The sequence below is a fragment of the Vanessa cardui genome, chromosome 6 (assembly GCF_905220365.1).
Source record: "Vanessa cardui chromosome 6, ilVanCard2.1, whole genome shotgun sequence".
Taxonomy (NCBI): Eukaryota; Metazoa; Arthropoda; class Insecta; order Lepidoptera; family Nymphalidae; genus Vanessa; species Vanessa cardui.
The window spans coordinates 1346552-1418640 of NC_061128.1; the positions used below are offsets into that span (position 1 = coordinate 1346552).

At 32.3% G+C, this 72089-nt stretch overlaps 1 protein-coding gene across 1 annotated transcript; it reads left to right on the forward strand.

The window, feature by feature from the left end:
- The first annotated feature begins 24171 nt into the window (after positions 1-24171).
- LOC124530707 (netrin receptor unc-5-like) lies at positions 24172-43324 on the forward strand. The gene is made up of 10 exons (XM_047104962.1): positions 24172-24358; positions 27727-28179; positions 36091-36269; positions 37679-37757; positions 37838-38008; positions 38570-38710; positions 40748-40882; positions 41137-41257; positions 41754-41869; positions 42265-43324. The coding sequence occupies exons 1-10, from the start codon at positions 24292-24294 to the stop codon at positions 42420-42422; spliced, it is 1620 nt and encodes a 539-aa protein (XP_046960918.1). The 5' UTR covers positions 24172-24291; the 3' UTR covers positions 42423-43324.
- Positions 43325-72089: the final 28765 nt, after the last annotated feature.

Genomic DNA, 72089 nt, shown 5'->3' on the forward strand with positions numbered 1-72089 from the left:
TTTTTTTTTTTTATTCCATGTTTTTTGTAATGTTTTTTTTTTTTACTTGTAAATTGTGAATAGCTTAGTTGCATGGCTTTGTTATTTATTATTATTTTTTTTAATTTTACTACGTTTGTGTTGTTTGCTTTTTTTTTTTTGTCTTTAGACAATAGTTGTAGAATTCATTAGTTATAGTTTGTATAAGTTCATGCTTTTTGCTGTAATGCTTTTGTTGAAGTGCCAAGTCCAGCAGTCAGTGCAAAAAAGAGATTTTATTCCTGCGCATTGTTTTAGTTTTTTTTTCTTTTTTTTATTATAATTTTTTTTTTTTGCTATTTATATTACATATATTTATTTAATTTTTTTTTTTTCTGTTTAATATATATATATATATTTTTTTCATTATTTATTATTTATACATATATTTTTAAAGTAAATACAAATACACAACATAATATGATATCAAGCGATGACTCTTATTACTCAGCTGAATCTGGGGATGAATCGTTTAATAGCTCTCATAGTAATAACAATTACAGTTTGATAACTTTAGGGGATACTCTAACCGCCGAATTTTGTGGTTTAGATAAAAAATTTAATGTTTGCCATATTAATGCTCAAAGTGTGCCTAGTCATTACACGGACTTATTAAGTTCTTTTAATCTTAACTGTATTCATGCTCTCTTAATTTCTGAAACATGGTTAAAACCTTCACTTTCTTCAGCGTGTTTTCCCATTCCTGGTTTTGTATTAGTAAGAAACGATCGTGTTGGGAGGAGAGGTGGTGGTGTCGCCATTTATTTAAAAAGCCAATTTAGCTATAAAATCATCTGCCAGTCTTCTTCTTCTTCTAACCCTTCCCCTGAATTTCTTTTTTTGGAAATTGCTTGTGGAAGGAAAATAGTCCTGGGTGTAGTATATTGCCCTCCCACTATTGACTATTTCTCAACACTAGAAGACATTTTCGAGAATCTTTTAGCCAACTACAATGAACTTTTAATTATGGGTGACTTCAACACGTGTTTGATGAAGAATGACACTCGAGCGACTAAATTGCGCTCCATAGTTAATTCAGTGAACATTGAAATTCTACAGCTATCTTCAACACATCACACCTTAACTTCAGATTCTCTCATAGATCTTATACTCTGTTCTGACGTTAAACGTGTTGTTAAATATGGCCAACTTTCTGCTCCTGCTTTTTCTCAACACGACTTAGTTTACGTATCCTATAGCATTAAAAGTCCTAAGCCTACAGTTCAAACTGCATCCTTAAGAAATTTTTCCAACCTTAGTCTTAATAAATTAGAGACAGATGCTACTAAAATTAATTGGGATCTGATATATGAATTGGATACGATCGACGATAAGCTGGACTTTCTTTGCTCTAATTTAATTAATCTATACGACATGCACGCTCCCTTGCGTTTAGTAAAAATAAAAAACCGAGGGTCTGCGCCTTGGATAAACAGTGATATCCGGAATGCCATGGCAAAAAGGGATCGTGCATTTCGTAAATTTAAGTCTGACCGTACAGAACTTAACTGGTCTGTCTATAAGGCTGCAAGAAATAGGTGTAACCAGATGTGCAGAACTTATAAACGCCGATACATCTCTGATAAAATTTGTAACTCGTCTCCTTCAGACACATTAAAATTTCTGAAGTCTATTGGCATCAGCAAAAATTCCAACTCTTCCAACAATATTTCTATTGACATTAATAGTCTTAATCGCCACTTCCAGTCTCCTCCTGTTTACGATGACAATATTAAACTCGATACTCTTTCAAAGATTCATTGCCTGCCAATATGTAAGGACACTTCATTTTCTTTCACCCTGGTGAGTGATGCTGACGTTCGGAAACGTATTATGGCAATTAAATCTAAAGCAATTGGATGTGATGAGATAGGTCGCACGATGATTTTACACATTTTAGAAACATTATTACCTTTAATAACCCACATTATTAATTTTTCCTTACGCACTGGTACTTTTCCCGAACTGTGGCGAAAAGCCCTAGTTCTACCACTAGCTAAGATTCCAAATCCCTCTACGCCTTCCCATTATCGTCCTATTTCCATCCTTCCTTTTCTCTCGAAAATTTTGGAATCCATTGTCCACTTTCAATTATCTGAATATCTGTTGTCCTGCGACCTATTAAATCCACTTCAGTCTGGTTTTCGCCATTGCCATAGCACTACTACTGCACTAATTAAAGTTACAGAGGATATTAGAGAGGGTATGGAAAACAAGACTGTGACGATTCTCATACTCATCGATTTTAGTAACGCGTTTAATGCTGTCGATCATGACTTATTACTCTCTCTTATATCTCGCATAAACATCTCAGACATCGCTCTCCAGTGGTTTTCTTCTTATCTTCGGGGACGCAAGCAAGCAACTTGTGTTGGAACCGATAGATCGGACTGGTGCGATGTTGCTGCTGGTGTTCCTCAAGGCGGTATTCTTTCTCCACTACTATTTTCATTATTTATTAACTCTATTTCCTCAATTCTTTCATGCCAGTACCATCTTTATGCCGACGACTTGCAGCTTTATAAACAGTGCAGCGTAGACCACCTGGTTGACACTATTTCCGCCCTTAATAACGATCTCTCTCGTATTGCCTCTTGGTCAAAAAATTATGGAATTAGTGTTAACCCATCAAAATGCCAAGCTATTATTATTGGGAGCCCTAGGCAGTTAGCTTTAATTCAAAGCCTACCACCCTTACCTGATTTACTATTTAATAACACTGTTATACCTATTTCATCTAAGGTTAAAGATTTGGGTGTTTTAATCGATAACTCGTTGAAATGGTCTGACCAAGTTAATGAGGTTTCGCGCAAGTTTTATGCCACGCTACACTCCATCATGCGCTTTAAGAACTTTTTGCCTATTAAATCAAAAATCCAACTGGCAAATTGTCTGTTGTTACCAATTATAGATTATGGTGATGCATGTTACCCCGATCTTAATGTAACACTTTTAAGTAAACTCGAAAGATTGCATAACACCTGCATACGATTTATATATGGCCTCCGTAAATTTGAGCACATTTCTTCATATCGGTTAATGCTTAATTGGCTACCCATTAAAGATCGCAGGCATTTAAGAATACTATGTATTCTACACTCTCTTGTTTATAATCCACTTGCTCCTTCTTATCTTAAGTCCAAATTTAATTTTCTTTCCGATACTCATGTTAGACATCTTCGTTCTTCTCATAACCTTCTTCTTTCTATTCCTCCTCACACATCTGGTTTTGTATCTAATTCTTTCACTGTTAACGCTATACGACTTTGGAATGAATTACCAGTCGTCATCAGAGAAACGTCCTCTAAAGATCTGTTCAAAAGTAGGGTAAAACAATTTCTCTTAAAGAAATATAAGTCTTAGCTTTTATCGCCTTACTTGGTTTCGTTCCCTTTTATTTTATTTTATTTAAGCTGTTATTATTACACTGTACTTTTAGTATTATTGTTAACCTTTTGTTACTTTATCATTAGTATATTATTAAATGTATGTTATATGTATATATTTATAATATATATATTTATGTAAGTGTATGTATGTTTATATATATATATATATGTGTATATGTATGTATGTGTAATGTAATTCAATATAAGGATGGCTTTATGCATCTACTGTACGCTCTTTCTTGCATGTGCTAAGGTTGGCTGGTAGATAAGGCTATATAGCTTTAAGTCCGCCTTTTGCTCAATTTATTTTTTGTTAAATAGTTGTGCAATAAAGTTTAAATAAATAAATAAATAAATATTTATATTATATATTATATGGGTCAACAATATATACAAATGTTTAATATAACCATTATACAGCAATTTAATTAGTTATATATCAGTATAGCTATAGATTATCACTACATAGTATAAAACAAAGGCGCTTTCTATATCTATCTTTAAAATTACGCAACGGATTTTGATGCGGTTTTTTTTTATAGATAGTGTGATTCAAGGGGAAGGGTTGTGTATATAATACATGAACAATATAGTAAAAAAACACTGATAATTTTAGAAGTTTGCAATGTTATGTCGTTAGTTAACAAATTTTGTAGTATATTTAGTATCAGTACCTATTGCACCCGTGCGAAGCCGGGGCAGTTTGCTAGTTATTTATAAAGTATGAATTAGTAAAGACAATTTTGATCGAATAAAAGCCAATCACTGAATTGCAACAACATTCTTAAATTAACTTTTTACACTTTCATGCCTGCCGATAATAAGATGAATGCTTAAAGTCTTCAAACTTAGTATATATAATAAATATTAGTTGTCTAGCCTGAGTCTGTACCCATTCATCAGTCATTTTAATACCAAACGGAAATACTTAGGTAGTATTATTGTCCGTTCTATAATACATGAAAACAAGTATCCTAATATACGATTACCGGTTGGTATTTTTTGACGGTAGGCTACCAGTGGGTAAGTTACATTACGTTTCTTACATTATAATGTACCACCGACTTTGGGTAATAAGATGTTATGTCCCTTGTGCCTGTTACACTAGCCCAGTCATATCCAGACGGACTTGCCTAAAGCCTTACCACAAAGTAACCTTACAGTCATATCGGATTTATAGTCCCGTCGGATCATGAGTGCATCTGTGTTTGCACAGGCATTCGTGCACTATGATGGTGACCACATACCATTTGCCTGCCTACCATTGTCTTTAAAAAAAAATGTTTGGTATTAATGAAGATAAAAAAGAACCAAATTTGCAGTTGAATGAAGATATATGTAATAGTTTTGGTAATCACATATGTTTAAGACAATATTTTAAGGCAGATAGAACATGAATGAGTAAAATCGAGTGAGTTTGATTAGAATTAAGTAAACGACATCAGCCTGTATAACCCTCTATACATATGCGAGTGTGATCTGCAGAACTTAATTCAATCTGGGATTACGGAGCATGAGGACGTGTTGAATATACATAAGACTTAACCGTTTGAATATAATAAGAGACAACTCTGTGAGGTTACAACATATAAGATTTTGGTTTTGTTATCTTCCTTTTCTAATTTAGTTATTTTTAGGCCAACAACAGCCTGTAAATTCCCACTGCTGGGCTAAAGGACTCCTCTCCCTTTGAGGAGAAGGTTTGGAACATATTCCACCACGCTGTTCCAATGCGGGTTGGTGGAATGCACATGTGGCAGAATTTCTATGAAATTTGTCACACACAGGTTTCCTCACGATGTTTTCCTTCACCGCTGAGCACGAGCTGAATTATAAAGACAAATTAAGCACATGAAACAGCGGTGCTTGCCTGGGTTTGAACCCGCAATCATCGGTTAAGATGCACGCGTTCTAACCACTGGGCCATCTCGACTCTCTTTAGTTATTTATTGTTATTAAAATAATTATCTAAAGTTGACATGTATAGAAGACTGAGCGTTTGTACTGGTACGTAAGTAAAGGAAATAATTGAAATTATATCGCATACATTCCTTAATGATGTTTTTATCTTCAAATTGTTTTTTATGACGACCTCCGTGGTCGAGTAGTGTGTACACCGGCTTTCATGGGTACCGATCTGATTCCCGGCGGAGTCGTTGCAGAGAAAGTTCATTAGTTTTCATATTGTCTTGGGTATGTTTTTGGAGGTATCGTCGTTACTTACGATTTTGCATAACACAAGTGCTTTAGCCGTAATTGGGATCGAAGTAATGTATGTTATGTTGTCCAATATGTATTTATTTATGATTAAAAATAGGTTTTTTAACGATTTAATATGATGAAGTTTTGGCAATATGTACATATAAAATGTTCTTTAATCAATAACATGCTTAAATCGCAACTCAGATTAAATAGGGCCATATTTCCATTTAAACATGATGTATATAAAAAGTATGAAGTATTTATTTAAAATTCTACGAAGGATATATTAAAAATAATTGTTGTTTACTGACATAGTATGTAATTAAAAGGTTTTTTTTTATGGTATAGGTTGGCGGACAAGCATATGGGCCACCTGAAGATAAGTGATCACCATCAGCCATAGACAATGACGCTGTAAGAAATATTAACTATTCCTTACATCGTCAATGCGCCACTCACCTTTCAAACCGGAACACAGCAATACTGCGTACTGTTGTTTAGCGGTAATATATCTGATGAGTGGGGTGGTACCCAGGCGGGCTATGCGTTTTTTCGGTAGAGATAATATTGAATGGGTTACTACAGCACACTATGTACAACACTTTAAATCTATTAATATAGATTAAAAATATTAATGAGAAAGATTTTAAAAAATAATAAAACGCTTATAGCGAGCTTTATTGATAAGCTAATTAAAATCGAATAAATCCGGAACGCGCGGACGTCCGCAATAAATAATCCGCGCAAATCCTCACTTTTGCGGACGTCCAGCACTATCTGTTCTCCGCACCCGCAACCTTCCGCGCTTCGAGTTGAATACGTCCGCTTCATTGTACGGTTAGCATGACAATTACAAGAATCGTCACTTATTTTATTTACACATTGTTCTAAATACCGCATCTTATACTTACAAGTACCATAGGAATAACCAATAATTAGATATTTAGTAAACCAAATCAAAATAAATTTTATTCAAGGAGTCTTTTACAAGCAGTTTTGGATCGTCAGTATACAATTAAGTGAATCTACCATCGGCTCGGAAAGTAGATTCTACCGAAGAACCGGCAAGAAACTCAGTAGTTATTTATTATACGATTGTTTAAATGTATTTTTAGTTTCGCATCGTATCTGATATATTCCATCAAGTTCATAATATGATTCTAAATTTAAATTCAATAAAACAACCAAGTGATAGAATAAAAAGTGGGTAACGTTTTATTGATTTTTCTTATTCATAAAAACTTAATAAAATACTTCGGAATAGTAAGAGGTATCGCATAAAATGTTGTGTTCTTTTTTTGTTATAAAACAATCAACATTATTATTCTAACGCTACAGCCAGCCAGCGGAGCTATTAATCACGGGTTATCGAGTGCTAATCCAGGTTTAAATAGATAACTAGTTGCGCCGGCCATTGTCACGACACTGAAACAGGGTTACCATTGTTGAAAACACGTTATTTTTTATGATCTATTGTTATGGCAAGATGTGGGTGACGTTATTTGTACTAAGCGATGATTATTGAATTAATTGTTTTGTTAAAATTATTCAGTTTAGTATTTATGGCAACATTGAAGGGTAAACAAATATCTTTAAACAAAATTGTTTTGGATGTTTGCTTTTAAGTTATGGAGGTACTTTCCTATGAGATTTTGTTTTCATTATCTATCAGTCTATTTTATATAAAGAATATTTTTTATTGACTGCGGAAGAAAAAAAATGACCTTACTCTTTTACACAATCTTAACCTCGATTTAAACAAATATAATGGCTTTACAGTAACGTGTTATAAGCTTTGTGACTGTAAATTATAGAATAATATGTTAATAATATTTTTAACTACGTATATGATGTTTCGTTAGACACATTGTCAGTTTTTATGCGCTTATTATATCAAAATCTCGATATGCTACTTTAAATATTTAAACTCAAATTACTTTTTTCAACGTAGAAGCATCGCACTTTCTTATTGATTGTCGAACTAACGGTTCGGAAAAAGGAACACCCTGACCTAAGAAGAACCGTTGAAAGAAACTCATCGAGTCTTTTTTTTGTCAAATTAATTAGATACACCTACTTGGTGGTAGGGCTTTGTGCAAGCCCATCTGGGTAAGTACCACCCACTCATCAGTTATTCTACCGACAAATAACAGTACTCAGTATTTTTCTGTTCCGGTTTGAAGGGTGAGTGAGACAGTGTAACTACAGGCACACGTTAGTTGCCAAGGTTGGTGGCACATTGACGATGTAAGGAATAGTTAATATTTATTACAGCTTCATTGTCTATGGGTGATGGTGACCACATACCATCAGGTGGCCCATATGCTCGTTCGCTAACCTATACCATAAAAAATACATAATTTTATATGAATAGAAATAGAATTAGAAACAAGTAAATACAATTTTATAATTTTTACTTAGATGATCAATGATTATGTACCCATTATCAACAGCCCAACTATCATTGATATAATAGTCATTAAAAAACCTTTAAGTAGTATTTCTATTTATCGTAATAACTTTGGTATTACGAGAGCAATATTTTAAATAAGCCGATTTTCGTCCGCCATTTCGTCGCCACGTGAAGATGACAAAATGGCGTCGGTCGCGTTCTAGGGCAGTTCAATTTGAATATAGAACAGCATACGTCGCCCGCGCTCGAAGACACTAACTCATCGGATCGGGCGAGATGGTGTGAGAATCGTAAAAATATATTCCTTTATTAGAACACGAGACCCATGGAGCGGATTTTGTATATTTTTATGATAATTTATTGTAATATTAAAATTGTTCCGTATTTGACGTATTCATTTTCTTTATTTATTTATTAGGAACAATGTCAAAGGAGCTGAGATTGCCCAGTGGTTGGAACGCGTGCATTATAACCGATGATTGCGGGTTCAAACCCAGGCAAGCACCAATATGTATATGTGCTTAATTTGTGTATGCTCGTGCTCGGCGGTGAAGGAAAACATCGTGAGGAAACCTGCATGTGTCTAAATCTAAATTTCATCGTAATTCTGTCACATGTGCATTCCACCAACCCGCATTGGAATAGCGTGGTGGAATATGTTCCGAACCTTCTCCTGAAAGGGAGGCCTCCTGCCTTAGCCCAGCAGTGGAAAAGGCTATAATTGTGGTTGTTGTTGATGTTGATATCTTACATAATGTATATACAATAACAAATCTATTGTTTTATACTACGCCTTAGTTGTTGGGTTATACAAAATATCCAATCAATTAAAATTACATTGAAGACAAACTTTAGAGGAAATGAATAATCAGGCTGTTACTTTATTTTTTTTACATGGTCAAATGGGCTACGGATGGTATGTAGTTATCGCCGTCCACAGACATTGGAACTATAAGAAATATGAACCATTATATCTCGAATAAGCCTCTTACTAACATTGGGAACTAATATGTTTTGTCCGTTTCTAGTCTTTTACTACAGATTACAGCATAACTATGCTGGCTCACTGTCCTTTCAAACTGATATACAACAACTATTATTACAACTACGAGTATTTCAAACGGTATTTTTACGATGTTTTTTATTTTTATTTGAAGACTAGTGAACATAAAATTCGTAGATAATGTCGAAATATCGAGCTACACCAAATAAAAATAAAATACATCGTAAATAATAAATGTCCTGTTTTAAACACTTGAAATAATAGAAATAAACATGTTAATTTTAAATCTTATTATTATTATCTTATTATTACTATTCGATGCAGCACAAAGCCCAATCAGAAATAAAAGTCGTATTTTAAAAACTTTTGCAAAATTTTTATAAGGCCTCTCCATTCAGTCGCTGTTCAGGCCAAAGATCGCGGTAAAGAATATGTCGGTCACAGCACGGTCGTGGGAGATAGCGCAAATCGCTTCAGAAAAATTGCGTTTAAGATGGCGCTCGCATTATGGCCGCCGTATCGACGGTCGTATTTGTGTTTGTAGCAACTTCGAAATGAAAATACCTAGGGATTCTTTATATATTAAATTATAAAAACTTGATACTGTATTTAATTTATAAAATTTCTATATTAAGTACCTGATTAACAATGTTCTCTCCTTTCACTAAAAATATATTAATGATAATAATAATATATATACCTATATAATATAACTATAATAATAATACCTCTTTTAAAGTTTCCTTATGAAATTAGTAGGCAAGTAAGCTCCTTATGGCTAAATAATTACACAATATAGCCTTTATACCTATATTAAATCGCTAAAAAGAAACGTACCTACAGATGTCAAATAAATAAAACAAAGGGAAATATAAAAATCGGTACCGAGGTATTATTTTCAAAAAGCAACCGAGATCCTCTTACCGTATATAAGTACTTCACTACACTTTATAAATCAATTATGTTTTCGATAACCACTCACATCCCTATACCAAATTAATAAAAGCCGTATTATAATAATACCGTCCTTATAACAATGACAATAAGGTTGGTTATAGATTAAATTAAATGTAAAGTTAATGTTGTCAAATGCGTTGGCTGTGCGACGATAGTCACTTGACATAATAACTGGTCAAAACAATAAAGAAATACTTTGAAAGATATCGGATCGGTGATTTTTCGAGTTGTCCATTGTTTTTCTATTAATATTAGACGTCCCACTGTGCTGAGTGGTCGGTTATTGTCGACATTTTCCTGTGAGAATATTGCACGTTGTTATATTCTTTATTTAAACGATATTTATTTCAAATTTAGTATTGTTAGAAATGTTTTATTCGGTAAATTTAATAAAGGCCATTCTTTTGATGATTTACTTGATTAAAGATGAAAATTTCGGTGATAGCATTCGCTGATTTTCATGTACTGTAAATAATAATTAAATTGTATTTATTTATCTAAAAAATTTAAAAGTCAGAAAAGAGTAACGATCGCCTTTCTTAACAGTTATTCTCGGTACAATTTATATACCTGGTGGTAGCTTTTAAGTAAGGGTAATCTAATAATAAAAAGTAAAACTTGTAGGATTCAATAAAGTTTTTTCGATAATAGATTGTTTTGTCATTATATTGTAACTTGTTTGTATTAAAATATTTATTTTACTTTTTCTTCTGTGTATATATATATATTTTCTTAAATAAACACTTATTTTTGTTTGGCTTTTTAATTTTTCTGTTTGAACTTTTCTACGAGCCTGCGTATTTAAACTTTGTGGATGTCTTAAGTGTTATATATTGTATGAGAATTGCAATAATGGTTTTAAATAACAAAAATATTATGTAACTAAATATTCATATATCAATGCGGCATCGAGCACAATATACTAAACATTGTTTATAACGAAAAAGTCTAACATTTTGGTAAAAAAATATATTTTTTCATTGATAAAAATATATAAAATTATTTTTTGAAAAGAATTTCTAATTGAAAAATACAGTATTCGTTCATTAATTCATAGACATGATACTCGTAATTATAAATATAATTATGTATATCGTTTAACCTTTTTTGTGGTATAGGTTGGCGGACGAGCATATCCGCCTCCTGATGCTAAGTGGTCACCATCACCCATAGACAATGATGCTGTTAGAAATATTAACTATTCCTTACTTCGTCAATGTGCCACTAACCTTGGGAACTAAGATGTTATGTCCCCTGCGCCTGTAGTTACACTGGCTCACTCACCCTTCAAAACGGAACACAACAATACTGATTACCGTTATTTGGCGCAAGAATAACAACATTGAGGTAATTCATGAAATCTATTAAAACCACAAGTGCCGTTTGGTAAAGTAACACTGAGAACAAAATTTCACAGTATAACATTTCTCATGTGTCATTAAAACCACACTTCAGTGCACCCTAACTTAATACAATTTAAAGTAACCCTTATTTTGTCTCTTCTTAAATATACGGGAGATGAGTTCAATCAGAAAATCAATCCACATTCTAGTAAAAGGTTCAAGCCAATATTTCCCGCTATCGGACGACGAGTCCGCTAAAAAGTCAATACAGTATTGCTTTCACAGCGAAGTGGCATGTCGGGTCTTGTATGGACCTTCCTTTGAATAAAAACAAACGTCAAGTGCGTATAATATGCGACACGTCAAATGCGCCACAGAAGTCATGCTTTTGGAATATTTTTATGCGGCTTACAGTTTAGTGAAATGGCAATCAATCAATCAATCAATCAAAATAAACTTTATTCAAGTAGGCCTTTAAAAAGAACTTTTGAATCGTCATTTTACAATTAAGTGAAGCTACCACCGATTCCGAAAGTAGATTATACCGAGAAGAACCGGCAAGAAACTCAGTAGTTACTCTTTATTAACATTAAAAAAATACAAACTCATGTTAGTTAAATAAATCGTTATATTAGCAAATAATTTTTTCCCCCTCCAAATGTATGTATGGAATAAATATGTTTATATAACAATTTCGTGAATTGTTATTTAATTACTCTTAAAACTTTGATTTGAGAGTGCTTTTCATTGTATCTGTTATTTAGAACATAATATATTGCGAATGCAAGTTCCCACCGGGTATTCCATAAAAAGTCTGTTTCAATAAAGCAACGTATTTAAAATTATGAAATTAAGACGTTACTATTATAACAACTATGTCAAATTGAACCTTGTAAGCAATATTATGTTTATTTAATTAACATACCTGATAACACAAACTAAAGATCCAGCAACTCATTTTGAATTACCTTCAAAGTTTAAAATAAAATTTGACATCGTTTATGGGCAGCACATAAAAAGTTTTTCTTCTCCAGTCAACACAAAAAGCGAGCTTGATGTCTGCAACGCTGCTGCAGCGAGATTTTGTTGATTGACTAAGACATATCGCTATTTCAAGTAAAAACAAATAGTAATCTAGAAAATGTTTCTAGAACCTATAAGATATTTTTCAAGGAAATCCAAGCCATATCCACGTTTCGCCAACGAATGCTAGGTCAGCGCGACAAGGCGTGGGCACGTAACGAGTTTAACAGAATATGATTTTCACTGAATGAGAGCGTTTTAGCGTCACTTTTTATATTTCCCCAGGAGATTTACGCTGCAGACTGTACCGGGAGAGAGAAATGTTCCATAGCTTCTGAATTCAAATTCAAATATTTTTTTTTATTAGAAAGTAATATTTGCAAAGCAAAGCAAAATATGTATATCATCATTACGATTACACAGTTTAAAACAAAGTCGCTTACCGCTATCTTTCCCTATGTACGCTTAGATCTTTAAAATTAATGAATGGATTTTGAAATAGCATTTTTTAATAGATAGTTTGATTCAATAGGAAGGTTTATATGTATAATACATGCACAATATAGTAGAGAGTAATATTATATAGTATATTTAGTATTAGCATTGCAACTGATCGAAGCTGGGGCGGTTCGCTAGTTGATTATATAGTACAGGTTGTGTTTTGTTTCGTGTGCAATAAGGTCGCCTATCGCGTACAAGAAAAGCATGTATGGTGTTAGTTGTATTAACACTGAATATTAATGGTACCATTGTATCGTTTAGTTGGTTAGATTAACTATTTTGTGATAAAGTGGCGACTCTTGAGGCTTCGAAGATTAATTCTGTAAATGACATTTATATGGATGTCATCATTTCAGTCATCACAGACCATTACCACTTAAATTACAATTATTTTTTCGTTTTTCCTCCTCCATGAGTTATATCTTGATTGTAGCTTTTTTTATGGCATAGGTGGCAAACGAGCAGGAGGCTCACCTGATGAGTAGTCACTTTCACTAGTCACCGCCCATGGACATCTGCAACACCAGGGGGCTTGCAGGTGAGTTACCGGCCGTTGTATTACTATCTATATGTATGTAAATACATTTTAACAATATATTATTTAAAAGTATTAAAAAAGCATATCGTATGTCAATTTTTGTTTTTCATATTTAATTACATTATATATTATGTAATAGTTCTTTTTTTATTTTATTATCCATTTTAGTTACGAGGAAATTATGTAATAAAAGAAATACATCTCATCTTTAATTTATAACATAACGTATTAATTAATAATATTTATAAAATTCATATTTAATATGAAATTAACTAAACCACTGAATACATGATTATACAATTAAATTCAACAATATGTAATGTACTAAATAAAATAAACAGCCACAATGAGTATTTATTTTAAAAATATACATAAAAGAGCACCTGTCAAATAAATCCGTAGCACACCGAGCGATGATCCCGCAGCGACACGGGTATTTTGTCTTAAGCTGTTAATTTGTTCTCGCCACGGGCAGCGCACGTCAAATATAATTTTCCGCTGGCTGCCTGAGCCGATTGTGGCCGACACGAGACAAGCTGGGGTGGTATGGATGACGAAATATGGATGTGGCTTGTTTATATACATGAACTAAAAACTATATATTTTAACTGAGCACACAATAGTATGAACAATCGTATATTATTAAGAAACAAAAATAAACATTCACAAAAATAATGCGTATACAAATTTCTAGCTACGGACGCTTTTTTAAATTTAAACGATTGTTTTTTAATTAATAACAGAAACATTATTTAGTCACAAAGGTACTTTTAAATTGTTTTATTACAGAGTTAAATGTAAAGTTCGATTGAGAATGAAAGGTCTAGAAAAAATAGGTATAATGATTTATAGTTTCGGTTACATTATGTATCGACGAGCTGAGATGGCCTGAGATTAGAACAAGTGCATCTTAACCGATGATTGCGGCTTCAAACCCAGGCAAGCACCACTATATATACATGTGCTTAATTTGTGTTTATTGGCGTAGGAAAACATCGTGAGGAAACCTGCATGTGTCTAATTTCATCGAAATTCTGCCAGATGTGCATTTCACAAACCCGCATTGGAATAGCATGGTGGAATATATTCCAAACCCTCTCCTTAATGGAAGAGGAGGCCTTATCTCAGCAGTGCGAAATGTACAGGCTGTTACTTTACGTTACTTTACTATGTATCGACTGTTCATTAAATGCGTGGAAACTCTTGAATCTCCATTCAACGAAGGTCCTGTCCTGCTCCTACAAGCACAGGATTGAACTACGATTGTATTTGATGATGATGCTGCACTTTTTTTTAATTATATAATTATGTAATATATTAAAAATATTATATCAACTCCGATATTCTTACATCTTGCATCAAAATACAAGTGGTCACGTATTGGCTAAAGGGTAGGCAGGGATTATATAGCGGCAGCTTATGAGAGATGCCAGTCTTCAACCTACCGCTGCCGTCTTAATAAAAATATTTATAAAACGGTAGTTATACCTTGTACCTATATATCAAATAAGCTCTCGTTTCTTCTATGAAATATAACTCTATAATACGTCTTTTATGGTAGGAATAAATGATGCAAAAGTATCCAAAACAATACGTTAACTGTTTATATTATATGTAATGCTTTGATTACTTTATAAATTGACTGATATCGTATGATAATGTTAAAAATTATCTGAAAAACGTTGATTGTAATGGCACAAGCGTCATGACAAAACGGTCAACAATTTTTGCTTGATGTACGTTCAAAAAAGAGCGTCTTCTGTTATACTTATTATATAAGATAGGTGATGAATTAAGATAAATATCATCAATAATAATTATCACTGACCGAGATTCCCTGTATCCCTAACTTTATATAAAGAAAAAGATTATTGTGGGTTAATTTCTCTGTAGATATTTTAGAAATCCGCAAATTTCTCATAGAAGGTTTTCTTATACTTAACTGTTACAGATTTAGAAGCGCTCAATTCAAAAACACTTGGGTCTAAAACTAAAAAAAATAAAAGAGATATATTAGATTAACATAACATTTAGTCTATTTGTTTCTTGAAACTATAATTTTAAAGTTGTATATCGAATAATGTAGAAAATCTACAAACATATGAAACCTCATTATATATCTATTAGTTAGAGAGTTTCTGCCACCAATATTTGCGTGTAGTAACTTTATTTAAACATTCAATAAACTATTAAAGTTTTAATCAACTCCCTCGCTGTGCTCGACCTCACTCTGAATCGATCAAACTTATACACAAGTGTGAATTTTCCCAACGCCATTCGTTTATTAATATATATATATTTTTTATATATATTTTTTATCGAATTAAAACCGTTATCTGATTATCTGTTATCGGACGAAATAAAATAATTTCGTTTCGTATAAGCCGATTCGTTTTTACGGTATTGTGATTTTGTATCAACGTTTTTTATTAACACTTAGTTTTGAGGGGTGTAAGTTTGGCTTGGATTACAGTTCATCGTCACGTGGTCGGACATATATATCCTTGTTAATTAATAAAGATTTATCTTTATCATCACTACATATTATAACACAAACCCCGGTCGCGTCTGTCTATCTCTTCGCAATAAAAAAAGCACTGAACGAATTTTATGAGGTCACTAGTAGTTAGAGGGATTCATAAGGAAGGTTTAGGTATATAATTTATTAAGGTTTTTGTGTAAATAAGTTGAAATTGAAGGACAACTGTTAAAAAAGCAAAAAAAAAAAACATAAATAAAAGGTAACATTATAAAAAAAACCTTGTGAAACCTGAGTGGAGAGCATTATTTAATTTAAAATTAACTCTTTTAGAAACTCTTTTAGGACAGATTTTTTTATATGTGGTATGAAGTTAGTTCCAACTCCGAGATAGGCTAGTTTTGTAAGCTTAATATGACGACGACCTGATTCTAAATTTAAAGCTCATATCAAAAAAATAATAATGAATAATATTACTTAGTACAAGATAATAAAAATAAAAAAGCGCGGAGTATTTATTTGAAGTTTTAGGTAGGATATATTAAAAATAATTGTTGTTTACTGACATAGTATGTAATTAAAATGTTTTATTTTTATGGTATAGGTTGGCGGACAAGCTTCAAACCGGAACACAACAATACTGAGTACTGTTGTTTGTCGGTAGAATAACTGATGTTGATGAGTGGGTGGTACCCAGACGGGCTTGTACAAAGCCCTACCACCAAGTAGGTGGATATAATTGACTTTCCTACCAGTATTATAAATTTAAAACTACTACTTAGCAGAAAACTACTAATACATTCTATATCATACAATTATTGAGAACGTAGATTATTGGCGACAAGTGACACAATGAATTTATTATTACTCCGTTAGCTGTAAGTCGACCGTAAATATATCAGTGCTGGACAACAGCCCTCTCTTTTCAGAAGAATGCTTGGAGTTTGTTCAACCTTAGTGTTCCATTATTAGCTGGCGGATCTTTTATTATATATATCATGATATAATTCCACAGGTTTCCTGACGAAGTTTCTATCAACGATTATTGTGCATTGAAGATGGGAAAGATGAGAACACCGGGAGGAGTTCTAATAAGAACTTGCATTGTTGGTTAGATTTGGATTGAAACTCCAGCAGCTTCAATTTGAAGCTGTTTCGGATTTCCAATCGTTAGATATATTTTATAAATATATTATACAGTTGAACTAGAGCATCTATTTTAAAAATTCTCTCTTTAGTATAAAGAGATCTGATATCGAAAAAGAGATAATTTTTTATTTAAGTCACAATTCTTCTTTGTCTATTACAAGAGTATGAAAGACGATCATTAACTTCTTATACACGGACTGTTGTAATATAACTAATATATTAGTCGCATTAATCATGGTAAATAAAAGGGTCTATTAGGTAAGCAGTTTATCACTTGGCAACGAACGAATCGAGCGCGTTAAGTCTCCAAGATTCGAACAATTGTGAAGAAGATTCGTGCCCGCACTCGTTTGTGGTACGTGCAGCGCTTAGTGAGTGTAATTCGAGTGCTTTTATAGTGTACGATAATAATGTCGTATCTCTATGTCGTATTAATACTGCTGTTATTACATTAAGTGTTTTCTCTTGTGAAATTTTTTGATCGCTTAGAGTAAAATATAAGGTGGATTAGGTTATAATATTTTTATATTTATTTCTACATCGTGTGATTTTTTACAATATTGCGATATTTAATATAGTATACCTAATTTATTGGTATTTAACTTGAGTCAAAACTGAACAATATTTATAAAGAAAATACCAATTCGATGTTGACAAGCATTACTGAATATACATGTGCTTAATTTGTGTTTATATTTCATCACGTGTTCTGAGGTGAAGGAAAACATCGTGAGGAAAATGCAGGTGTCTAATTTCATCGAAATTTTGCGACAGCCCAATCCATCGATCAGAAGTTCCGAACCTTGTCCTTAAAGAGAGGAGAGGCCTTAGACAAGCAGTGGGAAATTTACAAGCCGTTGTTGTCAAAAATCAAAATCAAAATAAACTTTATTCAAGTAGGCTTTTATAAGCACTTTTGAATCGTCATTTTACAATTAAGTGAAGCTACCACCGGTTCGGAAAGTAGATTCTACCGAGAAGAACCGGCAAGAAACTCAGTAGTTACTCTTTTTTAACATTTAAAAAATACAACGTCATGTTAATTAAATACAATTATTTCAATTAATGTATCCTGCTTGGAAGTCAACAGGTATTAACTCCACGCTTTTTTATCATCTACAAAATCTTGTATCGAATAGTATGCTTTTTCTACCAATGTATTTTTAACAAACGATTTGAATTTACTAAACGGCAAAGTTAAAAATTTCTGCGGAATTTTATTATAGAAACGGATACCTTGCCCCAAGAAGGATCTATTGACTTTGCGGAGTCGGAAACTTGGCGTTATAAGTTTATCCTTACTTCTAGTGCATATACAATGATTATCACTGATTTTATCAAAGTGATCAATGTTACTGTGAATATACATGATATTGTTGTAAATATATTGCGACGCAACAGTAAGTATTCCTACTTTGTTAAAAACATCCCGAAGAGAGTCTCTAGCTCCAAGATTATAAATAAACCGAATTGCTCTCTTTTGTAAAATAAAGACAGATTCAATATCTGCAGCGTTACCCCAAAGTAATATGCCATATGACATAATACTGTGAAAATAACCAAAATAAACTAAACGAGCGGTATCAATATCAGTTAGTTGTCTAACTTTTCTAACCGCGTATGTTGCGGAGCTGAGTCTTCCTGTTAGGGATGATAAATGAGAAGTCCACTGAAGTCTGGAATCCAATTCTATTCCTAAAAACACCGTAGTATCAGCTACTTCAAGACGGTCACCATTTAAAGATATATTATAATTTTGCTTGCTAACATTAGGTAGGGTAAAAACTACACATTTTGTTTTTTGAGCATTCAAAACTAAATTATTTAATGTAAACCAATTGTGTATCTGTGATAATGCACCGTTCACATCGTCATAGTCATTTTTTTCCTGTCAACCTTAAAAATCAGCGAAGTATCGTCAGCAAACAACACTATATCACAAATACCCTTAACATAGAAAGGAAGATCATTTATATATACTAGGAATAGAAAGGGACCCAAAATTGAACCTTGTGGAACTCCCATTTTTAACGTAGATCCAGAAGACTTTATTCCATTAATGAAAACTTGCTGGATTCTTTGACTTAAATATGAAGCGATGAGATCAAGAGCTTTACCTTTAACACCGTAATATTTGAGCTTATAAAGAAGCGTTTCGTGTTCTACACAATCGAATGCTTTAGATAAATCACAGAATACTCCAATAGCGTTCTGTGATTTCTCCCAAGCATCGTAAATATGTTTGAGAAGCGCAATTCCCGCATCAGTTGTCGAGCGACCTCTTCTAAAACCGAATTGCTCACCATGATAAATAGCATTTGTACCGAAATGGACGAGAAGTTGATTTAAAATAATTTTTTCGAAAATTTTACTTAAGGATGGGAGTACTGAAATAGGCCTGTAATTACCGGGATCGCTTCTGTTTCCAGTTTTAAAAAGTGGTAAAACTTTACTACATTTTAACAAGTTAGGAAATGAACCCGTGTCCAAACTCTTGTTAAAAATTACTGCTATATACGGAGCAATATCGTATATGATGTTATTAAAAAATTTTACCGAAATGCCCCATATGTCGTTAGTTTTTTTAATATTTATAGTTTTAAATACTTTTATGACATCTATTGCAGAAACCTGTTGTGGTATTAATGATAAATGGTTTTAGTATGGTTTTTTTATTGGTATAGGGAACAAAAACAAACTCTTTACAATGTTACTCGACTGCATAGGGATAGTATCTTTTTGAAGGACAATCTTGACAAATGACAATGATCCCAAAATAACTTTGTTGCGAAATTAAAAATAATATATGACGGCGCATGATGCGCCATCTTGTTTTTCGTACTGGCTGGAAAAGAGTGTAAATGAAAGTTGAACGGCGCTCTAGTAAAGCGTCGCGGCGATGGTAGATTCCACCTGGTTATTGTTTTTATATTAAATATTTGAAAATAAAAGAATAAAAAAAAACAGCTGGGTTGGTTTTTCTCGTTCATAGGTCAGGGTAATTTCTTTTCAGTCCTAGTGTTAGGTTTGACAGTTAACAAGTAAGTGTTATACACTTCTCCTTCTCCTTCATTAAACTCCTTCATTAAATATTAAAGCATTATTGCTTTAATATTTAATGAAGGAGTTTGATTTGATTATTTTTTTAGCACTGTTACTTATAGCACCCATTTAAAAATGTATACACTCTCAGTACAAATTTGTAAAAAAGCAATAAGTAATTTTAAATACGAAAAGATGTTGGAGTCTTTTTCGAAAGATTTGAATATCCATTGACGACTTAGTGAGCAGCTGCATCATGTAGTTTCATGTTAAAAGAAATTAGTATATTTCAAAAAAGACTTTATAATTTTTATATAAATAATTTTGAAGACTTATGTATTTCATTTAATTACCTCGTTAAGACAACACAACATAAACTAAATAGAAACACGCCTATTCGTGAAAACTCAATAGTATTTTACTTCACATATTTTTAATAATTATCTTTCGATATAATTATATAATCATTTAACGACATATCGTAGACGTTAAAGCGCTAGAGCCACTTCAAGCCCCGCAAACTCACCTTACTGAAGTGTCCCGACGATTGTCCCGGATTTATCCCTCCACAAATACGGATTTACTTAAGTTCCCCGGCTCTGTTCGGTAGACTGTTGTAATCGCATCAATTACTTATCAGGTGTTTGTTGTTTTAGAAAATACCCCATTTTTGGGTAAATTAAACAACCTTTTGTATAAATGTGTAGCATACCTACTAATCCTTACAGAATATAGACTATAGAGTAACATTTAACACAACAACAACTAGTCATTTTCTGCAACATTAGCACATAATTTTTAATTAATGAAAAAAAGGTTTTTTTTTTTTAATTGTATAGTTATAGATAATTATTACTTGATCTGTGGGTTTTAGTTGTACGTTTATCATACTTATGAGGAAAATAAAAATTTAATATTAAAAGATAATATTTTATAAAGGAACGAACAAAAGTATATTTCACATCTTTCCGCTTTGGAAAAACAACATTTCCAATCGTCTATTGATTGCACAACATTTAGGGCTCATTATACATGAAAATCGGCGGAAAGGCGAGCCAGCGCGCTAAATTTAAATTTCCGTACCTTGATACAAGCGAGACGGCAATACATCCAACTATAGCGAATTTCATAAGTGCAAAGGGGATACAAAATATCATTACAAATGTAAAAATGTGACGATTCCGGCTACTTACATATTTTGAATCATCAAAAGAAATCGCTGGTAGCTGAATAATTCTGAATTGAAAATACGCTTTACGAACGCCTTTTGTACAATCAATATTCAATGTTTGGCAGTAGTGCTCGTTTGAATTTGCGATAGGTTATTTGGAATTTCAAATTTATGCTGGTCGGTGGGAATATGAAAGAAAAACGTGAAATTTTCGATCTAAGACGGTTTCTTTGAGTAAATCGCTATTAAAGGAATTGTAGAATAGACTAACCTAACCTAAAAGGAAATTGCTTTCGTCATATTTACGTGGATACTTATATTACGAAGAGTTTAAATATATTACTTCGTATATCATGGGTGAACTATGGGGATAAAGATCTATGCTTCCATGACTTTGAACAATGTGGCAAATTAAATCATAATCAAAATATTATTTTGTTGTAGTAAAAATTACTTTCTTCATCATTATTCATCAATATACATCATCATCAGCAGCCCATGATAGTCCACTGCTGGACATAGGTCTCTTCAAATGCACGCCACTGTGGACTTTCTTCGGATTCTTCATTATGCCGAGTTGAATTAAATGTAAAGCTAGCACAGGATCAGAAAGTAGTTCTGCTGTGAAAAACCGGCAAGAATCTCACTGCATTTCACCATTACCTTCCCAAAATTACAGAGAAAGTCAGTATGTTACCATTAAATTTTTATATCCTGTAATCGAGTAATATGCCATATTTATAAAAGATTTTTTGAACATGTGCTTGATTATTATTAAAATAATGAATTAAGGTCAGTTAAAAAATAACTGTGGTAATCTGTGTGGGGTAAGAAAGCAATACAGTACCCCAGGAAGGATGTATTAACTTTACGAAGTCGGAAGCTAGGTGTTCACTTATCCTCCTCGTGGCAATGATTGTCACAGTTTTCTTACAAAAATATCTACATTACAATTTTTTTAAAGCAATTATAAGCATATTATAAGCAGTTTTAAGGATAACCACTTTATTCAAAAACTCGCGAAATAGCCTCGAGCTCCACGATTATTAACAGACCGGATAGCTTTTTTACATAAAAAGAACTATAGACATTGGCACTGGTGGTGTTGAGTACTGATAATCAGGTCCATTTGCGAGTTTCTTTAAATATTTTAATTAAAACGTAGTGTAACTATATCTTACAATAATATTTTAAAAATGCATTAAATGTTATGTTTTAAATTATCCTATACAATAGTTTCCACCCCACACATTATTCTAATTATTATATTTCTTGGTTGCTTTGTCACCATGCTGTCAGGGTAGGTAGGTACCTTCCACTCATCGAATATTCTACCCCTAAACAACAGTACTCAGTATTTTTATATTCCGGTTTAAAAGGTGACTAAGCCCGGGTACTTTCAGGCACAAGGGACATAAAATCTTAGTTCCCAATGTTGGTGGCGCTTTGCAATGTAAGGCATGCTTAATATTTCTTATAGCGCCATTTCCTATGAGTTGTGGTGACCAGGACCACTAACCATCAGATCGTCCACCAACATATGCCTATATATGCATAATAAAATGCAATTGACAATTAAAAAATAGATACTTTGCGTACTTATTAAAGGTTGATGGACCAATAGTCAGAAGTTGGTGATGGTAAAGTAGTTTTTTATAAAACTCCTTCTAACTTTAAAAATACCAAATTTGAGTTAAAAAATATTTCTGCATAACGATTAACTAAAATGAATAAATAAAATATATTTTTCAAAATAAATAACCATTTCGTATGTAAAAAGTAAACAACAAGTAAATCAGTGATAGTGGTGCCATCTGCGTATTTTTATATAAAGGTTCTAATACTGCTTTTCTTATACAAGTAGCTCTATCTGTGATACAAACAATGAATCCTGCAGGACAACATGCTGATCAAAATAAAGATGGCGCCCAGAGCTTATACCGCCATCTGTGGATGACATTTAACACAAGCCTGCTGCATAGAATTACTGACATAAATCGCCACCTAGTGGTATAAATGGGAATTATATCAAAAGTTTGAAGCTTGAAGCTTTAGATGTAATCATAATGGCCGAGTTTTCGTTAAGCTTTGCAAGAGCTTACTGTTCGAGCTTTGCTGCTAGATGGCATTACAGGTTTATGCGTTGTGATATACTTTTGCTTAAATAGTTTTAATAGTAAAGTAACTGAAATTACCTGCTATAAAAAATAACTAGGGCTTAACCTAACATTAGAAAACTTTTAAAAGACTTTCAATAATAAATTTCGTAACATCATTTCTGAAATGAATTTATGATAATTATATTAATATTTCATTTATTTTAATGAATTATAATCATAGAGTTGTTCAAAAATGTATTTATCTATTTCTATTCATGAATAACATATACACGATGAATTTATATCTAGATTTATTTACGACCGGAAAGCCAAGCTACGTGATAGAGCTTTACAGAAGCTTTAGTACAAAATTGTATTATTTTATTGTCCTTAGTAAATGTTTTTATACTATTCTAGCTACATCTAGCTTAATTGCTTGTATAATATACAGTAAATAAGCTCATTTAAAAAAAAAGTTTTTTTTTTATCATTCCGGATTTAGTACAGTATGTAGGTTATTACCGGTTTTAAAGGTTGCCATATGATCTTTTGTACTTATATCTTTTATACTATTAATAGTTTTAACAAACTATTAATACCACTCAAAACATGACATATGAAGACAAGATCTACCTTTTTTATTTTAATGATATTCTTAATTCAAAAATAACTTTTCGAATGAAACTCTATGAACGCCAAGGAAACGGTGAGTCGTTAATTAAAACCAGAAAGCTTCTTAATTACGACACCATATCGGGCACTTCCCATGTACGTCACACGCCATCGAATATCACACATGGAAACACCATGGATTGAGAATGAATCAGTAGTCGGCAGTATACATCTAGACGTGATAGGGGTTGCACGTCTCGTCCCCTAGTGAAGTCGGATTTACGCGCCGAAAAAATATATTTGTAATGTTCTATATTTTAGTGAATCCGTGTGGTTAAGTGCAGTTATAGTGATGTGTGGTTATGTGCTTTGGATTATATTACTCGTGAGCTTCTCTGTCGGGAAAGTCAGAAATGGAGGTGTGTTTATATTTAATTTTTACATTTAACAAATATAGTTTTAATGACATATATAATAGGGATGATATTCCATTCATTGAAAAGAAAAGAATGTAAATATATAAGTGCCGTCTCTTTCATAAAATGACGTATATATTACTGAGATATAATGTAATAAAATTTAAATGTGTGAAACAAAGCGTTCAATGTACATTTTACATTCAATATTATCATAATTAAATCGACCCTGTCTACTGACAATAGTGTTTATAATTTAAAGATGATAAACAACATGTTGTTTTTGAATAAGAATACAATTGAAGCACAATCTTCTCGTTATATAAACACTTTTATTCATAAACCTATAAACTATATATATACATATTTTATATTCGATGAAATGCATTCATTTATTGCCGATTACAAAGTTGTTGGGTACAGTACATTTAGCAAAACAATCCGCAATGGCATGGGGCATGTGTATTTCTTAAACATCAGTTTCATCATCATGACATTAGAATTAAAATAATTTCATTTTTAACTGAATATTTATTGAATTTGTTTGCATAATATTCCCGTAAACCTATGTGATTGTATTGATAATCATTGTACATATAATTTAATGTTATATTTAACAATATTTAATAGATATTTTTAGGTGGGTATTTAATCTCATTGCGTATATTCTGGATATATATGGCATAAAGTCTATATATAAATAAACAGTAGTATATAATAAGGCTTTATATAATCCTATGTACACATTAATACATAAATGACTGAATATGATTCATTGGATTGAATGCTTGGATCCCACAAACAGTGGAGCAGCAAGATAGAAAATCCAAACTGTCTCCTTAAGAACAGATTTTTGGGCCCCACTGGGTACACTTATACAATTTTACTATACTATCTTACTGAAATAATATAAATAAAAATAATAAACACTATTTGTTCATAAAATATGTAAAACATTTCATTAAAATAAGGTTTTTATGTTAATATTGGCATATTAAATATATCATTAAATTATCATAACATATTTGTAAATTGTATGTACATATATTCGCGATAACATTTCATTTTATTAAAATACAAATTTTGAAAGGATTCGAACTAATTTTCCGACTCGTGTAACTCCCTTGCTTTTCGACTAACCATGCTATCCCTTGGGACCGTTCTAACTCAAATTACTTTTAAACTAAGTTACTTATTGGTATATCTTGCAGCTTCCTTTAAACTTTACATCATCTGTGTCATACACGTCATTAGAAATGTTAGACGTCTTTAGATAACAGTTTGATAGTTTAAGCTAAAACCACAGGATTATATCTGGTCTTAAAAAAAAAGAGAGTCGAAATGGCCCAGTGGTAAGAACGCGTGCATCTTAATCGATGATTGCGGGTTCAAACCCAGGCAAGCACCACTGATTCATGTTCTTAATTGTCTTTATAATTAATCTCGTGCTCAGCGGTGAAGGAAAACATCGCGAGGAAACCTGCATGTGTCAAATTTCCTAGAAATTCTGCTACATGTGTATGTCACTAACCCGTATTGGAACAGCGTGGTGGAATATGTTCCAAACCTTCTCCTCAAAAGGGAGAGGAGGCCTTTAGCCCAGCAATAGGAATTCACTTCCAGGCAGGATACATTACATACATATAAATTGTAACTAATATGATTGTATTTTTTAAATGTTGAAAAAGAGTAACTACTGAGTATCTTGCCGATTCATCTCGGTAGAATCTACTTTCCGAACCGGTGGTAGCTTCACTTAATTGTTAAATGACGATCCAAAAGTGCTTGTAAAAGCCTACTTGAATAAAGTTTATTTTAATTTTGACATAATCCAATGTTTGTGTCATAAGAAATTTGCATGGGTCAAATTATATATGCTTGGCGGTGCTTTGAGCAAGTCCAAGCAACAGTACTTAGTATTGTTCTGTTTCGGTTTGAAGGGTGAGCCAGTATAAATACAGCCACAGGGATCTTAGTTCCCAAGGTGGGTGGCGTATTAGTCATGTAAGGGAAGGTTAATATTTCTTATTGTACCAATATATTGGCGTTATATGAAACATTTAACACATTTATCCATGATCCCATCTTGGAGCAGCTTGGTGGAATAGGCTCTAAATAATTTCCTTAAGTGGTCTTTGCTCGCAACATTAATGGGTTCTTATTTTTTGTTGTAATTGCACGTGAAACACTTAATTTGATTGATTACCCTTTCTTGTGTAAACAATTCATATGACTAATAGCTTACTCGATATCAGCCCTTAGATTATGCTTTAATCGCTGCACATAAGAATATAATAACTATATAAATATTACACATAGTATTATACTCTTAATTTGTTTATAATAATTAATACTATATTAACAATGTTCCCAATGCTGTATTTGATAGATTTGTACAAATAAATAAACACCTAATGTCTTACAGTGAAAATGTAGTATAACGTAATAGAAATAGAAAACATTACAAAATCAAAATAAACTTTATTCAAGTGAGCTTTTACAAGCACTTTTGAATCGTCATTTAACAATTAAGTGAAGCTACCACCGTTTCAATTGCAAGGGCACATGCATATGATTTTAAAACACAAGCGCAACGCCGAGCGATAACTAGTTAATTAAAATAAAAATATAAGCGCATACAATTTCTATTATATTTGCCCGTTTTCGACATTATGTGTTCATACAAATGGCTCGGCACAATATATATGTAGAGCGTATCGGAATACCTGTCTGTTCGTTTGCGGCCCTTACAGATTTTACTATTTCTGTTATATCTTTATGAAATCACGTAAATAATAAAATAAAAAAAGTATTTATCTTATTTAAGTAGGCTTCAACAAGCACTTTAGAATCGTTATTTAACAACTATTTCAAGTAAAGCTACCACCGGATCCGAAAGTTGCTTCTACCGAGAAAAACCGGCAAGAAAAAGTTGTGGAGTAAAGTAACAGTCTACCCACTGCTGGGCTAAGACCTCCTCTTCCATTAAGAAGTGGGTTTGGAACAAATTTCACCACGCTGTTCCAATGCGGGTTGGTGGAATGCACATGTGGCAGGATTTCGATGAAATTAATAATGAACGATGAATCGATGAATTATAAACACAAATTAAGCACATATGTATAGTGGTGCTTGCCTAGGTTTGAACAAAATCATCGATTAAGATGCACGCGTTCTAACCACTGGGCCATCTCAGCTCCTACCGGCAAGAAAGTCAGTAGTTACTCTGAGTTTCTTGACGGCTCTTCTGGATATTATGATACTATGTAGCTATTACTTTATAGTTCTCTTACGAAATGACTGTAGCTCGTTAATCTATTAGAATATTCATGATTGACCGATTCAATACTACCTTAAAACTTTACTTCCAGGTACCGAGCAAACGACGGAGAAAGAAACGCGGCCTGAGTACATACACCCGGACGGCTTACTGAACTTCGATCCGTATCTATCAGACTTCAAACCAGTAGTCGAGGAAGACGACTACATACCACTACCAGAGAACGACGAGACGATAGACGGTCTGCCAATATTCCTAATAGAACCAAAGAATTCCTACGTACTACGCATCAAACCAGCCACTTTACTATGCAGAGCGGCTAACGCTTTACAGGTTTTCTTCAAATGTAATGACGTCAGGACAGATAAAACGGTACAGCTGGAACACGTTGATCCACAGAACGGCGTAAGGGTTGTGGAGGCTGAATTAAACGTGACGAGAAATGAATTAGATGAATACTTCGGGGGCAGATACAGCTGCGAATGCTACGCTTGGAATAGCAAGGGCAAGATACGTAGTCAAGGAGTTTTTATAGAATTTGCATGTAAGTACGTTTTATTTATTTTATCTCTTCGTACATATATATAAATATGATTTAAATTAATATGTTTTTATACGTAATGTACTAATACTGTACAGACGTATTTTTTGTTGAGTCTCTAAATATAATTAAACTATACATTAAACTTATACCAGAATAATATAGTCTGTTTCAGGGGAAGTTTTAGTTTATATTAATTAATTATTTAGAGCTGCTCTTCGCAATTTCCCTCGGTCTAAATTTAGCTTATTGTGACATGCGAGAATTTCAGAATTTCGATGAATCATCAATCAATAATATTTTAATTATAATTCAACAAACTACTTAAAAAAAAACATTTTTTCCATATTAAATGTTACTTAGTAACATCACCTAAAATCGCGAATATAGACAGCGGTATTTTAGTATCGATATCGTAATCCAATTGGTTTAGCGGTTACTGCAACTGACTTCATTGACCACTGGTTCAATAATTGCTTATGATGAATATAAGCAATCATTGAATGGATTATTAATTACAACGGGTATCACTTATTGACTATAAATACTGTTTCTGGATAGTTGTAACATAATTAAAAAAAAATCCGAACTGACGCGCCTGAAACCTTTTTGGTCGTATTTGGTTTATCATCCTAATTATGACAGTGAGAGACAGAACATCTTAGTTTCGTAACCTGTGCACTATAAAATGTTCTACGTAGTTAATAGATAACTACATTTGAGATTTGAAAAATATGTCTTATAAATAACATCCTATAAATGTACCACTGCAGGGTTAAAATTTCTTTATCAAACACATATGTGAAGAAGGCACATGTTGTTGATTCTCAAATGACAGATATTTAAAGTATATAGTAATATTATAGTATACTGAACTAAATTAGATGAAATTAGATCTGTAGTACGATTGAACTGCTAGGACACATACATGATTTTATACATAACATCTGACGAACAACCTTTTATACTTAAACGAAACCGCGTGCGACAACTTGTGAATCAAAATCACAATATGTGCTGAAAAAAAACCTTTATGTTTACCCATTTTAGAATTTATGTGTTCTTACAAATGGCTCAGCACTTTTTAAAAAAAAAAACAACATATGTATATACAAACAAAAAAGAATCTGCCATTAAAATTTTATCCCAATATACTACACTCCGAACGGCAGGTAGTACGATAAAAAAAAGGTTTATAGGTAATTAGCGTCTTCGCCTTTGTTGTTTTCGGCGTGTTAAGTAAAATCGTTAGCATTAAAATATTCTGTTAGTCACGCATCATTTAACTGTAACGATTCCTTTGTAGGCATCTGCGGGTCCTTTTTTATTTATAGCACCGCCTTTCCCACAAAGTTCGTGTAATAAATCAATACACAGTTAATGATACTTAGCATAAGTTTCGGTAGTTTATCAAGTAGTTTAAAAAAGATTGGTAGTCGATATGCTCCATGTGCCTTAAATATGGGCGGTATCATTGCCTACATCATCTATCTATATTAATATTATGTGAAAGTAACTCTGTTTGTCTGTGACTCGAATTTGAATGAGATTTGGTATAAAGCATCCTTGAACTCCAAGACAAGACAGGAAATAGGCTACTTTAATTGCCTAACACATGACAAACCTTAAACGCGAGTACTAGTATTCAAATATATTAGAACTCAAATTGATGGTTATATATGTTTTACGAATGTGAAATATATAGTAACTGGCTCCCGTGGGTATTGGGTTATTTGCGATAGTTATCCAGTAAATCTTCACGAGATCTTCAAAAGGTATATCTTAGCTCTCTCAGCTTCTCGGTGGTATTTAGGTAATATTCATAAACCTTCTTTACTGGATCTTAGGGGTTATTAAATCATTATGTTAACAGTACTTTTTCTGCTGAGAAGTTGAGTAGATTATCAGATATCTATATAATATATATTGGATAACATGATATATACATTACTCTGATCTTAATATAAATAGCTAAAGCATTTGTGTTATGGAAAATCAGAAGTGACGATGGTACCACAAACACATATCCTAGACGACATAGAAAACTAATGAGCTTTTTCTACAACGGCCGGCCGGGAATCGAACCCGGTACCTCGGGGTGATGTACCCATAGAAACTGGTGTACACACTACTCGACCACGGATGTCGTCTATCTTTCTGTACTATTAAAATGTTCTATATAAAAAATAGTGTGTCTCAAGCATCCAGTTATACAAGATATAGAAACACACAGACAATGGTACATACAATTGTAGTATACGCGTATAGACCTAGTCGCCCCACTCGAGTGAACGACGAATCATTTTTAAATGTCGACGTGGAGCTCGTTACGCACTGTTGTATTTTAATTGCGACAATTTTACATTTCCAACTTGTATAATTTGCGTTATCTGGTTATAGATATATTTTGTTTTAAGCCAGTGAGCCAGTTTAACTACAGGCACATGGGACATAACATTTTACTTCCCAAGGTTGGTGGTGCATACAGCGTCTATGTGCGGTGTTGACCATTTACTATCAGGTGGCCGATATGTTCGATCGTCAACTAATAGCATAAAGAATATCATTTTTTATACTTGATAATGTAATGCGATACAACTTTTATAATTTTTTATAACTATTAATAAATTCTTTATTTCAACTGAAATAAATATTTCATTTATTAATGAATCCAAAAAAATATATTGTAATTAAACTTATAATAACACACATACGTGACAAAACTAAGTTCAAATAAAATAATTATTGCTTTTTTGACAAAAAAAAAAAATTAAAATAGTGATGTATATTAATTATTATCAACAAACTTTAAAATATACAACTAATATATTGAACCGTTTTTATTTCAAGTTTAATCAAAACCGCAGTGCGAATTAGGCTTCGCTATATCTTATATGGAGCGGGATTCCAAGCGTAGCTTCTTAGAGATGATTAGAACCTTTAAGGGCGTCTCAGACTACGCGGCACTTATTAATCTGTACAATATATACAGATTAATAAGTTTATTATATTTTAGAGGTGCATTCACATAATTAAAATCAAAATCGAAATTTAAATATTCTTTTTTCAAGCAGCCTCATAAAAGGAGGTTTTTGTCGTTATGTTACAGTATTGAAATAATTGTTCATCAGTTTGGGTTGATTCGATCGCGAAAACCCTGAAAGAATTTCAGTGGTTAATCTTTTCCAACATTTCAATTACGAAGTATGTCAATTAAATTCATAAAAGTAAAAAGAAAAGTATGTGGCAGAATTTTGATGAAATTAGACATGAAGGTGTCCTCACGATGTTTTCCTTCACCGCCGAGCATGAGATGAATTATAACACAAATTAAGCACATGTGCTTGCCTGGGTTTGAACCCGAAATCATCGGTTAAGATGCACGCGTTCTAACAACTGGCCCTCATTTGGCATTAAATTCATACAGATAGATACCTTGTCTCGAAATCTAAAAATACTAAGTTCACTGTTTTTGTGACAGAGTCTTATTTGCTTTAATTGTCCAAGATAAAAAAAAAAACTGTGGCTGTATGTAGAGCTACCGTTAAAACGTTAAGTATTGTTTTTAAATAAGTTCAAGTTATAGTTATAATAAGTTCAGTAGAATATTTATTAAGCTGTATTCCATAAGCCTCATCTAAGGCTAAGGGCTCATCTCGCTTTAAGGAGAGGGTTTGGAGCTTATTCCACAATGCTACACCAATGTGGGCTAAAATACAAACGTGAAAGAATTTTATTAATATTCTACATTGGGCCATATCGGATCTTTAAAAATTTAATGTAATAAAAAATTAATAACACATCGGTAATATTTCGATGACTTAGAATATTTCGTGTCTCCACCACGACGTAGACTAAAATATGTACGTATTTATCTTTTATTTGGCCCAACTCAGCCATCAGTCAATTTACGAGTTTTTAAGCCTTTATTTAGTTAACTATATGGATTTCTCGTTGAATTGTCCATTGAATTGACAACCTCCGTGGTCGAGTGGTGTGTACACCGGTTTTCATGGGTACGCCACTCCGAGGTCCTGGGTTCGATTCCCGGCTGAGTCGATATAGATTATCATTAGTTTTCTATGTTGTCTTGGGTCTAGGTGTTTGTGGTAGCGTCTTTACTTCTGATTTTCCATTGGGATCAGAGTAATGTATGTGATGTTGTCTCATATTTATTTATTTATAAATTATATTACATGTTGGTAGAATAATGTTTGTTAAGTTGTATCCCTATTTCCCTAAAATATTTTTTAAAATTTTGAAATAAAGTTGAAGAGGCCGTGAGAAATGAGGACCGGTCCCTTCTTTCATATAAAAAATATATCTTTTCCAAATTCCAATAACACATAGCTTGATACATATCTATAATACAATGCGTTCAAAGGTAGTTCATGAAACTCATACAAAATGAATCTTACAAAATGTAATGATTATAATCTCTTCTTAAATTTCATCCATTATTTAAAAGACAGCTGCCGTTTTGAATATGCTACCGTTACATATGCATATGTAAATGTCGCTCTTATGTATATACACTGAAGGGCTTTAATCCTGTAATCATTTTCACAATGGTAAGTAACTCGACGCTTTACCATTATCCCGATTAAAAACTGGATAGGTTAAACCGTTAATACGAAATCTTTACAAGATCACACAATTCATGATACGGGGATAACTTGGTTTGAAGTACAGATGGCGAGATAAATCTTTACGAATATTTATATTGAAATATGTTTGTGTCTTGTATAATTTTGTATAAAATCTTGTTTGTAATTAAGATTTTGTAGTTATGTATAATCGAATCGAATCAATTAATAATGTAATTCATAATTAGTTTTTGAGTTAAGTTTGTCCATATTTCTCGTAATTTTTTTTAATATTGGTTAATTCTTACGATTCGGCTAATCGTATTGAATAAACGGTGTAACTAATGTAAACATTTTAATTCTTTAATTTTTTAATAATACTTTTAACGATACATGCAATTATTATACAAAAAAATTTTATTGGTGGATGAATTATTTGACAAAAATCTGTATAGTATTATTAATAATTAACCATCCATAATAATTATTATTGTTAAAATAAAAAAAAATAATGTTCGCAAATATATTAAAAAAATTAATTATAAATTAACATTTTTATAAGTGAAGATGCTAAGACTTTTTCACTTAACTGTACTTGTACAAGAGCCGGCAACCGGTCGTGCAAGTTTTTTGCAGTCTAGACAGGAATACACTATACAAGCAAACGATCGTGGTTTTGTCCGGAATCCATAAAGAAACTCACTGTTAACATCCCATAGAGGAAGCGACTATGTTATTTATTATGTAATAAATTTGTACTTTATTCAGAATACCTTTACTTTAAAATGTATACATTTATGGGCATGAAGTTTTTTTACTGAGGAATCGGAAACATGGAAAATAGGATTCTTTTCTCGACTGTACCTAGGCATCAATGTTACTTCAAGTGGTCGTAGCTCAGGCTTGTCTAGGTAGGTACCCAGTACAGCAACATCAATACTAAGTATTTTACAGTAGCAGCAACATTAGGTATTATTGTCTTTCGGCTTGAAGGACGAAGCTAGTGTACAGGCACAAAAGACATAAAATCTTAGCAAGCCTGGTGTCACATTATTGATGATTACTTTTGAATGTCTAAGAGCGTAGTGATCATGAATATATATCATACATATACCATCGAGTGACACATATATTTCGAGTCCGTGTGTTAATTTTTATCTATATGCCTGTATAAGGGTATTGGATGGGCAGCAAGTGTATATAATTATGTGTTCTGTGTGTGTACCAGCTATGACTGTTATAGTTCTAATATAAGTAATCCCAGAGTAGATCTGCTGATGTTATGTAAAAATATAAAACGAGAAAATGTATAAATGTAAAATGTAAAAATACAGACGAATTGATAACCTCCTCCTTTTTGAAGTCGGTTGAAAAAGGCATAGGCGACTGTGAGCCCGTGGATGTTGTAAATTATATAATAAATATATAAATTAGTAATCCGAACGATAAGTTCAATTATATCGACATATAATTTAGCTGTTACAAATGACATTAATACATAAATTAGTCTCTAAAATGGATTGATAAACAAATATGTAATTTGCCATTGTAATAGGAGGAGGGAACTCATAAAAAAATCGTACTGTAATTACGACGACACAATTAATTTTTACACTCAAGTTTGTACAAATTCCTTTTTGTTTAAAGATTATATTTGCCTCTGACCGATGGGAGAGTGAGTCAGTAAAACAGACAGACCACACTTCTAGCTATGCCAGCTGTTATGATGCAGCAATATTAAACATCAGTTAAATTTCTAGTGTACTTACCGAATACATACATACTTTTATATCTGATTTTTTTACTATTAAATACTCGATACCATAATTGATTGTTTTCAACTGCTAAGTAATCTTAGTCTATTATCCAAGGAAGAACATGACACGACTTCATCCTACTTTACATGGAACTGTGCTTGGTGCGAGGTCCCCTATCCTAGTCTATGTAACCTTCAATTATAAGACCATTGTTATTTTCCGACTCATTATATGTTCCGAAGAAAATAACGCAAATTGTGGATTTCTTGCGTACTTGTTAACCCTTTACGCAGAAATTAGTAAGATGTTTTTCTTTTATTTATAGTAAGAGGATGACGCTTAACATTTTATCCGTATGTTCTTGTTTTAATTTTAATTAATGTCGTTTGTTTTCTTTTTAATTTCTAATTTTGAATCTTTTTTTAATTTTTAAATTTCAATATGCTTATTTTACTTAGAATTTTGTACTACTTTTAACTGTTTAAATGAGTTGTTTTTTATAGTTAGTTAGTTGTTACTTATATTATATATTCCATTTAAAATACGAAGTTTGTTAATTAAATACTATACGTTACCCTTTCTGGAAGTCAACAAGTATTAGCTCCACATTTTATCATCTATATAATCTTGTATAGATTAATATACTCTTTTTTATTAATGTATTTTTTTTACATCAGAATAATACATAAGTTTATACATTATGTAGGTATATATACATAGATATATGTACTCGAATAACAAACTAAGCGCATTTAAATATGAGTATAGGATATATGGGGGACAATTTAAAGTGTCGTAATTTTTAACGAGTGTTTTTCCCTGCATCTTACGCCTATGGCGCGGAACCATTAAGTGGAGGAAACATTACTTCCGTTCGTTAATTCGAGCAGTGCCATTTGATGAATGCCTCCTACTTCTTGTTAGACTTTTAGGGGTTGTTCACTGTGAGTGACTTAATTTGAACGGGTTACGTTTTGTGAATATATTTTTTTAAAAGTTTCTTGTTATTGATTAGTTTTTATACGAGATTTTTTCGTATTGTTAATGTTTTAAATTGAATTTAATGATTTTTAATATTTTCGTTAGAAGCTACTTCTAGACTGCTAATCATCACGCATGAAATTTATACACTAAAAAAATCGTTAACAATCATAGTTCTTATCAAATACCTACAGCTAATTAGACTATAGATACGCCCACGATGATTGTGTTCCGGCTTGGAGGAGCTAGTGTAACTATGAGCACAAGGGAAATAACGTTTTGGATTTATTAATATTACTAACAATTTGTGCATCCACATTTACGATGTTGTAAAAAAATAATAATAAAAATACATAAGATCTGCAGACCTTTTCAACCGACTTCAAAAAGGAGGAGGTTATCAATTCGTCTGTATTTTTAACAATCAGGAGAAAGATGCTTGGCTTGATATCAACGCATAAAATTTAGATTCCCAATGCACCAAATTAACGATACGCAAACGAGACTAGTCACTTGAGAATTAACTATTAGGATAATGAGTATCTAATTTTCTCAAACGATATTATCTAAATAGTATATTTGTTATACAGATATTAAGAAGCAATTCGCACATCAGCCACAATCAATAACAGTAGAAGCTGGTCGCCAAGTCAGCTTCCGATGCAGCCCACCACCAGCAGCGCCGCCGGCTACCATAAAATGGATGAGGAATGGCGTTGCAATTGAAGCCAGTGATGAAACTCTTGTATTACCAAAAGTTGGATTACAGGTTAGTACACTACGTATTTCTTGCAATAGAAATATTTTCTAAAGTGCCCATGATTGGTCAGTTATGTCAAATTCAAAATTAATCAAGATTGAACGATTTCATAATAGGTTATTGAATCTTAGTAATAGATCTATGTGTGGTTCTGTCTGGGTAGGTACAAACTACACATCACTTGTTTTGTATTTAAGGGTAATTGAGCCAGCGTAATTGTAGGGTCAAGGGACATGATTTCTGAGTTTCAAAGGTTGGAGGGAAATTTTATTTATAGTTAATATTTTTTATTGAACTTAAAATGTTAAGTTCAAATGTATTGTAACCTATAAGAGATCTGAATAAAGGGCTATTATTATTATTATATAATATATTTTATAGTATCAGTCTATAGGAAATTATGATCATGTGATTCCTTTACCGGCCCATATTAGAGATAACACGGCAAAACATTTGCCCACCCAAAGTATATTTACGGACTTTTTCTTTGGCAGATACTTATAGCACGAAATGTCTACATGGAAATCATTAAAACTTTTATTCAAATGAATATTCAAAACATTCATTGCTTTAACGTGAAACTTCACTTATAGTTCATATATTAACATAATTTGAAATAATGTTAAGAAAACTCTTTGAGATATTTCAGCTATGTTTGTTGTAAATTCTTGTAACATAATCTTCGAAACGCATTTGTTTCAAATTGAAATAATTTAAGTACAATAATAAAAATAGTAGAAAAATAAGTCTTACGACAACGTTAATAGAGTAGATTCCGGTATGAAGTAGATGATGAAAGAAAGTCTTGACGTGAATTTTAACTGAAAACTGTTGGTTCAAAACCGGACAAAGTACTATTAAGTTTTCATCATTTGAGTTTATTGTGGGAAAACCTACATATGTGTCTGAAGCAACTTCTAATTCACCGGCACGAGGCAATAAACTCCAATGAATAAAGGCTATTAAAACGTTACTCAAAAATTATAATACTTTTTATCTAATTTCAATTTATTTTACAAGTACAGGAGTTTCCAAGATAAAATGAAAAAAGTTTTGATAGTTTAGTTGATCTAGACATCTAGAACAGCGCAGTGCGGTTGAGATTAAACAATCTGGTATCATTTTTGGATAACATCCAAGGCACCTGTAAGGAACCCGTTTAATGTTCTCAAGTGCCTTTCAGTATATACTGATAAGCTCTCATGATATTTCGCAGAAGGGTTATTTTTATGAAGTCTTTGGATCTCTTTGTGTGTCCATAAACGATGAAACTATTGTAGAGTTAGCAAAAAAGATACAAATTAAATCATATTTTAAAAGTTTGTTTTATTAAAAATTATGAATGATTTGGAGGACCTAACTTTTGTGGTTGAATTGTATCAGTACCATCATATCTGACAGCCTATTTCTTTTCATAGGACATGGCTAATTATTCATGCATCGCTGAAAACATCGCGGGCAAGCGGGAATCAGACGTTGCTGTTTTATCTGTATATGGTAAGTCTTTTAATTGTATGTATAAAAACAAAAAAAGAACCTTTTTTCATGTTATATTTAATAACTTTGATTTTATTTAGTTAATGGTGGCTGGTCAGACTGGTCTCCTTGGGCCCCCTGCAGATGTGGGGTCCAGAGTAGTGGTAGACGAAGAACGCGAACATGCACGATGCCTGCGCCAGCTAATGGCGGTGCCCCGTGTAGGGGACAGGGCTCCCAGAGCGATGATGATTGCTTGAGGTGTCAGAATGGTAACCAATTCTTATTACTGTTATTTATTCAATAATTATACAGCTAGGATAAAGTATTTTTTAAATATGGATCACTATGCTTTTTTGATTAGGAATCTAAAGGCTGTGCCACACCACAGTAATTTTAGAGCATTCATCTGTATTCAAGAATTTACTTCACTGATATCATGTTACAAATTGCACCAAATGTCCTTTTCTAAGTTACTTATATATTTAAGCATCGATCGCTATGGTCTAAGTACGTTTAGAGATGTGAAAAAATGCAGGATCGTTTCTCCTTTCGTTGATCTCTTGGGATATTATTCCCGTTCATAACACAAGCTAATAGCTTAAATGGAGGGTTAAATAGTAATTTCTCATAATAGGGCGTTCCTAGTATTCTTTAAAAAAAAAGCTCAAACCAAAACGATATCAACATTTTTATGAGAGATCGCCCTAATAAATATGCCAAAAGCAAAACAAGTAAATAATATGAACATTTTCTGTGTTCTAGGTCATATTATTAATAGACAATAGCAATAAAAAAAAAGAATTGCTAATAAATAAATTCTAAACTCAAAGGTGCGTGGTCTCCATGGAGTGCTTGGTCAGCGTGTAGTGAGGAGTGCGTCAGGGTGCGGCGTAGACAGTGTTCCGGCACTTGTCCTGGATCCACGTTGCAGCACGCAGCTTGCGTGGATGGTCTTTGTTCTGCTGGATTCAGTAAGTTGTATTTTATATGCACTAAAATAAATAAAATAAACTTTTTTTATGTTATCGGTTGGCAGACGAGCATATGGACCACCTGATGGTAAGTGGTCACCATCACCCATAGACAATGACGCTGTAAAAAATATTAACTATTCCTTACATCGTGAATGTGCCACCAACCTTGGGAACTAAGATGGTATGTCCCTTGTGCCTGTATTTACACTGGCTCACTCACCCTTCGAACCGAAACACAACAATACTGAGTAAGTACCTACTGTTATTTGGCGGAAGAATAACTGATGAGTGGGTGGTACCTATCCAGGCGGGCTAGCACAAAGTCCTACCACCAAGAAAGTACTTAAATACTTAAGACCTTAAGATAAATATAATTAATAAATATCATTAATAAGTAGAATGATATATAAATAATTATTTATAAGTTAAAAAATATTTGAAATAATAAATGTTATAACAGGTGAGAAAGAATACTAAACTTAAGTAAAGTCAGCATTAGTCGAATGACCATGAAACAAAAGGAGGAAAAAATTGTTCAAAATAGACCAAAAATGAAGATAATAATTTTAGTAATAGATAGCAAAGAAGGGCTTATAACATAACTTTATGAACTTATTTTTGGTTTACGCATTTCTATAGAAATCCCTTATAAAAACATCCGTTTATCTACATGAATACACGAATCAAATCAAATCAAAATAAACTGTATTCAAGTAGGCTTTTACAAGCACTTTTGAATCGTCATTTTACAATTAAGTGGAGCTACCACCGGTTCGGAAAGTAGATTCTACCGAGACGAGCCGGCAAGAAACTCAGTAGTTACTCTTTTTCAACATTTAAAAAACACAGTCATGTTAGTTAATACAATGATTTAAATTAATTTATCCTGCTTGGAAGTTAACAGGTATTAACTCCACGCTTTTTTATCATCTATAAAATCTTGTATCAAATAATATGCTTTTTTTCACGTACATATAAACCTTTGAATCAATGCCTTTCTTTTATGAACTTTCAGTATTATGCGGACATAACCCTCAGTGCGCTGGTCCAACTTGGACTTGGGCTTTTTATTTTTATTTACATCAAGATATTAATTAGCAATGAACCAAATATACAAAGTTAGTAATACTAGTAACTTTAGAAATAATATTTCTTAAAGTCAATGACCCCAACTTTTTCTCAACAGTTCCAATCCATTGTATAGACACTAATTACAGCGAACACAATCAATATTGGAAACGATTGTTCGAAGTTTCTCAGAATTAAATATTTCTTCAGATATTTTTTGCACATTTCTAATGAAGGCAAATATGGCTCCCATGCCTTAATTACAAAATGACAATCTAACTTTCTAATGAGATTCTTTCGAATCGATGAAGCGTATATTTTTAATTGGCATATTTCTTTCTACAAACTATTAATCAACTTTACAAACATATATAACTTTATGTAGAACTTGCAATAAATTACTACATTAAACCGGTTTCAACCAGTTTTAACTAGTTCTTTTTATTAATGGCGAGGATCAAATATTTGTTTCATGAGTTTCTTGCCGGTTCTTCAAAATTATTTGCCACAATTATTTGCCATAATGTACTTTCCGGACCGGTGGTAGCTTCACTTAATATAATTGTTAAATGACAATTCAAAAGTGCTTGTAAAAGCATACTTGAATAAAGTATATTTTGATTTTGACTGGATATCTTCTTTATCTACCTAAGATTTATTTCATTTACAACCAATATCCCATTGTAGACAAAAGCCGGAAGGTATAAATAAAAACAATAAAAAACATTACCTCCAGTTCATGACACACTAATGACATTCCAATTAATCAATTTAGATTTAATCAGAACGATGATTGGTCGATAGCATTGATGACGTCATAGACGACCAATGAGCGTTCAGACAAACGCTTCAGTAGTATCTGTTAATACAACTACCGAAACTTGATTGAACAGATTACAAGATCGATTTACGTATAGGACATGGAAAAGGTCTCTAGCTTAAGATAATAGGAGTTTATGATTTTAGGAATATACAAAAACAACATAACTTTGTACGTCGGCATTGGGATCACAGTCGCCATGTTGGCTGCTGGAGCAGCGATCCTGTATGTATGGTGTAAATACAAAACGGTCCGGCCTGGTTATACTGCAGCTAGGACGGGTTTGTTGATAATAAATCTATTATAACTAAATCTATTGTAACTTATTTTCCCTTTGAAGACATAATTTCATATACCAACCGTATATTGCTTTAAACTTCTATAGTAGTGTGTGTTTCGACAATTAAATGCCTTAGATTTAATAGATGAGATTTGGCAGATAATTTTCTAAAACGTATATTGTAATATAGATAATTTATAAAAGAGCTTAAGTCATGTTTAAAATATGCAATTTTCAACCATATTCCTTGGTCAGGTATACCAAAGTCCTACTCAGGTAGAGACAAGAGTAACGCAGCCCCAGACCTGACGAGAACTTGCAACGAGTACTGGATGCGACCAGACAATCATTACGACATGCCGCAGTTAAGGGACAGGTAAGTTATTTTAATAGCTTGGTAAGCCGAGATGGCACGGTGGTTAGACCGCGTATATCGCGTACATTTTCATATGCTTAATTTGTGTATATAATTCATCTTGAGAATGACGGTTAAGGAAAACATCGTAAGGAAAACCTGCATGTGTCTAATTTCAACGAAGTTTTGTCACATGTGAATCCACCAACTCGCATTGAAGCAGCATGGTGGAATTTGCTTCTAACCTTATCCTCTAAGGAAAATTAACAGACAGTATAAGCTATTTTCAAATCTAGAATATGCATGGAGCTTTAATCACTGTGTCATTTTGGATATTTAGTATTAAGACGTTTAGTAACGAATATCAGATGCATTTAATTATAATGAGATTTGGCAATCAGTGGTAGTTGAAGGACGAAATGAAGTCATGGAAACATCGCGTAGTTAATTCTTGAACATCCTATATTTCAATTTCAAATAATCGAAGAACGGATACAATATTTTTATATTTTATTAGCTACGCGTCTCCCTTCGGCAACAGAAGCAGACAACAGTCATCCGCAGGTAGCAATCACTATGAAATGAAACCATACAGCCCGTCGGGGGATTCCGCATCGAGCTGCTATACAAATTGTGAGTACTTTGATAATGTAACATAATAGCCTGAATAAAAATATACATTTGAATTAAGAACGAAATAGAATTCCTCATGCTGCTTTATTATTTTTAAACTAGGAATATTTTTAAATATATACTTATATTTGAATTAGGAATTTAATGGAATTGCTCTTGCTGATTTATTATTCATTTGAAAAAAAAAACACAATAAATCACAGCCTATAGTTTTAAAGTTAGAAATTTAAAAATAAAACATTTATTTTTAAATTTCCAATTTCGTTATTATACTTTTATAGATAACATATTTGTCTATATAAACAATATTTGAAAATAGAATCTTAACACATGAGGTCTTATGGTAACGTATCGTATTTAATAACATAATGTTAAATGTATCCAATTATTCGTAGCACGAACTATGACGTCACGCTCGAGCGAATGTTCGTCGCAGCTCGCAGAGCTCGTGACGTCATCGTCTCACTCAAAGGTGGACGTGGCCGTCACTCTGCCGCCGGGCCCTTCAGACAACAGCTATAGAGACAAAATATGCTTAACCATTGTTAAATAAATTATTATTAATTATTATGGCAACAATATGGCTTATTATATTTGTACGATGCGGTTTTGTTTTATGCAGCGCCATTTTGACAGTTCGAAAAATATTTGATTTTAATGTTCGTTATATGATTTTCCTTTTATTTTTTAATTTTATCAATTATAAACAAGCCAATGTACAAGTCTTTTTATACTTTGTAGCCATGATATTGAGTAGTCTAAAATACCATTAGCTTATAATGTTGTATAAAAACTGAGCGATATATTTTTCAAGTAATCATTTAGTCTCCTTTGTGGTATATGACTTTACTGATAAAAATAAAAGTGTTTTTACGACATCGAGTTACGTTTTCCGCGATTGTGTGGCACTTACTTTAGACCAACTTGGATGGAAGGCTTTTGGTATTTAGACTGCTTTAAATCTCTTGAGCTATAAGATTAATTGTTTATGATTTAGTGTTAAACCAAATCTTAACTAAACAGACATAAGCAGTTATATAAATAATTGTGGAATAGGATTTCATATACGGTACATTTTGTAATATTACATAATATGAGTATATGTTATATGTCATCTTTAAAAGAGAAAGCGTTATACGAAATAAATTAAGTAGATATTATGTAAATAAGGACAATTGTGGGGTCATAAAAGTAGTCAGAAGCAAGAAGGTTCCTTGTGAATTTTATAACGTGAATTTGAGCCTAAGCAACTATATACTGAATATTACTATGAACATTAAGTTGTTTTGTCATTTATGTATATAAACTATATATTTTATACACGCTTTACCTTGCATGCAACTGTCATTTGTTTATGAAGCGAACTTAAATTCGAATTCATATGGATTCGATAACAATTTGGATACTATAGGTAAACCGTCGTAAGCTTGACTAACCTAGTCTGTGGAGTATGGGTACAGTAACTCTTTCTGTCTGTTTGTTGCGCTTTCGTTACCAAACCGCTGAACCGAATTTGATATAATTTGGTATGAAGTAAATTTGAATACAAGGTAGGACATACGGTACTTTTTATTGCGTAGTACATGACAACCAATCCGCTTAAACGCGAGCTAATCCGCGGGAAATAACTAGTGAGTCTATAATTATAATCTAATGCCAAGCTAAATCTCATATTGTGTGTGAGCGCTTCGTCCGCCCCGCGACCACAGACTAAGTTTACCACAGTTTACCTATAATACGATAATTAAACACCATTTACCTGATGTGATGATGGAAGTGGGTTGTGAAACTCTTAATATTTTCTTTCTATGTCTCGTTTTTTGGGCTTGTTTGTTTTTCTTTTAGAATCCGTTTTAAAATATTGAGTGCCGACCAACAATGAAATGTCAAGTGTTAAAAAATATTTTGTATTTATTTATGAACAAGAATTGCAAATATAAAACTATATATTTTTTGTAAATTTCGGTCTCTGAGAGGATACGCATCTGGCGTCTGGCTGTGATTAAATAGTTGACAACCTTGGCAACCGAGTATAAATCTATTCACTTATGACGCGCCCCTCCAAATTAAATTATTAAAGTACAGAGTATAGTATGTGTGTGTGGCGTGCGTGCTTACGTCATTTAGTGTGCGTGAGATATTTCAGAGTAAGGACAGCAAAAAAATTAAATTAAATTTTTAATTAAATAATGAGACTAATGTCTTTTTATCTTAAATGTTGCGTTGACAATTTTATCAAAGGCCTATCAGAGATGTATCCTCTTAGTGATTGGATATTAGAGAGCGTAGTGAGCTGTAAATTTAAACATATTTGTACCGTACTCACAACACATTTGTGAAACAAAAATTCACATTATAACTGATTATATATAACTTAAAATATATACAAAGTATATATTATTTTTCATTTAGCAACAAAAAAAAACATAAATATATAATGTATTTATACTAAAAGAAACAGTTGTAAGTGATATAATTGTTTTGGTAACTTATATAATAGTGTAAGACGTTGTATTGTGATTAATTTATTTATAATTTTAGTAATTAATCTTTGTTTAATTTTTTTATTCGTAGAATTTAATTTTAAGGTTCGAAAATACACAACAGGAAGACATCGAGGATTGCTTTATAGTAATAATTAATTATTTAATTTTGTAATGATTCACCATTATTTTTTTTTACATTATGACACACTAATATTAGTTGAAATAACTAACCAATTATTAACGATATTTGCATACGAACGAATCCTTTAAAAGACCCTTGATGCACAATCTTAATAGCATATGTAAATCTTTATTCTTGGAAAAGTCAAATTACTCTTGATAAGTTAAATGTACATCATTTATTAATTTATGTAAACTTCAAGTAACACTTATGTAAGTAGGGTTATGGACCTATATCTCTCTAGGGCTAGGCCTATCTTGTTAAAGCAATTTGACTAGATAGGTTTCAGTTTTATCCTACCATGCAATCTTTTGACGGATATACATGCGTTGGATGCTGTCTAACAGTGTACCACGTGATATTCTATTCACAAGATAACTTAGTGCTTGCCTGTTCTCAAATTCAAAAATATTCTTATTCTTTCGTTCTTTTTACTTAATTACTTGTGAATATGTCGAATATGGCTTTCTATGCTTTTTTGCCAAAATCTCAAGAGTTAATTTCGTACAGATGGATCCAATGATTAAACGATTCATAGATTTCAATATAATGGTGTTGTATTCCTTGATTTGCTGAAGACTGAATGAAATTCAACGAGCTGAAGACAATTAGTAACGCATTTAAGTATCGCCAAGATAATTTTATAACGTAGTGTTGTATACAAAATGTAAATACTGTATTTAAAACTGTGATATTTTATAAATAAAACTTGTACAAATGTGTGCGTGTTTCATTTATATGTTGATTGTTTAATTATAATTATATTCATATGTTTCTTTTTTCATATACACACACAATGATATAAATATTGCTTATATTAACTCATACATCCACTATCCATTCACTTACTCTGTTTTTTATGCCGCAGAGTTCAAGCGCAAGACCAACAGATTTAGCATTAGTTAGCATAGGTGTGTTCTATATAGTGCACATACTTCCTACGTCCAGATTCCGTGATTCTACTAAGTAGTATTATAAAGAAAAACCTAGTAGACTTTTACTGGCTTTATTCTGTGTTTCGAACCTGGACATTAAATCTGTGCGTGTGTGTGTGTGTGTTTTTTTTGTATTAGCCACTAGTCCAACAGGACAATAAAAATACAAAATAATTTATATATTAAACCTACCAGGAGTAATCAATTAAATGTCAAATGTTTGCATACGATGTTATCGCAATCTTCTAAGTGATGATTAGGACAAAAAGGGCTTATAATGATTAAGTTTTTGCAACGTCAATACACTCGATATTAAATGTTATGTGACCTGAAACTTATTGTAATTATATTTTCTTATAATTAAAATTATTCTGTATGTCGATCTGAGAGCGTACTGTACTTTGCGAGTTTAGTTTAGTGATAATATAATCGATTAACGTTATTTCTAGTATATCCTGTAAGTGATTATATGTCAACCTTTTATACGAAGACATGGCTATAATGTTGAGCTAAAATGTTTTGTCTGTTTCCTTCGACACAGAAACCGTATGTCTTTCGGTAATTGAGACAATGAATGAAAAATAAAGTAGAAAGAAATGGTATTAAGAATAGTTTTAAATACAAATTATTACAATTCTGGTATGCTATTAATTAGCTCCTTGGCTAACTCATAATATTAAAGCACTCATGGCTAAACATAATGCTGCGAATGCACGTAGTAGGTAAGTATAAAAAAAAATGCAACTATTGTCAACTTGGAAAAATATAAACATTTGCGAAATTGCAATAAACTCTGTCTGTTTTTGAAATCGCTAGGAATCGGTCGTAAGCGGGAAACTATTTATTTTAATATCGAACTAGATGACCTCAACAGACACTTTCGTTCTTCTTCTTCTATTAATATGCAAGGCAAATATTTTACATTAAACAAAAAATAATACAATCAGCTATCTTAATACATTGCACATCCCTGATAATCCTCCTTTCCAATTCAGTTCTGTCAACATTAGCGAGTTAAAGAAACACATCCTTAGTACTAAATCAGACTCAACTGGTTGTGATGAAATAAGACGAAAACTAATTCTCCTTACTCTCAACAATATTAATCCTACTTTTAACTACTCTCTGTCAACTGGTACTTTTCCTTCTATATGGCGCAAAGCCCTAGTGATTCCTATTCCTAAAGTTTCCAATCCCTTGTTACCTTCTCATTTTAGACCTACATCTGTTCTTCCTTTTCTCTCTAAGGTGCTAGAACGTGTAGTTCATTATCAACTGAGCCAATTCCTTTCTATAAATACAGTCCTCTCCCCTTTCCAATTAGTTTTTATTAAACATAGTCTAAATATATATATCGTAAGTGTGCTTCAATAAATTGACTATTATATTTATTTATACGAGAATGAGTATTGAGTCCTTAAAAATAAGATTTAAAAATGGTCACCCCATAAAACATGAGCGCGTGAAATTGTGGCAAGAATGCTAGCTTCATCAGTATTGCGCCGTTGGATTGCAATCCCGATAAATTATGAAATAAATAAATAAGATGACAGATTAATATCAGAAATAACACTTCGGGTCGGAACGGTCGTTGTGAGCTTCTGCTCTCAGCACTAGAATTGTTGTCACGTCCTTTAACGTGACGTCGGTTTAGCGCTATATTCATAGCGTGATATTTATTTTGCTATGTATAACATACTTGCCATATATAGCTATGGCACGTTGTAACTTATTTTTTTATAAACAAATCTAGAACAATGAAATAAATTTATCAAAATTCATAAATCGCGATTTAAACGCGAACACAAGTAACATATAGTAAACAAGATAAAATATAATTTATTATATATATTTTAATAATTTTTAACTGTCTAAAGAATTGATATAATAATAATTTACTTAAATATAAATAGAAGCCTTAATCTAGTTACGAAGTTTCTATGTAAGTATATAATAAATACTATTGCCATCTTTCACATATAGTTACATAGTTATATAAACACAGATATAAACCTTAATAGGCTAAATCGATCAAAGGATTTAAGTCCTATTTAACCTTTATCCAACCATCAACTGCAATTTATGAATTAAGATTTAATCTGTAAATTAATATTAATTCGATAAAATTAATATCTATGACGATCAATTAATAAATTACAACTTTTCTTTTTTATCGTTATATTATATGTCATTCATGTTAGTGCGATTAGTCTAATAAACTCTTGTATGGTTAAGTAACAACAGCCTACAAATTTCCCACTGCTAGTCTAAGGCCTCCTGTCCTTTTAAGAAGAAGGTTCGGAACATATTCCATCACGCTGTTCCAATGCGGATTGGTTGAATACACGTGTGGCAGAATTTCTATGAAACTAATTTCATGTGTCTAAACACATGCAGGTTTCCTCACGATGTTTTCCTTTACCGCCGAGTACGAAATGAACAAAAAAAATGATAAACACAAATTAAGCACATGAATATTTTGTCGTGCTTGCCTGGGTTTGAACCCGCAATCATCGATTATGATGAACGCGTTCTAACCACTGGGCCATCTCGGTTCAGCCATACCATGGTTAAGTGAATGCCTATTAATTAAAACTCTTAAAGATTGTTAAATAAGATGTATTTAAATAGTTGTAGCTGCAATCGATTAGATAATACAAAACGTTCGCTCAGCATCGTAAAGCTCCATGTCCGTACAATCCTAACATGAAATACAAAATTAATATACCAAAACATGCTTGACTATCTCGAAACAGCAATAAAACATTATCAACGATATTTTTTATTACAAACAATTTCCGATCCTTGACCTATCAAGAAGCATTAAGTGGTATAAAAATAAAACACATTAAGCCTCATTAAAACATCAGACCACCCAATAAACCTAAGTCCGATCCTTTAGGACTGGCCTCATCAAAATATTTCTATATTTACACCATACGATGTATACACGACACGACAAAATCTTGTTTCAGTAGTGTTAAGCGATATTATTATTTGTAGTCGAAATAAAAGTAATAAAAAATATGAAATTTACTTGTTGGTAGGGCTGGGTAGGTACCTCCTACTCATCGTTATATTCTACAGCCAAACAGCCAAACTTAGCGTTGTTAAGTTCCTGAGTCATTGTTCCTATAGATACAAGGCACATAACATATTAACTCCCAAAGGTGACTCATTTGATTAATATTTCTTAAAACGCCTTATGTCTATTTGAGGTGCCAAATTCTCGGGCGGTGGGGAATACTTAAAATTGGCTCATTTGAATATCCACCTTCATATATTATATGAAAAAACTTAAAATTAAAATATCGTATCGTCGCCGTGTCGGTGATGTTAAAATTGCAATTATCTCAAGTAACAAATCAAAGTGTTATTTCTGTAGCATGCCATTAGTCAAATGTAGAGTAAGTCAATATAGAGAGAACATTCAGGGAGATAATATTACCATTACTTTTGTAGATCAAAGGAAATATAATATTAGATATGCCTAATTTAAATATACTCTGATAATTAATTATGGTAAAAACAATAAAAGACTTAATTCTATATTTTAAAACGGTAAATTTCTGTGATGTAGATAAATTTTGCTTTGAAATGTGTCGAGTTAATAAGAGATTTGCAGCAAATCAAATTAATTTTAATCAGTATTAAACTGGGGATAATATGTTTAAGGTGGCGTTAACAGCCGCTCTTAGTCTTTGCGGCCCTCGATAGACACATTAAATGTAAAATAGCTCAAAGAGAAATTAAACTAAAAATTTGATTTTTTACCCTAAGTCGATCTCTGAAACTTTCCACTGATACAAAAAAATGTTTTATTCATAATTATTATACAGCCACTGAGGATCATCCAGCCTCTATGTTTGTCCTAAGCCTGAACTCTTTCCAGACTGATTAATCATTCCATTGGATTTCTAGAGCGAGGCAATGGACAGTTGGTTAGTCTCTCTAAAGATTGGCCATAAGTTTGTCCAGACGGACATAATCATTAACGCCAATACTGCCGCCAATTTTCCGCCAACTACACAATAAGTGCAATATTGCAATGGTCCGGTCTGAGTGTCTTAAATACTGTGCGAAACTCAAATGGCTGAAAATAAGCGAATAAGGATTATGATTCAACAATCCTAATGTTCATAATCATAATCACCAATACTGCTGCCAATTAACGCCAACTACACATCAAGTGCAGTCTTGCAATGGTTTAAAAATACTGCGCCGAACTCAAATGGTTCAATATAACAATAATGATTAAAATTAACCATCCCAATATCTAAAAATTAGTTTTAAATTATAACTTGACCAATTTAAATAACATTCCAATTTAAATAATGTTAATACTCTTGACGTACAAGATATTCTGTACCGCGTATCTATTCTATATCGCGCTATCACACGAAGCTTTTTAAACTCGAGCAACTCGGACTGTCACTTAACGAATATAACTCAGAAACAATACAAGGAACGAGATTAAGAACGGGTCATTTGTTACGGAACAGATGTACTTAAATACAACATTATATTTATACTATTGTTGTAAATGCGAATGTGCAGTCGAGATATGAAAAGGTTCGTCACCTTAAGATCTATTTTCGTGTGCTCTGTATGAGCGATAATCTGCTTTACTTTAAAAATGACATAATGCGTCGCAATGATTCGATGTTTAGATTCAAAAGGTACTAAGAGTTTAAGGCTTGATAAAGGAATGAATTTAAAAACTGACGAAGGTTTTCTTACTGTAACTGTACCTCAAGATGTCTTTCAAGAACAAAACACTGAAATGAATTGACGAAACTTAATATGAAGCAAGCTTAACTTCTAGGAAGGTTATAGTTTTTTTTTAGACCGACCGAACCCTAAAAAGCGTGCAAAGCCGCGGAATACAATTAATATTATTAAATATTAATAATATACTAATTACTCATATATGGATGAAATACGTATACACATTTATGAAATTTCTTGTCTCATAAATTCTCATACGAGCAACTGCGATATATACAAGGTTCTATGACGTCATTTAAAAACCACCTAAAACGTAATGTCACATTATTATTTTTTAATCTTAATGAATAACGATCAATAATTATTTACAATATTGATATATATTTTTGCCAGAGCCGGATTTAAAGGTCTGGAGGCCCCCGGGCCACAAAGTAGTGGGGGCCCTAGACAAACAGAAGCGTGGACAACCTAATAATTATATTATCATGAATTAATTACTTTTTTTATTTCAATCAGTAAGCTATGATTTATTTACTTGTATCGGTAACTTTTAAAATATTAAATAATAACATTATTATAATTTGACTATATCTCGGTATTTGTTAACTGAAAACTGTGGCCCCCACTAATGTGGAGGCCCCAGGGCAGTTGCCCCGGTTGCCCTTCCCTAAATACGGCCCTGATTTTTGCCATAGTGATAGATTTGGTTTTATTTTAATTTTGCTATGTAATTACGAGGAGGTTGATTAATATTTTATTTTCTTTATATCTTTTAGGACTTTCTCTTCCCACATAGTTACTATTACAAAATAAAACATCTAACCCATGTATTATAAGTTATGTTATATAATAGATATTTGATTTAATCTCTATTTAATGTATCAATTGTTATTTCTAGTCGTAAACCAGTTTCCTCATATATATTAAATGATGTAAATCTGAGTAAGTCATTAAGCTTTTAGAAAAGGTACACTGCTGTAAAAAAATAATATTCCATATTAATAACTTTATTCATAAACATAAAAAAAGAGTACATCCGCTGGAAGGACCCAGAGCTGAACCGCCAGGCTATTTCTTTAACGCTTATCCTATCATTAAATAGCCATTACATACTCTTATTTTTTTCCGTACATTGAGTGAGCCAGTGTAATTACAGGTATGAGAGATGAACCACTTCGATATTGTGACAGTGTAATAGGTTTCATTAGGCACGTCCACGAAATGACGAATAAATACAAATTAGAACAATTTCAACATGACGTGACAAAAGTTATCTCAAATCGTAACCGTTATCTCAAAAGCTATTTGTTCAAATATAGAACGAAGCACTCAAATTCGATCGCTAGATATAGTCTTATCGGAATTTGTATTTAAATATCTTTATATATATAGTGAAGCATTTCTTTTTTTGTGTTATTAATGGATAATAGTTTCATGTATTAAGATTGATAACATAAGTCATAAGTAGGTGGTCTAGCAAATTCCGTCACGGTAGCATGCGTAAGCGATCCCGTGGCGCCCGCCGGAAATCGGAGAGGGTACGTCGTACTTGGGCGCACTCGTCATCCAGTGCTCCGGGGAATCCAAGAGAAAAAAGAAGGTGGTCTAGCAAATGGACCATCTGATGATGAACTGTCAGAACCGTCCATATTTGCGAGATAATAAGTACCTTAGAAATCAAGATGCTATGTACCTTGAGCCTGTAGTTACTCTGGCTCATGAACCGTAACACAAGTAGTTATGCTTAGAGAAGAAAAATTGATAAGAGGGGTTACAACGCAGACGGGTTTTATTGAAAACCCTATACTAATATTACAAATGTGAAAACAACTCGGTTTGTCTGTCTTTCGAGCATTCACTACCAAACCAATGATCCAAATTTGATGAAATTTGGTATGAAGCAAATTTGTACTCCAATGAAGGACATAGGTTACTTCTTTTGCCTAACACATGACAAACAAGCCTCTAAAAGGCGAGCGAAGCTGCTGGCATCAACTAGTTAACAAATTAAAAACAACACTGTTCCAAATTTTATTGCAGCATTATTTTATTAAAGAACAACTAATATGTAAATGAAAGCATATCAAAGATTAAAATAGTTCGTCTTAGCTGTAGTGTTTGTAGGCGATGTTTGAATCACTGAACCATTTATTTGGGGCGGATGAATCATTATTCCCTGAATCCTAGAGGGCGAGATGACTTCATATTGCAATTAAAATGATTTGTATGATATTAGTCCTTTAATATTATACATGGAAACGCTTTTGCGATAAGACATGAAATTAAACTGTTTGATATTATTTTATTTTACTCACGGAATAAGCTTTCGACTTCGTACATTTATTTAAATGATATCCATTAGTTGACTCATTTAACATTGCATTTAAGTTATGATATTAATAGATAATACATACGTGTGTTTGTGACCCACTGTTCTACGGGTTTCTTTTCGATGTTATCCTTTGTCACAGAGCCAAAATATACGATGGGCTAGTTACTTATCAGTTCAATCATTGTTTAAGAATTATGAGATTTTATTACCGAGTTATCTCGGAAATATTAGTAACTACTTGAAAAAGCTCTATAATACTAAAAAAATAGATTTTGTTGTTTCAATTATCGAAGCGGGCAACATCAGAAAAAAAAATTAAGGCTGTCTTCTGAATACTTTCGAAACGGGTGAATTTTTATAACTTTATCTTAAATAAACAGTGGCGGATTTCCAAATTTTCCGCTAGTAGGCTAGTAGCCTACTAGCGAAATTATAAAATTTAAAAATAAAATTTGGCTATTCAATTGTACCCCCACTGACTTTTGAAATTCAATACGCTGACATTTTTAACTTTGCCGTTTCGTAAATTCAAATCGTTTATAAAAAATACATTGGTAAAAAACGCGTATTACTCGATACAAGATTTTGTAGATAATAAAAAGCGTAGAATTAATATCTGTAGGATATATTATTATATTAAATAATTGTATTAACTAACATGACTTCGTATATTTTAAATGTTGAAAAAGTGTAACTACTGAGTTTCTTGCCTGTTCTTCTTGGTAGAGTCTACTTTCCAAATCTCATTCACTAAATTGTTAATTGACGATTCAAAAGTGCTTGTAAAAGCCCACTTGAATTAAATTTATTTTGATTTTGATTTTGTTAGTTTAGTTTACAATCATACTTATTACATTTATCCTGAAATTGCAATTTTATGATTTGAGTTCTATCGTCCTCATTACATCGGCTTTTTCCCGTTATTAGTATGATTAATAAACTAGGAGATATGATATGATATGATTTTTTTTTATTTCTTTGAGATAATAACAAATTAGGGCTACATTTGCCGCCCTAGGCGCCAGCCTACTTAGCCTATTGTTAAATCCGCTACTGTACACAAAAAAAATATAAATAATAAATTAATTATTTTTAAAGTATGTAAACGTTGTATTAAGTTTGTATATTGTTATTTTAATCAAACAGTTGATTGCTCTTTGACAGTTTAAATGACATTTAATAAGTTGAACGGTATCTATTTACTCACAAAGGCATGCCGCTCAGCGTTTTAATTAAATAAACAATATGATCTCATTTGTATTTTTTTGCTGACTTTACTTTAAGTTGTCTCACCCACACAAAGACGAGTAAGTCCTGTAACCACGAACGATACTCACTCATACTAATGCAGGACGATAAAATAATTAATACATATATAATTAAGGGCCTGACACGCATGTGATTTAAAATAACACTTTATTGTATACTGTACATATGTATATATAAATAGCATTCTTTAAATCACTAAGTACTTTCAAAAATTCGTCTTTTATTAAGACTTTGACATTGACTTTATTTGGCAATAGAACGCACAGAAAAGCCTCACATACACAAACGCATAAAAATCGTTTTATTTTTCCATCTCTGCTTATAGTTTTAATTATTTGAGTTTACAATAATACTATCGAGTATTTTTACTAGGTTTTCTAAGTAAAATAAGAATACTTGGAGATTTAATTACAATAAAAGAAGCCAGTAGACAAAAGACAATACTTTAAAACACTGTCGAAGTAATCAAAAATACAGAATAATTAAAATCGATTTCCAATCGCTACGATATCGAGTATTCAAAAAAAGAATTGAAATACAAAGTTAACTTAAATTTTTGATTAATATTAAAACCTCTTTGGTCTCACCCTTAAGTAAGTCAATCAATTAGATAATTACCTTTACACAAAGTAATGTGGAGCTAATGTGAATATGTATAGTAATAGCTGTCAATCCGGCCGTCTCGCGCAGAGCATGCATTGTTTAACTACGCATAATTGTATGTTTGATTGATTAGTTGTTTCCACTCGGAAGGGTACTGTCCTATTTGACAGAGTATTTATATTTCGAATGTGAAGACTATTTTGTACATTCCTTTATGATAGGTATTTGTGTTGTATCTGGGTGTGGCTTGACATATTCTACCGCTAAAGAGCAATCATTAGCATTATTGTTTTCCGTTTTGACACTCAAGGTGGCAGATGGTAATTGATAATGAATGTATAATTGATGATATATTATGTGATATTTCTCACAGAGTCAATGTCTATAAAATCTGATGACAGTTGTATTTATCTGACAGATTACTTATCTTAAAAAAATAGAAATGTAAATAATAAACCAAATTTTGTGTGACACAATACAGACGGTAATCAAAATTATATTTTGAATGTCATCTCATATAATAATAGCGTAAGCTGGTGTTTGTCCTAGTGATAATGGGACTAAAGAAGATTTTTGACTGCAATTTATTGAATTATTATAAATTAATAAAGAATTAAATTCAGAGAGCGCAAAAACTGGCCGGATATAGATGTATTTGACATTAAAAATGTATTTGACTTTTATGGAACTACCATATAAGTTCTATAAACTTTTATGAATTATATTAGTTTATTTATTGACTCTCCATAACACTAATAAAATAAGTCAATTCAAAATAATTTTTAGTGAGTATTATAATTTTTATCATTATCTTGAATTAGTATCAAGATATTTCAACTAAAAATTCAGGTATAAAAAAAATACAGAACCCTCCTTCGCCGTCGGTTAACGTTAAACTGTAGCTGAATAAATTCAGGTAGACAAAACGGACTCGGGTATTAATCAAAGTAATGACGCTGCTGAATTAATTATCTTAATTTATATAATAATTGTTTTTGATCAAGTGAATACTGAAGCGGTAGTTTGGAACGATACATTTTATAATAAAGGCAAGTGAGATGCATAAATGGTTTTACTTATTCCCAAAAGTTGCTTTAAATTTTTCGACTTAAACAGGTTCGTCATGCATAAAGCTTTGTGTTTTAATTTGATATATAATACTCTACGGTTTATACATGAATGGAGCTGTGGTTAGAACACCTGCATCTTAAACTAAAATTGGAGTTTTTTTTTAAATTTGTCTCCCTGTTTCTAGACGATTCTTGTGTTATAATAATCGGCTTAAAACATCGCGAGCAAATCTGTGAGACGCGTGTTCCCTATTACATGCATACATATATTTTACATGCATACATATATACATTGATGCAGCTTTGTAACAACAACAACAGCCTGTAAATTCCCACTGCTGGGCTAAAGGCCTCCTCTCCCTTTGAGGAGGAGGTTTGGAACATATTCCACCACGCTGTTCCAATGCGGGTTGGTGGAATACACATGTGGCAGAATTTCTATGAAATTTGTCACATGCAGGTTTCCTCACGATGTTTTCCTTCACCGCTGAGCACGAGATGAATTATAAAGACAAATTATCATCGGTTAAGATGCACGCGTTCTAACCACTGGGCCATCTCCACTCAAATGGTTATTAATAATAAATATAATTTATACCGTATAGAACTCAGGAATCAGGAGCTACATTGAGCTCTCTACCAGTGAGTATTTTTTAAAATTGGTTCATTAGTTCCGAAAAACAAACATACATTTAAAGAGACAAATCTTACTTTTTTTATAAAATTACTATACTAATATTATAAAATAACTTTTTATTAAATTGTAGCATATTATTCCATAACACGCAAAAATAAAAATAATGTAAGAAATTAGAAAAAATAAGGTGACCGTTGTGTAACTTTTCTATCGCCTTATAATTTCTTATTAGTTACAGTGAGGTTTCAATGAGCTATATCCACCCCCTTAAAAAATAATCATCATTATCATTACATCATCATAGTATAAAACAAAGTCACTTATCGCTGTCAGAACCTAAGTATGCTATCTTTAAAATAACGCAACGGATTTCGTTGTGGTTTTTTTAATAGATAGAATGATTCGAGAGGAAGGTTTGTGTATATAGGTAATACATGGACAATTTAGTAAATAAAATATACATTACATACACATTCTGTAGTATATTTAGTATCAGTACTGCATCTGTGTGAAGCTGGGGCGGGTCCTTAGTGACACATAAAACAGCTTATGTGAGATAGTTGCAACCCTTTAATATATTTAAAGAAGTAAGTATAATTTCACGACCCAGAATTGGCAGGCTGCTTACGCGAATTCTTGGTGACTCAGTGCAATGCAATACAATATCTCGATACTCTGGACAATGCCGGACTCGTACCGATATCACTGCTATGCTCTGAATGTTAGCGCGAAGTTTGACATACTTGCCAGACCTAGTCTCGACTTGTGAAGCGCTAATATGCTGCTTAATTCTATCGAATAGTGTAATTTTTTTAAGTTTATCATATCTGTAGACATAATTAGTCTCAATCAGTACATTTGGTTTGGTTTAAATTCGTTGTTAATTAAATGAATATATTTTCTTGATGTTTATAATATCTTTTTTCCTTTTTAACAAGTACTTATAGTTACAAATCATGATTTTTACATTGTATAAAGCAAAGTCGCTAACTTATCTCTGTTCTTGTCTGTGTTTTTTTAAATGTATGATTCGAGAGGAAGTTTTTGTATATAATACATGGACAATATAGTAAAGAAACACTGATCATTTTAGAAGTTTCTAATATTATGTCGTAAATAAACAAATTCTGTAGCATATTTAGTATCAGCATTGCACCCGTTCGAAGCTGGGGCGGTTGCTAGTTTAATTGTATAAGAATAATAAAACAGACTAGATGGCGCTTTGACACGATGATGTTTGTATAAGTGTGACAGTTAACTTTTTAATGTCAGTGTGATCTTCTTCTGGGCCTATATTTTCCGTGCTCTAACATACTTTATATAATTTTAACAATAATATAAACTTCTATATTTGAAGTTACTTGCAAATAAAATACTAATATCAGTGAAATATATCTTGATAACCAAAGCTGATACGTATAAATAAATAATAATTTTGTTTTATTGTACAAAGGAGTGTTATTGATATAAAACAAGAAGCGTCATCTTAGAACCGCTTATACCCAAATCTCAGATATCCACCAGGGCTGAACGCTGCTGGAGACAGAGAATGTCACGAGACATCTAAAATGCATTTCGGGTCCAGTAAACAACGATGATTGAAATTATACGACTAAATTAGGGAGTATCTCAAATGATTACCCTTTTCAATTAAAAGAATACAAAGCACTTTGTTCGTATTTTTTGGACGTAAACTTTAGTAACTCGTTGTATGAAACATGAGTCGAGATGGCCCAGTGGTAAGAACGCGCGCATCTTAAACGATGATTGCGGGTTCAAACCCAGGCAAGCACCGCTGATTCATGTGCTTAATTTGTCTTTATAATTCATCTCGTGCTCAGCGGTGAAGGAAAACATCGTGACAAATTTCATAGAAATTCTGCCACATGTGTATTCCACTAACCCGCATTGGAACAGCGTGGTGGAATATGTTCCAAACCTTCTCCTCAAAGGGAGAGGAGGCCTTTAGTCCAGCAGTGGGAATTTACAGGATGTTGTTGTTTGTTGTTGTATGAAACATTTCTTATATCAACGCGACCGCCCATAGATATTACCTCTGTTAACTATTGCAGAAACCGGAAATGAACAATACTGGGCTGTCTTGTTTAGCAGTAGAATAATTGATGAGTGTTAGCACAAAGACCGATCACCAAGTATTAATTTGTAAAGACAATTACATCTCCTATTAAATTTTCATAGACAAATATGCACTTCCCATAATGCTTCTTTATGCCATATCCATAAAACATTACGATGATAACAACAGCCTGTAAATTTCCCACCGCTGGATTAAAGCCTCTTCTTCTACTAAGGAGAAGGTTTGGAACATATTCCAACACGCAATTCCAATGCGATTTGGTGGTAGAATTTCTATGAAATGTGACACATGCAGGTTTCCTCACGATGGTAATAAAACGTGATTATTATTTAAATCTATGACCGACGATAGTCTTTAAATCCATCGACAGTTTTAATTCTCATTAATGATTCTAAATTCAGCATGATGGAAACGGCTCTTGTCGCTTTCACCCAACGTCCATACGGGCTGCGCGTATCAATAGCACCTAATGACCTGTTCGTTAATTAGACGTCATTTGATGCATCAAAGCATTCAATGCGATGTGCGTACAGAGAATGAATTTTATTAGAAATTATAAAATGTTGCCAATATGAAAAATATAAATTTAATACCAATACAGCACTTTTTAATTTATTATCTTTATTAAAATTATCTGAGAAAAAATGAAACGAGAAATTGTCTGTTTAATTGCTTCTTTAGGTAAAGTACGACACAACTTAGATGTAGCATCGGAAAATTCAATAAAACCGATTACTGTCGATTTACACAACCAATAGAAAAATATCGCGCCATTCGACGCCATTCGTAGCTATAGTTTCTCACGTCAGTTCAACCCGAGAAAGCAAGTGCATATAAATTGATAAATATATTAGTTTAACTTATTACATTTTTGTAAAGATCATATTCGCATAAGAAATAAATATTGATAATTCGGGATAGCATACTTAACTCGGATGAGATTTACGAAATTTGCCGATGCTACATCTAAGTTGTGTATACTATACTTAAAATAACTTGAACACCAAACAAGTTACCGATGATTAATGATGAAAATGATTTACCAATTCATCATTAACTTACAATATTTCTTATTTAAATAGCTTTTGGACAATTACAATTTATCGACTTTTTTGAAACATTTAATTTATTAGCTGTGCCTGCGACTTCTATGCGTCTTTTAATTAAACTGAGATTTTATTAGAGACTCTAAAAGTAGCCTATCTTACTATTTATTTTATTAGCTATCAGCCAGTGAAAGCCCCGTCAACATAAGTCTACCTTTTCCAGAGATTAGTTGGAACAAACAGACAGACATATTGACAGACAAAGACTGTAAAAGTGTTATTTTATTATATGTACCGTTTATATTCCACTTAGTAAAAAACGGTTATTTTAATAGTACAAACAGTTATTCCAATTGCATAATATCTATAGATTATGGAAAAGCAAAAACTATAAAGGATAACATAATTTATTTCTATGTTTTTGCTTTGTTCTACATTTTTTTAAACAAATATAATTTTTGTGTTGGTTTTTGAAGTATAATACGTCGAATTTTGAAAGATGCATTTTTGTTTTCATAACTACTTTTATGCAATATATATAAGTATATTTTTAATTTAGTCTATTCATATCACAGTGTACAATCACCGACAGAACGTCACAAGGACCCTATAAATATTGTCCACTGTCGATACGTTGCGGAAATTATGTCATTCGATTTCGCGTTTGCGTCGGTTGTTATCGAACGCATTCGAACGTTCGAAATTTGAAATTGACACGGCACTCGAAATGGTTTCTGTTAATCCGACGCTCTGTGTATTAGTTTTGAATTATGTTTGTAACTGAAGCGGTAAAAGCGATTTCCGCTTGTTGGCGCTAAAGATGTTTTAATTTGAAATAATTCGAAATTCATTCGAATTTCAAATATAAGTTTTTCTAAGATACTTCTTCACAATCTTATAGTATATATTTTGAGCTGTTGTATTTTTATTATGTACCTAATTAATGACGACCTCCGTGATTGAGTGGTGCGAGTGGTGTGTACACCGGTTTTCATGGGTACGTCACTCCGAGGACCCGGGTTCGATTCCCAGCCGAGTCGATGTAGATTAACATTAGTTTTTTTTATGTTGTCTTGGGTCTGGTTGTTTGTCGTACCTTATGTGGTATGTCATGATTTTCAATAACACAAGTGCTTTAACTACTTACATTGGGATCAGAGTAATTTATGTGATGTTGTCACATATTTATTTATTATTATTATAATTAATTGTATGTGTGGTAAAATGAGGCCGCAATTTTATGAATGAAAAATTAGATCAATAAATACTAGAAGAAGCTTTAATAGAGACAACATAGGCGTCAGTAAATAATATTAATATATGAATCATTAGATCCTTTTACATTCAAATCGCCTGTCGTAATAAACATTTTACATCCGCATAAACGTCATATACTCGGGCGCCATTTTTTTATTTGAAATTACAAATGGCGGTGTAAATTAACAATTTTATGTGACTTTTATGAAGGCGTTCTGATGATATCTTAATTCGCGGAGATGGTTTTGTTATAGTGATATCTGGTGACTTTTATTATTAAAAATATATTTTTATGAGTGTATTAACTTGTTAACATTCGTTTCGTTTTTATTAGTCATTCATCGATTTTTCGAAATTTTTAATATATAATTGAACGAGTTAACAATAGTTCCATGACTGTTGACTTTATTGGATTCAAAGGCACTAGGACTTAGCATTGATAATTTCTTTGTCAAAAAAAAATATAATCATATCGATTCATAGAAAACAATGTTATGATATTAATTTACAACATTCGAGTGACAATTAATATATTTAATCTGTGATTAAATTAAAAAATATAAATCAATTGAATTAAAATATAAAAAAATATATTAAAATCATTAATAGATAAAATAGTTATAATTAAGTTTATTTAAACTTGCTATGAATATACAACAAAACAAATAACAAGAGCCTGTAAATTTCCCACTGCTGGGTTAAATCCTCCCTTTGACGAGAAGATTTGGAACATATTCTACCACGCTGTTCCAATGCAATGGGTTGGTAGAATACACATGTGTCAGAATTTCTGTGAAATTAGACACATGCATATTTCCTGCCACTATGTTTTCAACGTCGACCTCGAATACTCAGCAGTGCTTGCCTGGATTTGAACCCGCAATCATCGTTTAAGATAAACGTGTTCCACTGGGCCATCTCGGTTCATGAATATACAACAATCATAAATCATTCCATTTCGTGAGTCGAGATGGCCCAGTGGTTAGAACGCGTGCATCTGTTAACGATGATTGCGGGTTCAAACCCAGGCAAGCACCGCTGATTCGTGTACTTAATTTGTCTTTATAATTCATCTCGTGCTCAGCGGTGAAGGAAAACATCGTGAGGAAACCTGCATGTGACGTATTTCCTAGAAATTCTGCCACATGTGTATTCCACCAACCCGCATTGGAACAGCGTGGTGGAATATGTTCCAAACCTTCTCCTCAAAGGGAGAGGAGGCCTTTAGCCCAGCAGTGGAAATTTACAGGCTGTTATTGTTATTGTATAAACCATTCACCACAAGTCTCCCCTCAAAGCAAAGCAAGATGAATTAATCGGAAAGTCAAAAAACAGCTGTTACCTCTACACGCGACCCTTGACGGTCTATAATCATAATGCACCATGACGACTTTGTATAACTTTTTTATACAAAATAACATGTTCGCGATCCTCCCTGTTTATACTGTAAGCCCTCATTATCTACTCACGGTCTTTAATCAAACCTACTCATAATATCAGCGGGTGAAATTGTTGAGCCAAAATTGAAAGACGCAAATTAAATGCGAATGAATAACGTTTGATTGTAAGCCGGCTTTATGATTTATCCTAATTTGGATTTCAATGGTTTAATTTCAAGATTTTGTATTAGTTGGAATACTTGGGTTTTGATTAAATGTATTCGCTTCGAATTTTACTGCCTATAAGGTATTGCTTTCCTATTTTATTCCTACATGGTATTCTATGAAGAAAGCATGTGTCAATAGATCACGAGAAAGAAGAAAAATGAAGAACAATTCAGATTCAGAGTAGGTATTTAAATTTATATCCGTTAAATTTACAACGTTATGAGTAAAAGTTTTCAAAAAAAATAAAAATATATACTTTATTGAATTACACATCTGCACTAATAAAAAGGAAACACAGAAATCGAAAATTAGATTATACAAAGAAAAAAAAAATGCAAGAACCTCAGTTGCTACTCTTCAATATTTGAAATTCAAAATTATGCCAGTCAAAAAATATATACCCTGCCCGAAAAGCAACTATTTAATATTTTATGGAGCCTCCATGACTTGCCTTGACTTTATTCTGTGATACACAGAATAAAGTCTATAGTGTGTAACAAAACAGCAACACTTTTGTGGTCTGGTTTAAATGTTGAATTATCCAGCATAACCATAGGAACATAGTATAACATCATAGTTACCAAGATAGGTGGTGCATTGGCTAATTTAGAATAGCTTAATATTATTCATAATGCAAAGGGCGATTGCTACCACTTACCATAAATCATTTTTATTTTAAATAAAATATACGATATTATACATTTAATTGTAAGCCTCAATTTGTATATATAATACCGAACGGAAATCTTTTATCGATCCTCAGGACGACATACAATTTATCCTGATTACATACATATATTTAAAATCGTATCACCAAAAAAGTAACACTTATATTTTCGCTGTGATAAAAACGCATCACATGATAGCATATTGTGATGACGCGTGATTATGTATTCTGTGCCTCGCTAGGAATACAAGTCTCAATGTAAAAGGCAACATTCAAAAGCAGAAATCAGGAACAATTTTATTTCGCGTAAATCACACGTGCCGGACGGACATTTTTTACCACCCCCATTGCAAACATGCCGACAAGCTACTCCGCTGGGCTCAAATAAAACTCTAATTTTTCTTTTAAGGTTCATGTTGTAGTGGCTGCGATAAAATAAATACTCAGAATACCGACCTCAAATAAACAGAAAAAGAATCTTAATAAATGTTAATGATTATTTTTTCTTTACGTACTAATTTACCGCCTAATACCGGCTAATACAACAATATTGTGTAAACATTTTGTAATATAATTTAAAAAATGCGCGTCATCGTTTGCAGACGCTTGGGTCTTCTTGGTGTGAGGTTGAATGCTGTTTCAGATTATTATTATTAATTCAAAGTAATTAATGTCATCATGCCTTGGACATATAATGTAAAGGTCTTGGGTATGGATGTGGATGGATATAGAGATAAAGAAACGATGGATGGATTGTGTGAAAGAAGATATGGTTAGAAAGAATGTTACTTGTAAGATGACATCCGTCAGAGAAGTATGGAAGAAGAAGACATGCTGCACCGACCCCAAATAAAATTAGGATAAGGGCAGGAGGATAATATAATATCATCATTCATTTTTAATTTACTTGGTGGTACTGCTTTGTACAAGCCCGGGGTAGGTACCACCCACTCATCAGTTATTCTACCGCCAAACAACAGTACTCAGCATTGTTGTGTTCCGGTTTGAAGGGTGAGTCAGCCAGTGTAACTATAGGCACAAGGGACATAATATCTTAGTTCCCAAGGTTAGTGGCGCATTGGCGATGAAAGGAATGGTTCATTTTTTTTAGAGCGACATTGTCTATGGACGGTGGTGACCACTTAGCATGAGATGGCCTATATGCTCGTCGAGACAGTTATTAGTATTTTTAAGTAAGATTTTATTTGTATGTATATATATAAATAAGGTAACCTAAAATCGTTATCGCTTGCCATAGTATAGCAAAGGATGCACAATGAACGACGACTATTTACCCTGTGTACTGGACGTAACAGGAAATTAACTTTCGCCGTGTAGCGTGACAAGTTTATTAAGAATACTTTTGTTATTAATACTATTGTCACTAAATACCATTTATTTGTGTTCTTATTGTTTAACTTTGGGATCGAGGCGGAGTTTTCTTTATACATTCATTCTGAGGTTTGCGAACTTTCCCGACTTCCTTCAATAGCTTTGAATCTATAATGACAGATGAAGTTCTCAAACTTGGAATAATTGGATTCATTCTTTTGCAGATATTTACATTTTTTATTATAACCAAATCAAATATATAATGTGTTATGTCTTTTCGATATAAATTTATGAAAAAGTAAAAATAAGCAGAACAAATAAGGAAGGTAAATTTGCGTTTATTTGACCACTTCGTCAATTCTTTTGATATTCGTCATTTGCAAAATGAAAATGTAGTTAATTCAAGTAGGTTTTTTTAATCTTAATTTTTAGAAAACCTACCTCAAACTATACTAGCAAACAGAGTCAAGGCTTCGTAGTGATTATTTAACGAACAAGATCAGAACATAGAGAGAATGATTAAAAGTCCTACAAATTGCTAACGTTAGTTTTCCATTGGTTGAAAATTAATGAGAAGAGATAAATTGAACAGAAGAGTAAATGACTAGATAATTTTTGGGTATATTGATGGTAGGAAAAGTGGAGAAGAGAAAATATGACGTGTGTATTGCGTGGAAGATGATATGAATGAAATGAGAATGAGTTAAGAAATGACAGCTGACTGGATTATAAAGGACGAGGGTTCACCGACCCCAAAAAATGTGAGGAAAATTATGGGAATATTGATGGAGTTTATGAAGGTTATCTAAATGAATAAGTTGATCATAATTCAAACGGTACTACGGCTTATAAATCATAATGTTAATTAATACACATATTATGTAGCTTGAATATTTGGTAAAACTAATAAAAAAGTAACATTGAACCTAATGTTGTCTTAAATTTTCACGATTATTACACATTGAAATAAAACAAATTTTAATGGATTTGAATCGCGTATATTAATTATTTTTAACATCCCGACGTTTCGAGCACTTTACAGCGTTCGTGGTCACGGGTAGACTGAGGTGATATTTGTCTATATAAAGTACAAAAGAAATATTATTTACAACTACCGCCAAACGTCGGGACGTTAAAAATAGTTAATATACGCGATTCAAATCCCTTAAAATTAGTTTTATTTCAACATTAAACCTCTTTTTTAAATATAAATTGGGCAAACTTTGTTCTTTGTTAGCCAAGTTTTAAAAGCAAAAATAAAAAAAAACTTTAGTCAGTATCGACACGAGCAAAAATACAATGTATTATTTACGATTATATTAAGACTGAACTGTATTATTTCGGAATGTACCCAAAAAACGTAAAAAAATCTTTCCAAACTGAGACGAAGCATCAGACGAGACAGTAAGTCGTAAAAGTGATTTTCGATAATTCGCAAGCCGTTCCCGGTAGCCGTTTTCGTGACATTAAACTGATTTATGATGGTGGAAGATTTCTGTGAACGTGTATTTCGAAGAATAAGTGAGTGAGACAAAAACATTATATCCTTGTCTGTTCCTAATAGTTATGTAACTAGTTAATCGCCTATCTTAGGATTAATGTCTCGTTACAATTTTTTAAAATCGATTACAATTTAAATTTAGAATTCATAAATTTTTATACATGTTCCTGTTACAAAGAGAGATAATAAATTTCTCACTTTCAAAAACGTTATAAAAGCTTATTAGTCGCTTGTACACTTAAGATGTTTTACGAGACTTTCTAGTACATACCTAAATCATCCTTCTCTTTAAATGTGTGCGTGTATTGCTTTGTTGTATTGAACACATAGATAGGTAGTCAAATATTCAGTAGTGAAAATTAATAAAACAAAGGAGTTTATTATCAATAATAATATATATAGATAGTCATAAAATGATAAATATAATACAACTGTATGAGATTAGTTTCGCTTACAAAATCGCCTTAGCGTTCGATTCAGAAGTGAAATAAACTTTGTAAGATATTACCCACAATACATGGAAGGCATTTTATGACCAACAAACTATAGGCTTATGCTGATAATCCATTGAGAATAAAGCGATGTTTTTCCTGTGGTAAATATTTATTTTACTTTCGTTGCTAAATATAGAATAAAGAAGCTGAGCATTATAACCAGAAATACGTATATATGGCCTGAGCTCAATTCACTAACATGATTTTTGGATTTGGAAATTACTGATTTCTTTGAATTTAGTAACATGTACCGAATTAACTGTATAAAAATAATGACAAAGAATTGCATGACAGGCAATCGGTACAAAAAAAGTCAATCAGTTGACTTGTGTTTGCCCATATGTATATATATATACTTATGCTGTTGACTGGTTTCCCTTAGGAATGATCACTTTTGTCGAAATTTGCCAGTATTCTTATTAGAACAATATTATCGTAAATTCATTATCTGAATAATATCGTTGTACGATACAGAGGCACTATTGAAAAAAAAACAGACTTGTACAAAGGAAAAATCACTATATTAAATTTCAATAAAAAAATTAAAATAATGTGAGCTACATTCAATCATTTATAAATTTAATTTATAAACTAGTTGGGTGGACATGCCATCTTCCGAAGACATTGGTGCTGCAAGAAATATTGACCAATCAAAAAGTGCCAAAACCAAAACAAATTACTAATAAGAAAATTATACTCAGCGAAATACTGTTGAAATATTTACGATTCCAATGTTTTTGCTCTGATTTTGGTTAATTTTGTAATGCGACGAAATTCTTAACAAATTAAAAACTAAGATCTAAAATTCTTCGTCTAAGCCATATCGATACTGCGTTCCATTATTTCTGCGTTTCGTATCGACTGGACTATCAAGTTACTACCACTAAACATCAAAACATTGAAGACACATTTTATGAGCGGCAAAGTATAGACTTGCATTTATACAATGCCTATTGAACTTTTCCTTTGTGTCTTGAATGGTTTGACAGTTTATTTAAATATATAATAAAGAAAATTTAACAAAAGGTATACGTTTTTTTAAGTATTCTTCTTGGCTTCTTGGCTTTTATTTAAGTAGTCTTATTATATTAATAACTTTGCAAAAGATATATATATATAGCTTAGGTCAATTAGTAAATACCAGATTCTATCCAGATGTTTTACTAGCGACCGTGAATGTTTATCGTTATTCTGTTCCGATGGGAAGGGGAATGAGTTTAAAACCGAGCACAGAGATCTATCAAGTAGATCCCACGATTAATATTTACAACTTTATATCGAAAACTTCAGTGGCGTTGATACCATTCCGACCACTTCAAATCGTATTAAAGTACTCAATGAATAGCCAAGAGTCTTACATTACTGAAATATATATTCATTTTTTAATAATAACCCACTCGATAATTTTTTATGGTTATTTTTTTGTGGACTATCTGAGAAGTTTTAAAACTATCTGAGAATAGTGCTGAGATGGCCCAGTGGTTAGAACGCGTGCATCTTAACCGATGATTGCGAGTTCAAACCCAGGAATGCACCACTATATATATGTGCTTAATTTGTGTTTATAATTCATCTCGTGCTCGGCGATGAAGGAAAACATCGTGAGGAAACCTGCATGTGTCTAATTTTATCGAAATTCTGCCACATGTGCATTCCACTAACCAGCATTGGAACAGCGTTGTGGAATATGTTCCAAACCCTCTCCCTAATGGAAGAGGAGGCCTTATCCCAGCAGTGGGAAATTTACAGGCTGTTACTTTACTTTTTTACTTTAAGTTCTTTAATAAATGTAGGAAAATCACTCCAAACGATTCTATTTTTAGACATTCGCGTATATTCGTAATTTAGGTTTTCATATGACGAGTATTCTTACTATAGTAAGAAGACCTAATAGACACTCCAAGCATACAACTGTAACAAATTTCACTCTTATTACTAATTTCTCTTTCGAAACTTCGTTAACTATTTAACATGGACACCGTTACAATTCTCATGTTATATTTAATTGGAAAATCACGTCTTTTGAACTGGGACGTTTTGTTTAGTATTTGCTTTAGCGAGTTCTAAATTATATGTAGTTAGATGTAATCAGTGATGATGCTTACTAATGTTACTCTAGTTTCAATTTTACTCTCTTTGAATGGTCATTTACTATTACATCTTCGAAAATCGTACATAATAATAAAAAAATTATACTCAACTGTTATAAATTGTTAAACGATTCACTTAAAATAAAGTACGTGTCTAAGGACGGGCTCATGTGATGGAGCGCAGCGCATACATACTCGAGCGCGAAATCATGAATCCGCGGCTCTGTGCATAAATTTATTGCGCGTATGCTTGCGCAAACATTAAATGCCATCTTTTCGCTTGTGTCCTTTTTCAACCGACTTCAAAAAGGAGGAGGTTATCAATTCGTCTGTATTTTTTTTTTTTTTTTTTATGTTTGTTACCTCATAACTTTTTACTGGGTGGACCGATTTTGATAATTTTTTTTTTTTGTTTGAAAGGTAGTTAAGTAAGTACTGACACCGGCTTTAACAAATATGTTTTTTACAAATTACCTTTTACACAATAATATACTGGATCAATCAAGGGGCTCGTATCGCTTCTTTCTTTTGATTGTTGGGGCAAGGGCACCATGGCTGACACCGGCTCCAAATATAACAATAACTATAACTACGTTATATAATCGTAAATCGACTTTTAAGTAGTCTAATATTTTTCATTTCATTTTACCTAGGAGGACTCTCAAAAATATGTTAAATATGAAATAATTTTTATTACTTTTTAGTGCATTTTTATTTGTTTTAAAATAGTGTTTTGTTTGAAGTCGGTTTTTCTTTTTGTTAAAATTTTATTTATTGCTCTTGGAGATTTGTCTTCCATTTCAGTAATAATAAATCAATGTTCATATATGACGATCCCTGTGGTAGAGTTCTCTACACCTGTCTTTATGGTTTCGCCATTCCGAGGTCCCGAGGTCGATTCCTGGACGAGTCGATGTTGAAAAAGTTCATTACTTTTCTATGTTGTCTTGTGTATGGATGTTTGTGGTACTGTCGTTACTTCTGATTTTCGATAACACAAGTGCTTTAGCTTCTTACATCGGGATTAAAGTCATGTATGTCATGTTGTCCAATATTTATTTATTCATTTTATCCGAATTTGAGCAAACTTTTGCGTTTAGAAAATTACTGAGTTTGTCTCATAGATTTATTTAAAAAATAATCCTTATGAAATGAATCATTGAGTTGAAAACAGATAACGTATTCATTGGAAATGATTGAAGGGACGGTTAAATTGCCAGTTACACAAGCCGTAATGAATTCTAGCCCCTATCTTGCCCTGTCATTTGTAGACGCCAGGAAATTATAGGTTGTTATGCTTGCATTATTTATATGTAGGGTTGAAAATTTCCGTGATGTCGACGTATGAAATTTTGAAGTTTATATTAAATTTGTATTGCGTTTGTCTGCAATTCTTCTCCTTTTGTAAGCTAAATTATAGATAAGTATATATTTTTACTGGCACGATACCAATCATATAGTAACCGCCTGTAAATTTCCCACTGCTGGGCTAATGGCCTCCTCTCCATTAAGGAGAGGGCTTGGAACATTTTCCACCACGCTGTTCCAATGGTGGAATGCACATGCGGCAGAATTTCGATGAAATTAAACACATGCAGGTTTCCTCACGATGTTTTCCTTCACCGCCGAGCACGAGATGAATTATAAACACAACAACAACACCCTGTAAATTCCCACTGCTGGGCTAAAGGCCTCCTCTCCCTTTAAGGAGAAGGTTTTCTCTGAAGGAAAGGAATTTGTGTTTATATGAAATATTATATATGTTTCATATAAACACAAATTAAGCACATATACATATATAGTGGTGCTTGCCTAAAATCATCGGTTAAGAAGCACGCGTTCTAACCACTGGGCCATCTTGGCTCTACCAATCATATATAAATGAAAAATTTTCAATCAAAGGGTACAATGTGTATAGTGCAGCTGTTGTTTTGCTCTCTTTCTTTATAATTATAATATAACTCCCATTACCTTATTTATTCATTTTATATGACTGGAAGGACTGTCAAAGCTGAGTACGTGTTCAAAAAATAGTAAGCAACTGTTAAGCACTTTTTTTTTAAAACTGGGAAAATAAGTACACTAATGGAGTAGATGTTTAGCGACAGTCTATTGGAACTGGATAATATAGTTGGCTCGTTTCTTTTAATTCTTTTGTTAAAACTCTATTTAAATATATAAATAATGTAAATTATGTCTTAAAAAAAATATGAGTCAACATCACATACATTACTCTGATCCCAATGTAAGTAGCTAAGTAACGACGGCATACCACCAATACCCAGTATTTATTGTTATAAAATACATTTTATTACAGGGGAAAAATAGCTACAAAGTTATTCCGTTTCTTTTCAGAAGAAAATACATTGCTAATCAATTTACTTAAATCCATGACAACGAGATTCAAAACTGCTTTCATGCACTTACACTACACACGACAAAAATATTAAGATGTTCATTTTTATATAGAAACATTTAGCTCGAGATATTTTCAGTAAGTCGTGTTATCGTGGTCGTCTCTTTCTCTCTATGTACATATGTTTATATATCATATATATTTTTAAAGATACTAAAAAGAGGAAGAGTTTCATTAATCGATTTTGAATTATGAGCACGCCATTGCTTGTGTTATAAAGAAGGATACTCACCGAGACTGCAATATTTTTCGCCTTATATTTTTGAGAAATACGTTTTATGGAGAATAAAATAATGAATCATCATCTATATGATTGCAATTTTTATAATTAATATCATAGTCACTTTTAAATATAATATCGTGACCAAATGTCATTGAACACTTTTAACACTGACTTAAAAATAAGGGCAGTTACAAAATATGTAGTAAAATGGTGTTTCTGCGCTTTTTCCTAAAACCTTATTATATGCAAATGTTCTTGTTGTGTATCATTCTTAAAACATAAAAATATAAAAGGCATAACCTTTACTGTAATCGACGTCAATCAATATGAAGTAAAGTGCAAGCATTCAGAGGGCTGAGGTGAGCAAACGAGGGCTGTTTGAGTTATTTACCGATTTGTACTATGCTGAATGTTATATACAGTATTGTGCTTTGTTTAACCGTTTAATGTGTGTTGAAATTTCTATTTCGAATATGAATCCAATGTTATTTTATTTAATAATCCAGTCTTGTTTGTTACACTTGACATATTTGGTTAATTTCAGGAATTAGCCAAATATGTCAGAAAAGTAATAATAAATATAATGTACATAGGATTTTTTTTTTAATCTTATTTATTCAACAGGACAAGAACAATTACAAGATTATGCATTTTCAAAAACACAAGAGTATATCATTCCTCAATTGTAATTCGTTATAATTTCTTGACAGGACACCCTATGATTTTAATGGCCACACAGACAGTATGAACTCAGGATCATCATCTGCAGGTCGCAACTACCCATTATTCCAATTTATAAAACACCTTAATAGTATATATTTAGCGAGATTTATTTCATCCTTTTTACGTTTAAAACTGGAAGTTAAAAACGATAAATACATTACAACCTTACATTTGATTTTAAACTAAATGGATTATGCACATAGTATAGGTACTTGAAAAAGTAAATCGTAAAGAACATGATATACGTAATATGTGAATCTGCTTGTTGCTCTTTCACAGCTAAACCTAATAAGATGAAATTTTTTATGAAGCTACCTTGAACTTTAGGGAAGACATACATAGGTATTTCAAATATTTTTTTATTCATAAATTCTGACGACAAACGCTGAAACTTCGAGAAAAGTTGCGGGTGGTAACTAAAATAGCAAAAAACCAGCTCACGGACATAAGTAGTAAGAAAGAGTTCAATAACAGGCCTGTTTCAATTGAAACACTAACATATAAGGGCAGCTATCATGTAATGGC

Excerpts from the sequence above, each read along its gene's own strand:
- LOC124530707 (XM_047104962.1), top strand. The coding sequence starts at position 24,292 with ATGTGTGGTTATGTGCTTTGGATTATATTACTCGTGAGCTTCTCTGTC. Across the intron at positions 28,180-36,090 it reads AGTTTTTATAGAATTTGCAT|ATATTAAGAAGCAATTCGCA; the intron begins GTAAGTACGTTT and ends TTTGTTATACAG. Across the intron at positions 41,258-41,753 it reads ATGCCGCAGTTAAGGGACAG|CTACGCGTCTCCCTTCGGCA; the intron begins GTAAGTTATTTT and ends ATATTTTATTAG.